Source organism: Saccoglossus kowalevskii, chromosome 12, assembly GCF_978046115.1.
Source record: "Saccoglossus kowalevskii chromosome 12, keSacKowa6.1, whole genome shotgun sequence".
Taxonomy (NCBI): Eukaryota; Metazoa; Hemichordata; class Enteropneusta; family Harrimaniidae; genus Saccoglossus; species Saccoglossus kowalevskii.
Genome location: NC_140652.1, coordinates 16471731 through 16543819, shown reverse-complemented (window position 1 = coordinate 16543819; position 72089 = coordinate 16471731). Strand labels below are relative to the sequence as shown.

At 36.4% G+C, this 72089-nt stretch overlaps 2 protein-coding genes and 1 long non-coding RNA gene across 3 annotated transcripts in view; 2 read left to right on the top strand and 1 right to left on the bottom strand.

The window, feature by feature from the left end:
- LOC144345441 (uncharacterized) overlaps positions 1-152 on the bottom strand; it is a 1990-nt gene extending 1838 nt beyond the window's left edge. The window contains exon 1 of the long non-coding RNA XR_014931232.1: positions 1-152. This exon is cut by the window's left edge and continues 903 nt beyond it. This is a non-coding gene — a long non-coding RNA (uncharacterized LOC144345441).
- A 14623-nt stretch (positions 153-14775) lies between these two features.
- Positions 14776-48476, top strand: LOC146735577 (uncharacterized). Its single transcript, XM_085506449.1, has 2 exons — positions 14776-14959; positions 43833-48476. The coding sequence occupies exon 2, from the start codon at positions 43847-43849 to the stop codon at positions 46817-46819; it is 2973 nt and encodes a 990-aa protein (XP_085362575.1). The 5' UTR covers positions 14776-14959; positions 43833-43846; the 3' UTR covers positions 46820-48476.
- Positions 48477-57849: 9373 nt separating this feature from the next.
- On the top strand, positions 57850-59755 carry LOC146735576 (histamine N-methyltransferase-like). The gene is made up of 3 exons (XM_085505926.1): positions 57850-58063; positions 58839-59159; positions 59406-59755. The coding sequence occupies exons 1-3, from the start codon at positions 57877-57879 to the stop codon at positions 59753-59755; spliced, it is 858 nt and encodes a 285-aa protein (XP_085362052.1). The 5' UTR covers positions 57850-57876.
- Positions 59756-72089: the final 12334 nt, after the last annotated feature.

The following is a 72089-nucleotide window of genomic DNA, read 5'->3' as shown; positions in this document are numbered from 1 at the left end:
GTTTCCCTCGCTCTGACCTCTTTTTTCGAAGCTAATGTTCTGTCGGGTAAACACTTGAAAAATAGTCCGGTTTCATCGGCATTGTCAATTTGATCAGGAGAGTATGCTCCTGACTCGACAATGTCACGGAATGTTCTGGAATGAACTCGGCAGCCGCCGTGTCATCCCAAGATTTATCTTCACCGGAAATTTTCAGAGCGTGACACGATATCGATTCTTCCACCGACAAAGCCAACCAGTAGAACCAGTAAAATTGAAATCATAATAATGCAATTCTTTGTATAACGTGAATGCTTTTTCCATAATCGTGGGACCGGAAACAGGGATGTTTGCTGCCCGTTGTTGCTCAAACCATAAATAAATAGGATCTTAAACAAAAGAATAATGACGTAAAACAAATATTACCATTTATTAAGTGTAAGTGACAGCTGAGTGACGTCCGGATTTGCTGAAGCCGGTATGTTTAACATGTTACCTCATTAATATGCAGGAGACATACAGTGTGTTCGTTATATCCGGAAGCTCCTTATAAAAGAGTTCGTTATAGCGAGGTTACAGTGTATATTACTATGAACAAAACTATATATCTTAAATTTGATAATTAACGGACTGTGCCATGCATGGCTTGTTGATTTCGCTATCGGTTTCACTAATGACACCGGCATTTTAAGTAATTGACATATAATCAACGAACTCACTGTTCGCTAGAATAGAATACGGCATTAAACTGAATAAAGAAACTAAAGAAATGAAGAGTCTCTTATTTAGTCTTGTGCGTCATTTCTATGCGTGTGCACACTATTTGTATGCATTTGTTATCTTGGCTATCTCTTTTAATTCTAAATGCACCAATACACAACGGTTTTAAGGGCTTAGTACGCTTAGTGTTAATTATTTTCCGATCTCGGTGGGGGAATTTAGCGGACTTGGTGTTGCAAGAGTATTCACTGATTTTAAATTCATTGGTTTATGACAAAAAATAGTGTTTTAATGTTAACTGTCATATTAACTAGGTTTTAAACTAGCGTGTTTTACTACCAGCGAAATAAGCAAAAATAAAGCCAGTCAATTAATAAAGCACGATACTGTCTGGACATTCACATCGCTGTTTTTCAACCACACAATCCCTGATAAAATTGTTATGTTCAGCCAATTGGGTGCGTGGTTTCATTTATACGTGACATGGTTACTAAATTGGCATATAAATGTCAGCTGATAGCATGGCAGGTCATACAAAACAAATAGTAGTGTTTCCATATGTAATAAACACTAGTGATTCTCGATAAGCAATGACCGATAACAACCACTGAAGTAAACAAATCTCACACAAACTAACAATATCCAACAGCATAGTGTTGAGTGGGACTTACTATTCATATCTGTCCACCATTGACGTCCAAACGCATGAGTCAAAGTATTTTTTTTATTTCTCCACTGCTTGTTGGTGTGCGTAATTTGTGGGAGCTGGTTTTTTTGGGTGTGTGCTTTTTCAAAGACTAATCACAAATTATTACATAAATGGGCAACAAATCTGTCAATATCTGAAAACATATAACACAGGTACGAGTATCACAGACTTAACAGTGTCTGATCTTCAGTGATTTGAACCAACATTTATTAACACATTCGAATTGGTGTATGATGGGGTAAATGAATCCGTGGCACTGACAGTTAATATTAATTGTGTCCCTCGTCCACTTATCCAGTGTATCACCCCTATAACACTACTGTTGATTCTGATTCAGAAAGTAGTCCTTGTATTTACTTTTTAAATTTAAATCTAACGTTTAATAACGTCTTTATAGTTGTTTTGCATGATGTATTTCATCAGGAATTTAGGGAGTTTGTTTTTAATTTTGGGGAAAGGGAAAGGGAAAGGGAAAGTGTGTGGTATACATTCGGTAGTGTATGGCAAAGTTTTGCCTATCAAAGGAGAGATTGTATTTATAATATAATGTTTCAAGAATGTGCCCTCTCCCTGGTATGATATTCCTACAGGGTTGTTAACTAAACTGTTTTCAAAAACAAGGTCTACCAAATCACGATTAGAGTAATCACTGTAATTGCAATTACAATAACTTATAAATAACATAATGACTCAGAAAAACTATTAATGTTGTGATCAACATGTTTCTAGAAACATCAACGTTAAACATAAAGCTCCCATCGTCCAGATTGGTTACTATTCTCATAACTAACAGAGACTTCATTAAATATGTAAATGGGTGACAAACAAAGCCCGGTACTGCGTAAGATCTATCAAGCGTTGTCCAGGGCCGTACAAAACCAACGGCCCATGAAACGGAAGTATAATCGACAATACATGTTTTGTGGCGTCGTATGTATTTACTGTGGGACAGAACAGATTTAGATCTGCACAGAACATACGAACTTCACCGAATTGACTGCAACCAGCTGTAAACCTTTACTGTATTCATCTGATTAGTTCAGTCTTGTGTTGTTACAGTTTGATAGATGTACATATTAGAATGCTATAAGCTTTGGAGTTTGATCACATATGACCATGTTAGTTTAACTTCCTTATAGGTCCGAACAATGTCTCATTTAGGATTCGTCATTTCGTTGTCAGCTGGCGAACAAATGATAATAAAATAGTGTAGATGGCGAGTTTAGCGGATTTGATGTTGCAGGAATATTCACTGTTTTTAAATTCACTTGTTTATGAAAAGAAGTATGTTTTAATGTTTAGTGGTCGTCGTGTCGCGCATGTGAGACTTTTAAATTTAATTTTTTTGCACATTTTGCTTTGAACCTCATAATGTAGACACGTGGACTGGTCCTCTTCAAGTTCGTGCATTTGGTGCAGATATCTTCATTTTTGTGGTAGTTATGATTTTTTTATGTATATTGCATGGACTCCAGTAGACAACTCTATCAGTTGGAAACTAGGCTTTCTCAGTACACATTGTGTGGGAAAATGAACTGGTCAGGTCAGGGTCATCTCAAGGTCATATGTTGATTGCATGTGTACTGGGGTTCAGGAGGTCCCCCACACTCCAGTCAAAATCTTTCTAGGAAAGGTCAAGATCACGTGTTACTTTGTCATATTATCTAACTTTGTCATTTTCAATTCAGTCACATGTACAGTAACCTAATAATGCAAAAATATTTCTGGTAATAGTGACAACAACTTCATATTTTTAGCATCAATTTACTGTACACCCACATCATCAATTATACAAATCCATGCATTAATTATACAAATACGTTTCCTCTTACGGGATATGCCTTTCCAGTGACCATTGCCACAATTACTAAACTGTCATAGATTCCCCTATCCACCTAGTGACTGCCCTTCACACTTGTCAATTATAGCGGAGTTCTACCGACAGCAAGTTTACTTGTTTTTTTCAAAAGTATGTCCTTTCCTCAGTATGATATTCGTATAGGATTTTTGACTAAACTGTTTTCAAAAATATGGTCGTATCAACAAAGATGGAGATTTTGACTGTTGCGCACACCAACTAGTACAAACTGAGAGGTTACCAAGCTTTAATTAAGTATTTGTTGGTGCTTGGAAGGCATCGAAGGCGTTACCGGAGGTAATTATTGTAATTGTCGCCCAGGGCAAAACTCGTACTCATGATTTCATTAGAAAAGCGCATTGGATTATGGGAAAAACAATGTTTGTCAACACCAGTGTCACACATGCGCGGCGCGACGACTAACACCCTTTAACCAAAACACGATTAGAGTTAAACATAACTCCCCATCCTCAAGATAGGTTACTATTGTGATAGCCTGACATGTAGGCATGTGTGGTGCCCTCGCCGGCCGAACGGCTTCAGATCCCACGTGTGTTGGGTTTGAGCACCGCAGAGGGCGCAACTCACGCGACCTTGTCAGGCTAGATACCTAATAGAGACTTCATTTTGTTTTGATACCTTAAATATGTAAATGGGTGACATACAAAGCCCGGCACTGCATACAACCTATCACGTGTTGCCCAGGGACGTACAAAATCAACGGCCCATGACAGGAAAGTATAATCGACACCTCGATTTGTGGCTTCGTATGTATTTACTGTGGGACAGAACAGATTTAGCTCTTTGCCGAATTGACTGCAACTTGCGGTAAGCCTTCACTGTTTTCATCTGATTAGTTCAATCTTGTGTTGTTACAGTTTGATAGATGTACATATTAGAATGCTATAAGCTTTGGAGTTTGATCACATAGGACCATGTTAGTTTAACTTCCTTTCAGGCCCGAACAATGTCTCATTTAGGATGCGTCATTTCACACTCAGATGGCGTAAAAGTTTATAAAAATAAATGCGATTAACTACCAATATTTACGGCTGTATTGAATACGGCATTAAACTGAATAAAGAAACTAAAGAAATGAAGAGTCTCTTATTTAGTCTCGTGCGTCATTTCTATGCGTGTGCACACTATTTTTATGCATTGTTTTCTTGGCTATCTCTTTTAATTCTAAATGCACCAATACACAACGGTTTTAAGGGCTTAGTACGCTTAGTGTTAATTATTTGCCGATCTCGGTGGGGGAATTCAGGGGATTTGATGTTGCAGGAGTATTCACTGATTTTAAATTCATTGGTTTACGAGGAAAATAATGTTTTAATGTTAACTTTCATATTAACTAGGTTTTAAACTAGCGTATTTAACTACCAGCGAAATAAGCAAAAATAAAGCCAGTCAATTAATAAGCACGATACTGTCGGGACATTCACATTGTGTTCTATATTTTATAATAGTTGTCGCTGTTTTTCAACCACACGATCCCTGATAAAATTGTTATGTTCAGCCAATAGGGTGCGTGGTTTCATTTATACGTGACATGGTTACTAAATTGGCATACAAATGTCAACAAGTAGCATGGCTGGTCATACAAAACAAATAGTAGTGTAGTGTTTCCATATGTAATAAACACTATTGATTCTCAATAAGCAATGACCGATAACAACCACTGAAGTAAACAAATCTCACACAAACTAACAATATCCAACAGCGTAGTGTTGAGTGGAACTTACTATTCCTATCTGTCCATTCTTGACGTCCAAACGCATGAGTCAAAGTATTTTTTTATTTCCACACTGCTTTTTTGGTGTGCGTAATTTGTGGGAGCTGGTTTTGTGTGTGTGTGCTTTTTCAAAGACTAATCACAAATTATTACATAAATGGGCAACAAATCTGTCATTATCTGAAAACATATAACACAGGTACGAGTATCACAGACTTAACAGTGTCTGACCTTCAGTGACTGTTAATATTAATTGTGTCCCTCGTCCACTTATCCAGTGTATCACCCCTATAACACTACTGTTGATTCTGATTCAGAAAGTAGTCCTTGTATTTACTTTTTCAATTTAAATCTAACGTTTAATGCTGTCCTTATAGTTGTTTGAGTTGTGCATGATGTATTTAATCAGGAATTTAGGAAGTGGTTTGTCTTTAATTTTGGGGAAAGGGAAAGGGAGAGTGTGTGGTATACACTTGGTAGTGAATGGCAAAGTTTTGCCGATCAAAGGAGAGATTGTATTTAGAATATGACTTATACATAATTTATCTTTAATGTTTCAAAAATGTGCCCTCTCCCTGGTATGATATTCCTACAGGGCTGTTAACTAAACTGTTTTCAAAAGCAAGGTCTACCAAATCACGATTAGAGTAATCATTGTAATTGCAATTACAATAACTTATAAATAACATAAAGACTCAGAAAAACTATTAATGTTGTGATCAACATGTTTCCCATCGTCCAGATTGGTTACTATTATGATAACTAACAGAGTCTTCATTAAATATGTAAATGGGTGACAAACAAAACCGGGTACTGCGTAAGACATATCAAGTGTTGTCCAGGGCCGTACAAAACCAACGGCCCATGAAACGGAAGTATAATCGACAATACATGTTTTGTGGCGTCGTGTGTATTTACTGTGGGACAGAACAGATTTAGATCTGCACAGAACATACGAACTTAACCGAATTGACTGCAACCAGCTGTAAACCTTTACTGTATTCATCTGATTAGTTCAGTCTTGTGTTGTTACAGTTTGATAGATGTACATATTAGAATGCTATAAGCTTTGGAGTTTGATCACATATGACCATGTTAGTTTAACTTCCTTATAGGTCTGAACAATGTCTCATTTAGGATTCGTCATTTCGTTGTCAGCTGGCAAACAAATGATAATAAAATAGTGTAGATGGCGAGTTTAGCGGATTTGATGTTGCAGGAATATTCACTGTTTTTAAATTCACTTGTTTATGAAAAGAAGTATGTTTTAATGTTTAGTTGTCGTCGTGTCGCGCATGTGAGACTTTTAAATTTAATTTTTTTTGCACATTTTGCTTTGAACCTCATAATGTAGACACGTGGACTGGTCCTCTTCAAGTTCGTGCATTTGGTGCAGATATCTTCATTTTTGTGGTAGTTATGATTTTTTTATGTATATTGCATGGACTCCAGTAGACAACTCTATCAGTTGGAAACTAGGCTTTCTCAGTACACATTGTGTGGGAAAATGAACTGGTCAGGTCAGGGTCATCTCAAGGTCATATGTTGATTGCATGTGTACTGGGGTTCAGGAGGTCCCCCACACTCCAGTCAAAATCTTTCTAGGAAAGGTCAAGATCACGTGTTACTTTGTCATATTATCTAACTTTGTCATTTTCAATTCAGTCACATGTACAGTAACCTAATAATGCAAAAATATTTCTGGTAATAGTGACAACAACTTCATATTTTTAGCATCAATTTACTGTACACCCACATCATCAATTATACAAATCCATGCATTAATTATACAAATACATTTCCTCTTACGGGATATGCCTTTCCAGTGACCATTGCCAAAATTACTAAACTGTCATAGATTCCCCTATCCACCTAGTGACTGCCCTTCACACTTGTCAATTATAGCGGAGTTCTACCGACAGCAAGATCACTTGTTTTTTTTCAAAAGTATGTCCTTTCCTCAGTATGATATTCGTATAGGATTTTTGACTAAACTGTTTTCAAAAATATGGTCGTATCAACAAAGATGGAGATTTTGACTGTTGCGCACACCAACTAGTACAAACTGAGAGGTTACCAAGCTTTAATTAAGTATTTGTTGGTGCTTGGAAGGCATCGAAGGCGTTACCGGAGGTAATTATTGTAATTGTCGCCCAGGGCAAAACTCGTACTCATGATTTCATTAGAAAAGCGCATTGGATTATGGGAAAAACAATGTTTGTCAACACCAGTGTCACACATGCGCGGCGCGACGACTAACACCCTTTAACCAAAACACGATTAGAGTTAAACATAACTCCCCATCCTCAAGATAGGTTACCATTATGATAGCCTGACATGTAGGCATGTGTGGTGCCCTCGCCGGCCGAACGGCTTCAGATCCCACGTGTGTTGGGTTTGAGCACCGCAGAGGGCGCAACTCACGCGACCTTGTCAGGCTAGATACCTAATAGAGACTTCATTTTGTTTTGATACCTTAAATATGTAAATGGGTGACATACAAAGCCCGGCACTGCATACAACCTATCACGTGTTGCCCAGGGACGTACAAAATCAACGGCCCATGACAGGAAAGTATAATCGACACCTCGATTTGTGGCTTCGTATGTATTTACTGTGGGACAGAACAGATTTAGCTCTTTGCCGAATTGACTGCAACTTGCGGTAAGCCTTCACTGTTTTCATCTGATTAGTTCAATCTTGTGTTGTTACAGTTTGATAGATGTACATATTAGAATGCTATAAGCTTTGGAGTTTGATCACATATGACCATGTTAGTTTAACTTCCTTTCAGGCCCGAACAATGTCTCATTTAGGATGCGTCATTTCACACTCAGATGGCGTAAAAGTTTATAAAATTAAATGCGATTAACTACCAATATTTACGGCTGTATTGAATACGGCATTAAACTGAATAAAGAAACTAAAGAAATGAAGAGTCTCTTATTTAGTCTCGTGCGTCATTTCTATGCGTGTGCCCACTATTTTTATGCATTGTTTTCTTGGCTATCTCTTTTAATTCTAAATGCACCAATACACAACGGTTTTAAGGGCTTAGTACGCTTAGTGTTAATTATTTGCCGATCTCGGTGGGGGAATTCAGGGGATTTGATGTTGCAGGAGTATTCACTGATTTTAAATTCATTGGTTTACGAGGAAAATAATGTTTTAATGTTAAATTTCATATTAACTAGGTTTTAAACTAGCGTATTTAACTACCAGCGAAATAAGCAAAAATAAAGCCAGTCAATTAATAAGCACGATACTGTCGGGACATTCACATTGTGTTCTATATTTTATAATAGTTGTCGCTGTTTTTCAACCACACGATCCCTGATAAAATTGTTATGTTCAGCCAATAGGGTGCGTGGTTTCATTTATACGTGACATGGTTACTAAATTGGCATACAAATGTCAACAAGTAGCATGGCTGGTCATACAAAACAAATAGTAGTGTTTCCATATGTAATAAACACTATTGATTCTCAATAAGCAATGACCGATAACAACCACTGAAGTAAACAAATCTCACACAAACTAACAATATCCAACAGCGTAGTGTTGAGTGGAACTTACTATTCCTATCTGTCCATTCTTGACGTCCAAACGCATGAGTCGAAGTATTTTTTTATTTCCACACTGCTTTTTTGGTGTGCGTAATTTGTGGGAGCTGGTTTTTTGTGTGTGTGCTTTTTCAAAGACAAATCACAAATTATTACATAAATGGGCAACAAATCTGTCATTATCTGAAAACATATAACACAGGTACGAGTATCACAGACTTAACAGTGTCTGACCTTCAGTGACTGTTAATATTAATTGTGTCCCTCGTCCACTTATCCAGTGTATCACCCCTATAACACTACTGTTGATTCTGATTCAGAAAGTAGTCCTTGTATTTACTTTTTCAATTCAAATCTAACGTTTAATGCTGTCCTTATAGTTGTTTGAGTTGTGCATGATGTATTTAATCAGGAATTTAGGAAGTGGTTTGTTTTTAATTTTGGGGAAAGGGAAAGGGAAAGTGTGTGGTATACACTTGGTAGTGAATGGCAAAGTTTTGCCGATCAAAGGAGAGATTGTATTTAGAATATGACTTATACATAATTTATCTTTAATGTTTCAAACATGTGCTCTCTCCCTGGTATGATATTCCTACAGGGTTGTTAACTAAACTGTTTTCAAAAGCAAGGTCTACCAAATCACGATTAGAGTAATCATTGTAATTGCAATTACAATAACTTATAAATAACATAAAGACTCAGAAAAACTATTAATGTTGTGATCAACATGTTTCCCATCGTCCAGATTGGTTACTATTATGATAACTAACAGAGTCTTCATTAAATATGTAAATGTGTGACAAACAAAGCCGGGTACTGCGTAAGACCTATCAAGTGTTGTCCAGGGCCGTACAAAACCAACGGCCCATGAAACGGAAGTATAATCGACAATACATGTTTTGCGGCGTCGTGTGTATTTACTGTGGGACAGAACAGATTTAGATCTGCACAGAACATACGAACTTAACCGAATTGACTGCAACCAGCTGTAAACCTTTACTGTATTCATCTGATTAGTTCAGTCTTGTGTTGTTACAGTTTGATAGATGTACATATTAGAATGCCATAAGCTTTGGAGTTTGATCACATAGGACCATGTTAGTTTAACTTCCTTATAGGTTCGAACAATGTCTCATTTAGGATTCGTCATTTCGTTGTCAGCTGGCGAACAAATGATAATAAAATAGTGTAGATGGCGAGTTTAGCGGATTTGATGTTGCAGGAATATTCACTGTTTTTAAATTCACTTGTTTATGAAAAGAAGTATGTTTTAATGTTTAGTGGTCGTCGTGTCGCGCATGTGAGACTTTTAAATTTATTTTTTTTTGCACATTTTGCTTTGAACCTCATAATGTAGACACGTGGACTGGTCCTCTTCAAGTTCGTGCATTTGGTGCAGATATCTTCATTTTTGTGGTAGTTATGATTTGAGTGTGGGCAAAAAGTTACTATTTGAATTTGTTATATCTTGTTTTCACAACCGAGAAATTTGACCCCAAAGTTGGAATAATTTTTCACCATAAATGGCTTTTTAACTTCTGTGATTTTTTTGGCTGGGCCGATTTGTTTCAAACTTGGCAGGCAGGTCACACCTTCACTTTAGTGGCCCACCATTTCAATGGCAAAAGAAAAAAATAGATTTGTTTTGAATACTTTTACGCCGACATTGTTACACTGTATCAACGTAATCCAAACACAACTTTGAAAGAACTGTAAATGCTGTGTTCAATCTAGCAAAAACTATCACAAAACGGTTGGAAATAATAAATATAACAGCAGAATACGAACTAGTAATAAAGTAATGTGACTTCTAAAGACTGAATGTTTTTGCGAAGTTCGTAAATGGTTTTAGCTATGAACAGACGTTAGCTTCATGTTCATGTTTGACCATGGCAACAGCCGAAAACATCTTGGTTGTTTTTTGAGCAGAACGGATCGCCAACCAACCTACCGACTTGTCGAATTATTTGTAAACATAAGATTGTTATGTTAATTTCGTTCATTAATGGAATACTGTGCGATGATGCTATCTTCAGGGCCTAACTGATTCAGACTCTCATATTGACTAAATAACTAAAAATCAGTTGCCTGTGCCGTGAATCAAAAATCACAGAACCAAAACAATATGTCAGCCGTCGCTGCCAACAGCAATGATATGACTTTACATTGCATAGAAATGAACACTAAATGCAGTTATCCCGGCCAGCAATCGAATCATCACTTGTCATGACTTATGTAACTGGTATTTCCATATATTTGCTTAGTGGTCTGAAAGTGAATATTGTCAAGTTCGAGAGTGTGTTTTACCACAGCTACATGAACATTCAAACAACGCATTGAACAGGAAATGTTTCAGTAATGAATTATTATGCATATCAAAATTCTTTATTGGGACAGAACATGTATACTAGTATTGACCAAAAACATGTTGCCATGTTTCTAGGCATGCAACAAATTTGAAACAAAAGAAATCGATCCAAACAACCTGCGTTTTTGGAAATCGAGTCTTATCGCCTTTGCCTTTCCCAGCAAAACAGGTCCAGGTAAAACAAAATTTCGCCCAATCATCCATTTTTTGGGAACCAAAATTTGGAACGTAAATTACTTGGACGACTGTAATAAACTAGAGGTGAGAGACTACTTACCACAGTGATGGCTACGGTTATTGCGACCCCAATCATATTTTAATTTTAGTAAGCGAGGGTAAAAACCGTGATTTTGCTATGTATGAGAAAGTGCAGATCTTGAACGTACTTTAGTGCAAATAGATTTTTTTGATTGACTAATTTAATATTGCAAAAAATGCGAAAAGTATTGTTATGCTTATTTGACGTCCGGTGTGTTAGTTAAAAGATATTTTGATATCTACATGAATTTGAGCAAAAAAGGTTATTAGCAAGATTCAGAATACGATAGTGACAGCCACTAAACGTAATTTAAGGCAAATAAACGCATGAAGCAAAAAGACTGTTTCGAGTCAACCATTGTTGATTTTTGAGGGGAATAGAATTCAGTCAATTTGAGGTTGTCACAATAAGCGAGGGAGCAAATCTTTTTTATGCTATGAAAAATTAAAGATCTTGAAAGTACTTTTTGGACTTTAGTACAACGTCATTTTTGTTTGATTACCTAACGTTTTTAGGGTGATGTGCTGCAAGTTACAGAGCACATACCAAAGCGGCCGTCCCTCAGCAAATAATTAAACCAAACTATTTTCGGTGTCGAAATCGCGAAACTATCCGTTTGTTACGCAATCTGCGAAGTTCGAATTACTAAACGAAGTACAGGACGACGAAGCTGAAATATCCAAGAACCAAAGCATACCAACAATTATATCTCAAATGTGAATATTCGTGGTGTATTTTAAGTCTAACTGGACCGGAAGTGTACATTTGTTTAATATCCAAACATATTTTAGTATAAGGTAGTAAACATGTGGGTATGTGACAAACAAAGCTTGGTACTGCGTGGTACTATCAAGCGTTGCTCAGAAACGTGTTAAACTAACCGTCCTTGACAAGTTACCTTTGGACCCATGGCGGGATTAGTTCTATAAGTTGTTAAGTAATCTCCAAGGCTTTCTGTAAACATCGGCTATTCATGTGCAAGCATGGCCACACCTCCAATTAACAATGGCTCGAGCGACTGAGTAGCATTTTTCAGTGGAAGTTCTGTATGAGTGAATACATGTAATTAAGTTGTGGGGCGTTTGTTTTATTATTGAACATGTGACAACTTATGTCAGCTGTTTAATGGATTATAGACACATGTCTGATGTTAAAATACTACCAATGTAATTTTGTTCTCGCTCTGTTACTCAGTTTACGCATGTTTTACAGCCTGAATAACATATAGAATATACCCACGGACAGCATTCTACAAATGTAGAATATTGTGTTATCAGCTATGATAATTTACAACTGATCCCTTCATATTTAAGGTGTTTTAAAACGCTGGTATGTCACATTTGTTTTTTAAATTACATCACGTACCCGAACAATAAATCGCGATCGAAATAGCCAGATACTAGTTTTGCTAATTGATCTTGACTGCTAATGTTACTCAGAATTGGAGCACATTGCAACTAACCACAGTTACCTTTGTGTTAAAACGCATGCGCAGCTAGTCCTGGTTCTTCGTGGTATCAACTATGATATAAATAACGCACATACAAAACAATTATTAGACTGAACCTATCACGTTCGAAATATCATATTATCCTTGTAGAGCGGGGTGACTGGTACTGGCATCGTTGATTGGGGGGATAACAAAATAAAATAAAAAAGTCACTTAAAACGGGGATATATTGGAAGCATACGACCAAGAAACATTCGCTTGTGCTTAAAGTTTGAAAAGTTTTACAATGTAACCGCTTGTCGGCATTTTCAGACTCGACTACATTTACAGAACGATATATTTACACGAAGTTATTTACAATTCTTATAAATTACACCATAAATGTTCGCTGCATAAGTATTTCGCAATCGCAATGGGAAATTTGGCCTACCATTTAACAACATCAATATACGCTAATAATAAATTATTGTATATAGGCTAAAACACACAGTTACGTCATTAAAAGTGTACAAATATGTCAAAAATGCGACTAATCGTGATCTAATTTTGGGAGACTAAAATTACGATTTTAATTTGGTGAAATTTGGATCCACGGCCTGTATGATAGCCAGTGTGAAAAGGCAAAAATGCGTTATATAGTGAGTTAAAATACTGTTTTATAGGTTGATCACAGGGTGACAATACCTATATAATAATGTGAATCTACTAACTGGATACACTTTACTCTTTTTGCCGAGGTGAAGTTTAACCAATTGCCATTAAATGTCAAAGTTATTATGGGAGACTAAAATTGCGCTTTTAATTTCGTAAAAATAGGTAAGCATGTTTATTGGATCCACTGCCTGTTTTATAGCCCGTGTAAAGGGCACTGTGCGTTGTATCGCGACTCGCTCCATCCACTGCCTCGATGATGTCTGCCCGTTCATATGTGAAAGAGGCTATACTGATACAATTAGGTGAAAAATTAGCAAATCATGTACGCTTCTATAAAGTTCGACGAAATGCCGTCACTGAAAATTCAACTGGACACCAGTTGTTTTTATAAGACTAAGACAGCATAAAGGTCACATTTGTATATTCCTTCGCGTAAGAGCAAAGTGAATAGGCCGTTCCAGATTGAGTACTCATGTTAAAACATGACGATAAAGACAACTCCACGGAGCTCTAAACTAAATAACATTTTCAGCAGTAAATATTTATTGTCATAAATATAGAGTATATAAAGAACACATTGTGAAAAACAAAAACAAAATAGTTCCACACGTAAGAAAGTATTTATGAGTACTTCGTCTCAGGCATTGCCTTCTAATCTAGCTTATCTAACTTGTTTACGACCCATATCCAAAAAAAGTAAACAAACTCCACATGACGTCGACATTTTATCGCACCCGAGTAACTGCCTCAACAACTCGGGTTTTGTGTGGCTAGGTTATTAGCGTGTTGTTCCCGTAATGAACAACTTCATGTTCCAGCTTTAATTTCCTGTACACCCACATCATAAAAAATATACATATCCATGCATTACATAAACAAATATATTTCCTCTTAAGGGATATGCCCTTCAGTGACCATTGCCACAATTACTAAACTGTCATAGATTCCACTTCTCCTATCCAACTAGTGACATCCACTGCCCTCTGCACTTGTCATATCACATCGGAGCTCTACCGACAGCAAGGTCGCTTGTTTTATTTTTAAAGTGGGTCCTTTCCACAGTATGACATTTGCACAAGGTTGTTGACCAAACTATTTTAAAAAATATGGCTTTCAACCAAATCACGATTAGAGTAATTGTTGCAATTACAAGAAAATATAAATAACATAATGACTAATCACTCACATTATAGAATAACTATAAATGTTGTGATCAACAGCTATTATGTGTATGCAACTTACTAAAAAGCTTTCTAGTATGTTATATTCGTGAAACAAAAATGATAAATATGCAAATCATGCATTGGTTTAAATTTTGCATACACTCAAACATTAAAAAAAATCGTCTTTTTACACATATTTTACACGTATCTAGAAACGTCAACGTTAAACATTATTCCCTCATCCTCAAGATTCTCATTATGATACCTAACTGAAACTTCATTTTGTTTTGGTACATTAAATATGTGAATGGATGACAAACAAAGCCCGGCACTGCGTAAGATATATCACGTGTTGCCCAGGGACGTACAAAACCAACCGCCTATGAAAGGAAAGTATAATCGGCAATACCATTTGCCGCGTCGTGTGTTTTCACTGCCGGACAGAACAGATTTAGCTCTTCGCAGAACATACAGACTTCACCGAATTGACTGTGATCAGCGGTAAGCTCTTACTTTTTTCATCTGATTAGTTCAGTCTTGTGTTGTTACAGTTTGATAGATGTACATATTAGAATGCTATAAATTTTGGAGTTGATCACGTATGACCATGTTAGTTTAACTTTCTTATAGGTCCAAACAATGTCTCATTTAGGATGCGTCATTTGAATTTTAGTTTGGTATTCGTTTAGCTTTGGAAAGTAATAGTTTTATTAGCATTCATTACGGGAACAACACGCTAATAACCTAGCCACACAAAAAACGAGTTGCTGAGGCAGTTACTCGGGTGCGATAAAATGTCGACGTCATGTGAAGTTTGTTTACTTTTTTTGGTGTGGGTCGTAAACAAGTTAGATAAGGTAGATTAGAAGGCAATGCCTGAGACGAAGTACTCATAAATACTTTCTTACGCGTGGAACTATTTTCTTGTTTATCACGATGTGTTCTTCATATTTATGACAATAAACATATACTGTTGAAAATGTTATTTAGTTTAGAGCTCCGTGGAGTTGTCTTTATCGTCATATTTTAACATGAGTATTCAATCTTGAACGGCCTCTTCACTTCGCTCTTACGCGTAGGGATATGCAAATGTGACCTCTATGCAGTTTTATATACCCTATATCATACCTCCATGCCTATATATAAAATATGTTTTTGAAATGCAGTCCCTCTTGGCTATTTCCGCCGATTTTTCGTCGCCGGAGCGATTCACGTCCCAAACTTTGGTTCTTCGGGCGTCTCTAATAAATAACCTATAACTATAGCTAAATTATGATAAATTCATAGAAGATTGGGCGAAAATAGGTCGTTTTTGGCCTCAACTTTTTTTTGCTCGAAATCGTAAGGGCGATAAGACTCGATTTTCAAGAACGCAGGTCGCTCGGGACTGTTGTGTGTCTAGAAACATGACAACTTTGTTTTTTGGTGAATATAGAACATGCTCTGTTCCAATAATGGATTTTGATGTGCAAACGAATAATTTTAATAGTTCCTTATTGTAACGTCTCCCATATAAATAGTCTACTCCCCAGGATTTGACAATGGTACTAGACCAGAATGGACTTCGTGTTCAGCGCGTCTTTGATTGTAGCAATGTTTACGCCACTGTACGAAAATACGCACACTCGCGAATTTGACAACACTCCCTTGAGCGTTGTAGGATAGTGGGAATAGAAGCAAATAGATGGAAATGCCAGTTACGTCACTCATGAAGATTGATGATTCGATACCTGGCCGGGATAGATGTATTTAGTGTTCATTTCTATGCAATATGTTTACACCTGCGATTCTCAATTTCGATGTGTAAAATCATATCGGACGGCAACGGCTGACAGATTGTTTTGGTTCTGCGGCTCTCTTGGCATGGGTAACTGATTTTTAGGTTTCTGTTGTTTTAATATTCTGACGTTTATTTGGTCGTATTTTGTATATACCACTCAGACACTGACAACAAGTGTAAGTAAACGAACCGGGACATAGTCAACGTGGGACTCTGAAGGCCCCGGAGAAAGCGTCATCTTACAACATTAATGAAAGAAATGTACTGTAACATTACAATCTCATGCTTCCGAACAATCCGATATTTATGCTGGATAACAAAGTATACAAGTACTGTCTACGATATACTGCAAGGTAGAAATAATATACCCATTTGACCATTGTTGTTTTTTGTACAAAATTCCAAGAACACAAAACAAACAACTGACAACAATCAACAAAACAAAACAAAAACTTCCGAGTACACCACACAGTCACTGTAGTTACATCAGTAAGAAAAATATACTGCGCACCTCATGGTCAATGTAAATAAGTCAGTGAATACAATATTTATAAAAATAATCTTGCAGCCTCCATGGACAAGTTGACAAGCCCTAATATTGCAAAACCGTCAGTTATGAACTGAACTTTAAATCTCCTTAGGATGTCCACATAAAGTTACACAGATCGAAACAAATGCATTATTAAGACAAGGACAAATAATGCTTTTTTGTCAAGGCTATATACTAAATTCTCTTATTTTGGGGGTATTTTTGTGAGTGTACACGTATGCATTAAAATATGCATACCCATTAAAATTATCAAAACTTTAAATATAATCATAGTAAAAATGTGAAGTAAACAAAATTATCGAGATTGGATTTGTTGAAAAAATCTAAAATCTAAATCTAAAAGTCTAATCGGTGATGGGAATTGCCAAGCCAGTTTATAAAATAGTGAACAAAAATGTTCGTAAATATTACTGACTGCGAAAGAAGCCCATCGCAAAGTGTCTTGTAGTCTTATAAAAACAACTAGTGTCCAGTTGAATTTTCAGTTACGGTGTTTTGTCGAACTTTATAGAAGCGTTACATGATTTGCTATTCTTTCCCGTAATTGTATGGCCACTTTCACATATGAACGGGGAGACATCATCGAGGCAGTGGATGGAGCGAGTCGATGGGCAGTCGTCAACGTACGACAAATCCTCACAGACGGTAACACGGAAGATGACTTTTCCAGGGTGATCGGAACGTTATGATGTGTCTCTCCCGCCTGATATGGTGCGCCAGAAAACTCCCGTATCTGAGAGAAAGTGAAATACTTGTACTTTTTTCCGTTTATATTGTTCTATTGACTTATTTTAAATGATCACGAAAAATGTGTATGATTACTGGACGATCGTGCTATAGAAACACAAACGCGCACTCCACGTGATTTTCGAAACTGGCAGGTCAATCGATGTCTAAAAGTAATTCCAGTTAGTACACATTTGTTTACACATTGTTATGTGGCATAAGGTAACAATCTTTCTAATTAATTAAGTAAGACTAATGTCCTGATCATAAACTGATAACCAAGTGAGGAAGTGAGGTTACACTTTTTTAATGGGTTGTTCCCGTAATGTGATAGCAAAATTATTGGCTTTATACCATGTCTGAACACGTGTAAGTTTAGTTTCTTTTGGTTATTTTTAAGTTCCACTGTCATCAAAGGTGACTGAACGGAGTTCAGTGGTTGACCACACCTGTCATGGTCTGTCTATTTTACATAAACTTTTTTCATTTATACGACTGCTTCGTTTATACGGTTGCCTTGCATTCATATCACACCTACCTGGGATGGTCCTCTGGCAGATTTTTTCATTTCATGACATTACAATTAAACCTCTATTTTTTACGATTATTTTTGTCATTTATGGTAAAAAATTATTTTTCCACAACCGCTTGTCAAATTGATTTGAAATTTGGCATGAATGTTTTTGACATGGATTACACCCAGGCTTATTATGCAAGTGCCTATTTTTAGTGCAGTATTTAAACATTTGTTGCACATTTGCTACATGGCTTTGAATTTTATAATTTAGACACATGAACTGGTCCTCTGTCAAGTTTGTGCATTTTGTGAAGACATCTTCATTCTTCAGTCAGAAACTAAGCTTTCTCAGTACACATTTTCATAAATTGGATGGGCCAATGTTTTCCAGAAAGTTAAGGTCAAGGTCATTTCAAGGTTTATACATTTTCTGCTTTTATATGGGTTATCCTGAACAGTGTGATTGGGAGGGACTAAAACACCTCCCCAAAATCTTCAAGGCCGAATTATGGTCATCTCAAGGTTACATGTTTATTGCATGTGTATTGGGGGGGGGGGTCCCCCTCCGTTAAGATCTTTCAAGAAACGGTCAAGGTCATCTCAAGATCACATGTAACTTTGTCATATTGTCTTACTCTGTCATTCGCAATTCAGTCACATGTACTGTAACTCAATAATGCAAAAATATATTCTGGTAATAGTGACAACAACTTCATGTTTCAGCTTCAATTTCCTGTACATCCATATCATCAAATATACATATCCATGCATTACATAACAAAACATATTTCCTCTTACAGGGTATGCCCTTCCAGTGACCATTGCCACAATTGCTAAACTTGCACTAAATGCTTGTTTTTTGAAAAGTGTGACCTTTCCTCAGTATGAAATTCGTGCAGGTTTGTTGACTAAACTGTTTTCAAAAATATGGTCTTTAATGAGCGGTAGTCCATACAAATAAAGCTGGCGATTTTGTCTGTTGGGCACAGCAACTCGTACAAACTGAGAGGTTACCAAGCTTTAATTAGGTATTGAAATTAATTAGTGCAATTGGCGCCCAAGGCAAAACTCGTACTCGTGATTTTATTAGAAAGCGCATTGGATTATGGGTAAATAAATAATTTGTCAACCCAAGTGTCGCACATTAGCGCCGCTATGATTACCGCCCTTTAACCAAATCACGATTAGAGTACTCATTGCAATTACACAAACATAGAAATAACATAATGACTAATCACTCATAATAACTATTCCCATTATGATACCTAATGTTGGCGTGGGTGGTGTCCTCGCCGGCCGAACGGCATGAGATCCCACGTGTGTAGGGTTTAGAGCACCGCGGGGGCACAACTGACGCGATCTTGACAGTCTAGATACCTAACAGACACTTCATTGTTTTTTGATACATTAAATATGTAAATGGTGACAAAGTCCGGAACTGCGTACGACCTATCACGTGTTACACAGGGACGTACAAAACCAATGGCCCATGAAAGGAAAGTATAATCGGCAATATCATTTGTCAGGTGCAGCCAGCGAGCAAAAAAATGAAATAGTAAATTCTGTGGGACAAAATTTATTTTATGGGCTTTTTGAAGTATGCTAATTAATATAAAAGAAGGAGGGGGAAATTAAAAGCTGTTCATAAGCTACCCTCCACCTGAAAAAAAAAATGTCTTCCCATCCTGCTGACCAAATTCATCTTTCCCCTGCCCTCATTAAAAAAGCACACACGTTGTTGCCTACTCCCCTACCGCTTTCTTGCCTTTCTCGCCCTTCTGCTGACCAAATTCGTCTTTCCCCACCCCTCATTAACATTAACCACTCAGTAGATCAGTGGGTGACTCGCATTTTCAGTTATTGATAGCACACGGCTGCCCAAATTTAGCAGATGTTATTTCATCTTTTTTATTATACCCTGCCCTAAAAGCTGTGTTCCCCACCCTGCGATATTTTTTATGTAAGTACCCTACCCACTAAAAAAAGTTTCCCTGTCTTTGCATTTTTTTTAGAAATCTGACGTGCCCGCTAGAGGGGGTACTGGTATTTGGTATTTCCCGCCCCCTACATAAAAATAGAAAAATCCCCTGCCCTCAATAAAAATCCCTTGGAACAGCTTTTCATATGAACAGCTCCATTGGCTTCACCTGATTTATGGCGTTGTGTGTTTTTTACTGAGGGACAGAATAGATTTAGCTCTTCTCAGAACATAAGACCTCACCGAATTACTGCGACCAGCGATAAGCCCTTACTGTATTCATCTGATTGGTTCAGTCGTGTGTTGTTACTGTCTGTTAGATGTACATATTAGAATGCTATAAGCTTTGGAGTTTAGTCACGTACGACCATGTTAGTTAGAACAATGTCTCATTTCACAGTCAGATGGCGTACTAGTTTATAAAAATAAATGCGAACAATTTACCAATATTTACTCTGTTGGGACCGCCGTATTGAATACGGCATTAAACTGAATAAAGAGACTAAAGAATGAAGAGTCTCTTATTTAGTCTCGTGCGTCATTTCTATGCGTGTGCACTATGTGTATGCATTTGTTATCCTAGCTATTTCCTTTAATTCTAAATGCACCAATACACAACGGTTTTAAGGGCTTAGCACGCTTACATTAATGTAGAGGAGGGATTTAGCAGATTTGATGTTGCAGGAATATTCATTGACTTTAAATTCACTGGTTTATAACGAAAATAATATGATTTAATGTTAAAGGGCGGTGGTCGTCTCGCCGCGCATGTGGGACATTTGTGTTGATAAACATTGATTTTCCCACAATCTAATGTATCTTCTAAAGGAAATCACAAGTATGATTTTTGACAAGGGCGTGAATGGCACTAATTACCGCCAGTAACTCATTCGATACTTTCGAATCACCTACAAAATTACCCAATTTAAGCTTCGTAACGTCTCAGTCAAAGTCGCCATCTTTGTTTATATGATACATATATCTCGTGCATGCGTGGCGCGACGACCATTCGTTCAATTTCGAGGGCTTAGTACGCTTAGTGTCAATTATTTGCCGATCACGCAATAATCACATTTAGTGTAGAAGGAGATTTTAGCGGATTTGATGTTGCAGGAGTAATCACTGATTTTAAATTCACTGGTTTATGAAGACAATAATGTTTTTAATGTTAACTTTCATATTAACCAGGATTTAAATTAGCGCATTTAACTACCAGCGAGATGAGCAAAAATAAAGCACATCAATTAATTAAGCTTACTACAGCACATACACATTGTGTTCTCTATTTCATATTTTTTGTCACTTTTTTCAACGAAGCAAAATAAAATGTGTCTTTTAATCTGTACAGATAAATTGAAATGTTGCCATGAAAAGTTTCTAACAATATAGTGACAGAATTTACATTAAGGCGATGTTAATCAGACATCTCTGAATTAAGTCTGGGTGTCTGGTTTCCCTTACACGTGACATGGTTACTAAATGGGCATACACATGTCAACTGGTAGCGTAGCAGGTCATACCTAACAAATAGTAGTGTTCCCATATAAATTACACTAGTGATTCTGAATAGGCAATGAATGACAACAAACACTGAAGTAAACAAATCTCACACAAACTAACAATATCCAATACCATAGTGTTGAACAGGGCCTACCTTTCTTATCTGTCCAATCAGCACATCATTAATGACGTGCAATCGCATGAGTCAAGGTATTTTTAGGGCTTTTCACCTACTGCTTTTTTGTGTGCGTGATTTGTGAGTGTTTGTTTTGAGTATTTATTGTTACTATGTGATGTTTCTAAATGAAATTATTTCATCTGATTGTAAAAGGTACGTTGTTGCTTCGACGATGGCCTACGACGACTGACTTCGAAACGTTCCGCCGAGATCGGACGACGCCCTCTTGTGCCAATCCGTCACCTTTGTATTCAACGAATCACGTAGTGCGCGTTACATTCCCCTTCAACACCCACGGAAAAAGATGGAAAGTAGGCCTACACTGAATTTTAGAACAAATTTCACATAAGTTACAGCAGCAGAATACCACAGAAATATTAGACGAAAACATTACATATTGTATTTCAGCCTGAACCCTCTTTTGCAATTCCAGGAATTACCCCCATATGTACAACAATTTTCCACTTTGGTATCACCCACCCCTGAAAACGAACTCTTAATACCACGCTGAAGCGTTTGGTAATAATGACTAATCACTGAGAATAACTATAAATGTTGTGATCAACAGCTATTATGTGTACACAACTTACTAAAAAGCTTTCTAGTATGTTATATTCGTGAAACAATAGTGATAAATATGCAAAACATGCTTTGCTTCCAATTTTGCATACACTCAAACATTCAAAGAAAATTCTTCTGTTTACACATATATCACACGTTTCTAGAAACGACAACGTTAAACATAACGCTTCCATCGACAAGATTCCCATTATGCTACCTAACAGAAACTTCGTTGTGTTTTGGTACATTGAATATGTAAATGGTGGCAAATAAAGCCTGTCACTACGTACGACCACCTCCATGGTACGACCTATCAAGTGTTGCTCCGTGAAAGGAAAATATAATCAACAATACATGTTTTGTGGCGTCGTATGTATTTACTGCAGGACAGAACAGATTTAGCTCTGCACAGAACATACGGACTTCACCGAATTGACTGCGACCAGCGGTAAACCCTTACTGTTTTCATCTGATTAGTTCAGTGGTGTGTTGTTATAGTTCGCTAGATGCACATTTTCGAGTTTAGTCACGTATGACCATGTTAGTTTAACTTCCTTATAGGTCCGAATAATGTCTCATTTAGGATTCGTCATTTCGCTGTCAGCTGGGGAACGAGTGATAATAAAATAGTGTAGAGGGGAGTTTTGCGGATTTGGTGTTGCACCTACAGACATAACTGTGGACATAATATGCTTATACTTATGTACTAAAACGTTAGTTAACATTTAATATCAGGCAATGCATTGGTTCATTACCCTGGCTACGTGTTAAAATGGGTCTGAAGTCACTCTGGATAAGTACGTACATAACCGACCAATCTTGGACTTTAATTCAATGTGTTGGTCAGGGTTCTGACCCTGTGTATTTTTCGGTGGGTACCGTTTAATTTCATTACCCTGGCTACGTGTTAAAATGGGTCTGAAGTCACTCTGGATAAGTACGTACATAACCGACCAATCTTGGACTTTAATTCAATGTGTTGGTCAGGGTTCTGACCCTGTGTATTTTTCGGTGGGTACCGTTTAATTTCATTACCCTGGCTACGTGTTAAAATGGGTCTGAAGTCACTCTGGATAAGTACGTACATAACCGACCAATCTTGGATTTTATTTCAATGTGTTGGTCAGGGTTCTGACCCTGTGTATTTTTCGGTGGGTACCGTTTAATTTCATTACCCTGGCTACGTGTTAAAATGGGTCTGAAGTCACTCTGGATAAGTACGTACATAACCGACCAATCTTGGACTTTAATTCAATGTGTTGGTCAGGGTTCTGACCCTGTGTATTTTTCGGTGGGTACCGTTTAATTTCATTACCCTGGCTACGTGTTAAAATGGGTCTGAAGTTACTCTGGATAAGTACGTACATAACCGACCAATCTTGGACTTTAATTCAATGTGTTGGTCAGGGTTCTGACCCTGTGTATTTTTCGGTGGGTACCGTTTAATTTCACCACCCTGGCTACGTGTTAAAATGGGTATGAATTCATTTTGGATAAGTACGTACATAACCGACCAATCTTGGACTTTATTTCAATGTGTTGGTCAGGGTTCTGACCCTGTGTATTTTTCGGTGGGTACCGTTTAATTTCACTACCCTGGCTACGTGTTAAAATGGTTATGAATTCATTTTGGATAAGTACGTACATAACCGACCAATCTTGGACTTTATTTCAATGTGTTGGTCAGGGTTCTGACCCTGTGTATTTTTCGGTGGGTACCGTTTAATTTCACCACCCTGGCTACGTGTTAAAATGGGTATGAATTCACTCTGGATAAGTACGTACATAACCGACCAATCTTGGACTTTATTTTGCATGCAGGTAAGGTACACCTACAGACATAACTGTGGACATTCAGTTCTTTTTATTTAGATCATGGCAATTTTTTGGTCAGAGCGCCCTCTAGTTTTGTGGAGAATCATGTTCATTTGGAATGCTCTGATTGGATGGAAGTTCAAGCCTAGCAAGGTGTGATAGAATTGGCCTGTTATGTTCAGATTCAAATAAGCATGAACCACTAATTTGACAGGGAAGTGATACTTATAATGCAGCAAGCTGTTCTAATTGCTGTTGTGGTAGAGTTTTTCTATTTTCCTGTCAAATGCATTTATTGGTCCACTGAAAAATGAAAATAATGTTCCCTGTAACTTAGACTCTTATTGATCAAGGCATTTTAAAAATCATGTGTGTTAACTCCCCTCAAGTTATGACCCGTTGTCCCCTACAGAATAATGATTGCATCTAATATTAAAATAAAGATGGCGGAGTATAGCGTTGATTCATCTCGTTCTACTCTGGATTACTTGGAGTCAATAAAGATCCTAGAAAGTTAGTATTTATATGCCTGTGTGTTTTTTGTTTGTTTGTTTTTTCACTGTCTTTGACTTTCCCAGTATGTTTGTTGCTGTTGACAACAATTCAGTCCTCTGCCAGGCTTCAGTCAATGTTTTTCTTCACTACCTACCCAACTCCTCGTCGGGCACTATGTAGCTGGTGTGGTATATTTATCACAGACAGTAGGGCAATTGTCACATTTAGTGCTCCAAGAAAATATTCTCTGTCCATGTGTATTTATATAAATAGGTGCAGTTTCTTTGGCTTGAATAACATTCACTGGCTTCGTACATACAGGTATACTGGTTTACCTGTTTCTAGTTGAAATATAGCCAATCTTATTAACCAAGACAGTTGGACATTTGCCACATGTCACAACACTCATTTCCAAGTGCCATAGCTTGAAACAAGTAGTCAAATCTGATATTGGCTGGAGCTTTAGTTTATATGGACATGGTAAATGGCAAACTAGATGGTCAGAAAGTAATAAAAATAATCACAGCTTTACTCCACCCACCCCACTATGAAGTAAAAGGCTGTTTATAAGGCCATGTATGATGGTTTCATTTTTCTTATGGAAAACAATTTTAATTAAAAACTTCTATGCTCCTGTACCCAACCGTGGGGGTTCATCACACTAAACAACAGGTGTCACTATTACTAAGATAAATGTACTTTTTTTTCATTAAAATTACTGAATGCTTATACTTATGTACTAAAACGTTAGTTAACATTTAATATCAGGCAATGCATTGGTTCATTACCCTGGCTACGTGTTAAAATGGGTCTGAAGTCACTCTGGATAAGTACGTACATAACCGACCAATCTTGGACTTTAATTCAATGTGTTGGTCAGGGTTCTGACCCTGTGTTTTTTTCGGTGGGTACCGTTTAATTTCATTACCCTGGCTACGTGTTAAAATGGGTCTGAAGTCACTCTGGATAAGTACGTACATAACCGACCAATCTTGGACTTTAATTCAATGTGTTGGTCAGGGTTCTGACCCTGTGTATTTTTCGGTGGGTACCGTTTAATTTCATTACCCTGGCTACGTGTTAAAATGGGTCTGAAGTCACTCTGGATAAGTACGTACATAACCGACCAATCTTGGACTTTATTTCAATGTGTTGGTCAGGGTTCTGACCCTGTGTATTTTTCGGTGGGTACCGTTTAATTTCATTACCCTGGCTACGTGTTAAAATGGGTCTGAAGTCACTCTGGATAAGTACGTACATAACCGACCAATCTTGGACTTTAATTCAATGTGTTGGTCAGGGTTCTGACCCTGTGTATTTTTCGGTGGGTACCGTTTAATTTCATTACCCTGGCTACGTGTTAAAATGGGTCTGAAGTCACTCTGGATAAGTACGTACATAACCGACCAATCTTGGACTTTATTTTGCATGCAGGTAAGGTACACCTACAGACATAACTGTGGACATTCAGTTCTTTTTATTTAGATCATGGCAATTTTTTGGTCAGAGCGCCCTCTAGTTTTGTGGAGAATCATGTTCATTTGGAATGCTCTGATTGGATGGAAGTTCAAGCCTAGCAAGGTGTGATAGAATTGGCCTGTTATGTTCAGATTCAAATAAGCATGAACCACTAATTTGACAGGGAAGTGATACTTATAATGCAGCAAGCTGTTCTAATTGCTGTTGTGGTAGAGTTTTTCTATTTTCCTGTCAAATGCATTTATTGGTCCACTGAAAAATGAAAATAATGTTCCCTGTAACTTAGACTCTTATTGATCAAGGCATTTTAAAAATCATGGGTGTTAACTCCCCTCAAGTTATGACCCGTTGTCCCCTACAGAATAATGATTGCATCTAATATTAAAATAAAGATGGCGGAGTATAGCGTTGATTCATCTCGTTCTACTCTGGATTACTTGGAGTCAATAAAGATCCTAGAAAGTTAGTATTTATATGCCTGTGTGTTTTTTGTTTGTTTGTTTTTTCACTGTCTTTGACTTTCCCAGTATGTTTGTTGCTGTTGACAACAATTCAGTCCTCTGCCAGGCTTCAGTCAATGTTTTTCTTCACTACCTACCCAACTCCTCGTCGGGCACTATGTAGCTGGTGTGGTATATTTATCACAGACAGTAGGGCAATTGTCACATTTAGTGCTCCAAGAAAATATTCTCTGTCCATGTGTATTTATATAAATAGGTGCAGTTTCTTTGGCTTGAATAACATTCACTGGCTTCGTACATACAGGTATACTGGTTTACCTGTTTCTAGTTGAAATATAGCCAATCTTATTAACCAAGACAGTTGGACATTTGCCACATGTCACAACACTCATTTCCAAGTGCCATAGCTTGAAACAAGTAGTCAAATCTGATATTGGCTGGAGCTTTAGTTTATATGGACATGGTAAATGGCAAACTAGATTGTCAGAAAGTAATAAAAATAATCACAGCTTTACTCCACCCACCCCACTATGAAGTAAAAGGCTGTTTATAAGGCCATGTATGATGGTTTCATTTTTCTTATGGAAAACAATTTTAATTAAAAACTTCTATGCTCCTGTACCCAACCGTGGGGGTTCATCACACTAAACAACAGGTGTCACTATTACTAAGATAAATGTACTTTTTTTTCATTAAAATTACTGAATGCTTATACTTATGTACTAAAACGTTAGTTAACATTTAATATCAGGCAATGCATTGGTTCATTACCCTGGCTACGTGTTAAAATGGGTCTGAAGTCACTCTGGATAAGTACGTACATAACCGACCAATCTTGGACTTTAATTCAATGTGTTGGTCAGGGTTCTGACCCTGTGTTTTTTTCGGTGGGTACCGTTTAATTTCATTACCCTGGCTACGTGTTAAAATGGGTCTGAAGTCACTCTGGATAAGTACGTACATAACCGACCAATCTTGGACTTTAATTCAATGTGTTGGTCAGGGTTCTGACCCTGTGTATTTTTCGGTGGGTACCGTTTAATTTCATTACCCTGGCTACGTGTTAAAATGGGTCTGAAGTCACTCTGGATAAGTACGTACATAACCGACCAATCTTGGACTTTATTTCAATGTGTTGGTCAGGGTTCTGACCCTGTGTATTTTTCGATGGGTACCGTTTAATTTCATTACCCTGGCTACGTGTTAAAATGGGTCTGAAGTCACTCTGGATAAGTACGTACATAACCGACCAATCTTGGACTTTAATTCAATGTGTTGGTCAGGGTTCTGACCCTGTGTATTTTTCGGTGGGTACCGTTTAATTTCATTACCCTGGCTACGTGTTAAAATGGGTCTGAAGTCACTCTGGATAAGTACGTACATAACCGACCAATCTTGGACTTTATTTTGCATGCAGGTAAGGTACACCTACAGACATAACTGTGGACATTCAGTTCTTTTTATTTAGATCATGGCAATTTTTTGGTCAGAGCGCCCTCTAGTTTTGTGGAGAATCATGTTCATTTGGAATGCTCTGATTGGATGGAAGTTCAAGCCTAGCAAGGTGTGATAGAATTGGCCTGTTATGTTCAGATTCAAATAAGCATGAACCACTAATTTGACAGGGAAGTGATACTTATAATGCAGCAAGCTGTTCTAATTGTTGTTGTGGTAGAGTTTTTCTATTTTCCTGTCAAATGCATTTATTGGTCCACTGAAAAATGAAAATAATGTTCCCTGTAACTTAGACTCTTATTGATCAAGGCATTTTAAAAATCATGGGTGTTAACTCCCCTCAAGTTATGACCCGTTGTCCCCTACAGAATAATGATTGCATCTAATATTAAAATAAAGATGGCGGAGTATAGCGTTGATTCATCTCGTTCTACTCTGGATTACTTGGAGTCAATAAAGATCCTAGAAAGTTAGTATTTATATGCCTGTGTGTTTTTTGTTTGTTTGTTTTTTCACTGTCTTTGACTTTCCCAGTATGTTTGTTGCTGTTGACAACAATTCAGTCCTCTGCCAGGCTTCAGTCAATGTTTTTCTTCACTACCTACCCAACTCCTCGTCGGGCACTATGTAGCTGGTGTGGTATATTTATCACAGACAGTAGGGCAATTGTCACATTTAGTGCTCCAAGAAAATATTCTCTGTCCATGTGTATTTATATAAATAGGTGCAGTTTCTTTGGCTTGAATAACATTCACTGGCTTCGTACATACAGGTATACTGGTTTACCTGTTTCTAGTTGAAATATAGCCAATCTTATTAACCAAGACAGTTGGACATTTGCCACATGTCACAACACTCATTTCCAAGTGCCATAGCTTGAAACAAGTAGTCAAATCTGATATTGGCTGGAGCTTTAGTTTATATGGACATGGTAAATGGCAAACTAGATGGTCAGAAAGTAATAAAAATAATCACAGCTTTACTCCACCCACCCCACTATGAAGTAAAAGGCTGTTTATAAGGCCATGTATGATGGCTTCATTTTTCTTATGGAAAACAATTTTAATTAAAAACTTCTATGCTCCTGTACCCAACCGTGGGGGTTCATCACACTAAACAACAGGTGTCACTATTACTAAGATAAATGTACTTTTTTTCATTAAAATTACTGAATGCTTATACTTATGTACTAAAACGTTAGTTAACATTTAATATCAGGCAATGCATTGGTTCATTACCCTGGCTACGTGTTAAAATGGGTCTGAAGTCACTCTGGATAAGTACGTACATAACCGACCAATCTTGGACTTTAATTCAATGTGTTGGTCAGGGTTCTGACCCTGTGTTTTTTTCGGTGGTACCGTTTAATTTCATTACCCTGGCTACGTGTTAAAATGGGTCTGAAGTCACTCTGGATAAGTACGTACATAACCGACCAATCTTGGACTTTAATTCAATGTGTTGGTCAGGGTTCTGACCCTGTGTATTTTTCGGTGGGTACCGTTTAATTTCATTACCCTGGCTACGTGTTAAAATGGGTCTGAAGTCACTCTGGATAAGTACGTACATAACCGACCAATCTTGGACTTTATTTCAATGTGTTGGTCAGGGTTCTGACCCTGTGTATTTTTCGGTGGGTACCGTTTAATTTCATTACCCTGGCTACGTGTTAAAATGGGTCTGAAGTCACTCTGGATAAGTACGTACATAACCGACCAATCTTGGACTTTAATTCAATGTGTTGGTCAGGGTTCTGACCCTGTGTATTTTTCGGTGGGTACCGTTTAATTTCATTACCCTGGCTACGTGTTAAAATGGGTCTGAAGTCACTCTGGATAAGTACGTACATAACCGACCAATCTTGGACTTTAATTCAATGTGTTGGTCAGGGTTCTGACCCTGTGTATTTTTCGGTGGGTACCGTTTAATTTCATTACCCTGGCTACGTGTTAAAATGGGTCTGAAGTCACTCTGGATATGTACGTACATAACCGACCAATCTTGGACTTTATTTTGCATGCAGGTAAGGTACACCTACAGACATAACTGTGGACATTCAGTTCTTTTTATTTAGATCATGGCAATTTTTTGGTCAGAGCGCCCTCTAGTTTTGTGGAGAATCATGTTCGTTTGGAATGCTCTGATTGGATGGAAGTTCAAGCCTAGCAAGGTGTGATAGAATTGGCCTGTTATGTTCAGATTCAAATAAACATGAACCACTAATTTGACAGGGAAGTGATACTTATAATGCAGCAAGCTGTTCTAATTGCTGTTGTGGTAGAGTTTTTCTATTTTCCTGTCAAATGCATTTATTGGTCCACTGAAAAATGAAAATAATGTTCCCTGTAACTTAGACTCTTATTGATCAAGGCATTTTAAAAATCATGGGTGTTAACTCCCCTCAAGTTATGACCCGTTGTCCCCTACAGAATAATGATTGCATCTAATATTAAAATAAAGATGGCGGAGTATAGCGTTGATTCATCTCGTTCTACTCTGGATTACTTGGAGTCAATAAAGATCCTAGAAAGTTAGTATTTATATGCCTGTGTGTTTTTTGTTTGTTTGTTTTTTCACTGTCTTTGACTTTCCCAGTATGTTTGTTGCTGTTGACAACAATTCAGTCCTCTGCCAGGCTTCAGTCAATGTTTTTCTTCACTACCTACCCAACTCCTCGTCGGGCACTATGTAGCTGGTGTGGTATATTTATCACAGACAGTAGGGCAATTGTCACATTTAGTGCTCCAAGAAAATATTCTCTGTCCATGTGTATTTATATAAATAGGTGCAGTTTCTTTGGCTTGAATAACATTCACTGGCTTCGTACATACAGGTATACTGGTTTACCTGTTTCTAGTTGAAATATAGCCAATCTTATTAACCAAGACAGTTGGACATTTGCCACATGTCACAACACTCATTTCCAAGTGCCATAGCTTGAAACAAGTAGTCAAATCTGATATTGGCTGGAGCTTTAGTTTATATGGACATGGTAAATGGCAAACTAGATGGTCAGAAAGTAATAAAAATAATCACAGCTTTACTCCACCCACCCCACTATGAAGTAAAAGGCTGTTTATAAGGCCATGTATGATGGTTTCATTTTTCTTATGGAAAACAATTTTAATTAAAAACTTCTATGCTCCTGTACCCAACCGTGGGGGTTCATCACACTAAACAACAGGTGTCACTATTACTAAGATAAATGTACTTTTTTTTCATTAAAATTACTGAATGCTTATACTTATGTACTAAAACGTTAGTTAACATTTAATATCAGGCAATGCATTGGTTCATTACCCTGGCTACGTGTTAAAATGGGTCTGAAGTCACTCTGGATAAGTACGTACATAACCGACCAATCTTGGACTTTAATTCAATGTGTTGGTCAGGGTTCTGACCCTGTGTATTTTTCGGTGGGTACCGTTTAATTTCATTACCCTGGCTACGTGTTAAAATGGGTCTGAAGTCACTCTGGATAAGTACGTACATAACCGACCAATCTTGGACTTTATTTTGCATGCAGGTAAGGTACACCTACAGACATAACTGTGGACATTCAGTTCTTTTTATTTAGATCATGGCAATTTTTTGGTCAGAGCGCCCTCTAGTTTTGTGGAGAATCATGTTCGTTTGGAATGCTCTGATTGGATGGAAGTTCAAGCCTAGCAAGGTGTGATAGAATTGGCCTGTTATGTTCAGATTCAAATAAACATGAACCACTAATTTGACAGGGAAGTGATACTTATAATGCAGCAAGCTGTTCTAATTGCTGTTGTGGTAGAGTTTTTCTATTTTCCTGTCAAATGCATTTATTGGTCCACTGAAAAATGAAAATAATGTTCCCTGTAACTTAGACTCTTATTGATCAAGGCATTTTAAAAATCATGGGTGTTAACTCCCCTCAAGTTATGACCCGTTGTCCCCTACAGAATAATGATTGCATCTAATATTAAAATAAAGATGGCGGAGTATAGCGTTGATTCATCTCGTTCTACTCTGGATTACTTGGAGTCAATAAAGATCCTAGAAAGTTAGTATTTATATGCCTGTGTGTTTTTTGTTTGTTTGTTTTTTCACTGTCTTTGACTTTCCCAGTATGTTTGTTGCTGTTGACAACAATTCAGTCCTCTGCCAGGCTTCAGTCAATGTTTTTCTTCACTACCTACCCAACTCCTCGTCGGGCACTATGTAGCTGGTGTGGTATATTTATCACAGACAGTAGGGCAATTGTCACATTTAGTGCTCCAAGAAAATATTCTCTGTCCATGTGTATTTATATAAATAGGTGCAGTTTCTTTGGCTTGAATAACATTCACTGGCTTCGTACATACAGGTATACTGGTTTACCTGTTTCTAGTTGAAATATAGCCAATCTTATTAACCAAGACAGTTGGACATTTGCCACATGTCACAACACTCATTTCCAAGTGCCATAGCTTGAAACAAGTAGTCAAATCTGATATTGGCTGGAGCTTTAGTTTATATGGACATGGTAAATGGCAAACTAGATGGTCAGAAAGTAATAAAAATAATCACAGCTTTACTCCACCCACCCCACTATGAAGTAAAAGGCTGTTTATAAGGCCATGTATGATGGTTTCATTTTTCTTATGGAAAACAATTTTAATTAAAAACTTCTATGCTCCTGTACCCAACCGTGGGGGTTCATCACACTAAACAACAGGTGTCACTATTACTAAGATAAATGTACTTTTTTTCATTAAAATTACTGAATGCTTATACTTATGTACTAAAACGTTAGTTAACATTTAATATCAGGCAATGCATTGGTTCATTACCCTGGCTACGTGTTAAAATGGGTCTGAAGTCACTCTGGATAAGTACGTACATAACCGACCAATCTTGGACTTTAATTCAATGTGTTGGTCAGGGTTCTGACCCTGTGTTTTTTTCGGTGGGTACCGTTTAATTTCATTACCCTGGCTACGTGTTAAAATGGGTCTGAAGTCACTCTGGATAAGTACGTACATAACCGACCAATCTTGGACTTTAATTCAATGTGTTGGTCAGGGTTCTGACCCTGTGTATTTTTCGGTGGGTACCGTTTAATTTCATTACCCTGGCTACGTGTTAAAATGGGTCTGAAGTCACTCTGGATAAGTACGTACATAACCGACCAATCTTGGACTTTATTTCAATGTGTTGGTCAGGGTTCTGACCCTGTGTATTTTTCGGTGGGTACCGTTTAATTTCATTACCCTGGCTACGTGTTAAAATGGGTCTGAAGTCACTCTGGATAAGTACGTACATAACCGACCAATCTTGGACTTTAATTCAATGTGTTGGTCAGGGTTCTGACCCTGTGTATTTTTCGGTGGGTACCGTTTAATTTCATTACCCTGGCTACGTGTTAAAATGGGTCTGAAGTCACTCTGGATAAGTACGTACATAACCGACCAATCTTGGACTTTATTTTGCATGCAGGTAAGGTACACCTACAGACATAACTGTGGACATTCAGTTCTTTTTATTTAGATCATGGCAATTTTTTGGTCAGAGCGCCCTCTAGTTTTGTGGAGAATCATGTTCATTTGGAATGCTCTGATTGGATGGAAGTTCAAGCCTAGCAAGGTGTGATAGAATTGGCCTGTTATGTTCAGATTCAAATAAGCATGAACCACTAATTTGACAGGGAAGTGATACTTATAATGCAGCAAGCTGTTCTAATTGCTGTTGTGGTAGAGTTTTTCTATTTTCCTGTCAAATGCATTTATTGGTCCACTGAAAAATGAAAATAATGTTCCCTGTAACTTAGACTCTTATTGATCAAGGCATTTTAAAAATCATGGGTGTTAACTCCCCTCAAGTTATGACCCGTTGTCCCCTACAGAATAATGATTGCATCTAATATTAAAATAAAGATGGCGGAGTATAGCGTTGATTCATCTCGTTCTACTCTGGATTACTTGGAGTCAATAAAGATCCTAGAAAGTTAGTATTTATATGCCTGTGTGTTTTTTGTTTGTTTGTTTTTTCACTGTCTTTGACTTTCCCAGTATGTTTGTTGCTGTTGACAACAATTCAGTCCTCTGCCAGGCTTCAGTCAATGTTTTTCTTCACTACCTACCCAACTCCTCGTCGGGCACTATGTAGCTGGTGTGGTATATTTATCACAGACAGTAGGGCAATTGTCACATTTAGTGCTCCAAGAAAATATTCTCTGTCCATTTGTATTTATATAAATAGGTGCAGTTTCTTTGGCTTGAATAACATTCACTGGCTTCGTACATACAGGTATACTGGTTTACCTGTTTCTAGTTGAAATATAGCCAATCTTATTAACCAAGACAGTTGGACATTTGCCACATGTCACAACACTCATTTCCAAGTGCCATAGCTTGAAACAAGTAGTCAAATCTGATATTGGCTGGAGCTTTAGTTTATATGGACATGGTAAATGGCAAACTAGATGGTCAGAAAGTAATAAAAATAATCACAGCTTTACTCCACCCACCCCACTATGAAGTAAAAGGCTGTTTATAAGGCCATGTATGATGGTTTCATTTTTCTTATGGAAAACAATTTTAATTAAAAACTTCTATGCTCCTGTACCCAACCGTGGGGGTTCATCACACTAAACAACAGGTGTCACTATTACTAAGATAAATGTACTTTTTTTTCATTAAAATTACTGAATGCTTATACTTATGTACTAAAACGTTAGTTAACATTTAATATCAGGCAATGCATTGGTTCGTTACCCTGGCTACGTGTTAAAATGGGTCTGAAGTCACTCTGGATAAGTACGTACATAACCGACCAATCTTGGACTTTAATTCAATGTGTTGGTCAGGGTTCTGACCCTATGTTTTTTTCGGTGGGTACCGTTTAATTTCATTACCCTGGCTACGTGTTAAAATGGGTCTGAAGTCACTCTGGATAAGTACGTACATAACCGACCAATCTTGGACTTTAATTCAATGTGTTGGTCAGGGTTCTGACCCTGTGTATTTTTCGGTGGGTACCGTTTAATTTCATTACCCTGGCTACGTGTTAAAATGGGTCTGAAGTCACTCTGGATAAGTACGTACATAACCGACCAATCTTGGACTTTATTTTGCATGCAGGTAAGGTACACCTACAGACATAACTGTGGACATTCAGTTCTTTTTATTTAGATCATGGCAATTTTTTGGTCAGAGCGCCCTCTAGTTTTGTGGAGAATCATGTTCATTTGGAATGCTCTGATTGGATGGAAGTTCAAGCCTAGCAAGGTGTGATAGAATTGGCCTGTTATGTTCAGATTCAAATAAGCATGAACCACTAATTTGACAGGGAAGTGATACTTATAATGCAGCAAGCTGTTCTAATTGCTGTTGTGGTAGAGTTTTTCTATTTTCCTGTCAAATGCATTTATTGGTCCACTGAAAAATGAAAATAATGTTCCCTGTAACTTAGACTCTTATTGATCAAGGCATTTTAAAAATCATGGGTGTTAACTCCCCTCAAGTTATGACCCGTTGTCCCCTACAGAATAATGATTGCATCTAATATTAAAATAAAGATGGCGGAGTATAGCGTTGATTCATCTCGTTCTACTCTGGATTACTTGGAGTCAATAAAGATCCTAGAAAGTTAGTATTTATATGCCTGTGTGTTTTTTGTTTGTTTGTTTTTTCACTGTCTTTGACTTTCCCAGTATGTTTGTTGCTGTTGACAACAATTCAGTCCTCTGCCAGGCTTCAGTCAATGTTTTTCTTCACTACCTACCCAACTCCTCGTCGGGCACTATGTAGCTGGTGTGGTATATTTATCACAGACAGTAGGGCAATTGTCACATTTAGTGCTCCAAGAAAATATTCTCTGTCCATGTGTATTTATATAAATAGGTGCAGTTTCTTTGGCTTGAATAACATTCACTGGCTTCGTACATACAGGTATACTGGTTTACCTGTTTCTAGTTGAAATATAGCCAATCTTATTAACCAAGACAGTTGGACATTTGCCACATGTCACAACACTCATTTCCAAGTGCCATAGCTTGAAACAAGTAGTCAAATCTGATATTGGCTGGAGCTTTAGTTTATATGGACATGGTAAATGGCAAACTAGATTGTCAGAAAGTAATAAAAATAATCACAGCTTTACTCCACCCACCCCACTATGAAGTAAAAGGCTGTTTATAAGGCCATGTATGATGGTTTCATTTTTCTTATGGAAAACAATTTTAATTAAAAACTTCTATGCTCCTGTACCCAACCGTGGGGGTTCATCACACTAAACAACAGGTGTCACTATTACTAAGATAAATGTACTTTTTTTTCATTAAAATTACTGAATGCTTATACTTATGTACTAAAACGTTAGTTAACATTTAATATCAGGCAATGCATTGGTTCATTACCCTGGCTACGTGTTAAAATGGGTCTGAAGTCACTCTGGATAAGTACGTACATAACCGACCAATCTTGGACTTTAATTCAATGTGTTGGTCAGGGTTCTGACCCTGTGTTTTTTTCGGTGGGTACCGTTTAATTTCATTACCCTGGCTACGTGTTAAAATGGGTCTGAAGTCACTCTGGATAAGTACGTACATAACCGACCAATCTTGGACTTTAATTCAATGTGTTGGTCAGGGTTCTGACCCTGTGTATTTTTCGGTGGGTACCGTTTAATTTCATTACCCTGGCTACGTGTTAAAATGGGTCTGAAGTCACTCTGGATAAGTACGTACATAACCGACCAATCTTGGACTTTATTTCAATGTGTTGGTCAGGGTTCTGACCCTGTGTATTTTTCGGTGGGTACCGTTTAATTTCATTACCCTGGCTACGTGTTAAAATGGGTCTGAAGTCACTCTGGATAAGTACGTACATAACCGACCAATCTTGGACTTTAATTCAATGTGTTGGTCAGGGTTCTGACCCTGTGTATTTTTCGGTGGGTACCGTTTAATTTCATTACCCTGGCTACGTGTTAAAATGGGTCTGAAGTCACTCTGGATAAGTACGTACATAACCGACCAATCTTGGACTTTAATTCAATGTGTTGGTCAGGGTTCTGACCCTGTGTATTTTTCGGTGGGTACCGTTTAATTTCATTACCCTGGCTACGTGTTAAAATGGGTCTGAAGTCACTCTGGATATGTACGTACATAACCGACCAATCTTGGACTTTATTTTGCATGCAGGTAAGGTACACATACAGACATAACTGTGGACATTCAGTTCTTTTTATTTAGATCATGGCAATTTTTTGGTCAGAGCGCCCTCTAGTTTTGTGGAGAATCATGTTCATTTGGAATGCTCTGATTGGATGGAAGTTCAAGCCTAGCAAGGTGTGATAGAATTGGCCTGTTATGTTCAGATTCAAATAAGCATGAACCACTAATTTGACAGGGAAGTGATACTTATAATGCAGCAAGCTGTTCTAATTGCTGTTGTGGTAGAGTTTTTCTATTTTCCTGTCAAATGCATTTATTGGTCCACTGAAATATGAAAATAATGTTCCCTGTAACTTAGACTCTTATTGATCAAGGCATTTTAAAAATCATGGGTGTTAACTCCCCTCAAGTTATGACCCGTTGTCCCCTACAGAATAATGATTGCATCTAATATTAAAATAAAGATGGCGGAGTATAGCGTTGATTCATCTCGTTCTACTCTGGATTACTTGGAGTCAATAAAGATCCTAGAAAGTTAGTATTTATATGCCTGTGTGTTTTTTGTTTGTTTGTTTTTTCACTGTCTTTGACTTTCCCAGTATGTTTGTTGCTGTTGACAACAATTCAGTCCTCTGCCAGGCTTCAGTCAATGTTTTTCTTCACTACCTACCCAACTCCTCGTCGGGCACTATGTAGCTGGTGTGGTATATTTATCACAGAGAGTAGGGCAATTGTCACATTTAGTGCTCCAAGAAAATATTCTCTGTCCATGTGTATTTATATAAATAGGTGCAGTTTCTTTGGCTTGAATAACATTCACTGGCTTCGTACATACAGGTATACTGGTTTACCTGTTTCTAGTTGAAATATAGCCAATCTTATTAACCAAGACAGTTGGACATTTGCCACATGTCACAACACTCATTTCCAAGTGCCATAGCTTGAAACAAGTAGTCAAATCTGATATTGGCTGGAGCTTTAGTTTATATGGACATGGTAAATGGCAAACTAGATGGTCAGAAAGTAATAAAAATAATCACAGCTTTACTCCACCCACCCCACTATGAAGTAAAAGGCTGTTTATAAGGCCATGTATGATGGTTTCATTTTTCTTATGGAAAACAATTTTAATTAAAAACTTCTATGCTCCTGTACCCAACCGTGGGGGTTCATCACACTAAACAACAGGTGTCACTATTACTAAGATAAATGTACTTTTTTTTCATTAAAATTACTGAATGCTTATACTTATGTACTAAAACGTTAGTTAACATTTAATATCAGGCAATGCATTGGTTCATTACCCTGGCTACGTGTTAAAATGGGTCTGAAGTCTCTCTGGATAAGTACGTACATAACCGACCAATCTTGGACTTTAATTCAATGTGTTGGTCAGGGTTCTGACCCTGTGTTTTTTTCGGTGGGTACCGTTTAATTTCATTACCCTGGCTACGTGTTAAAATGGGTCTGAAGTCACTCTGGATAAGTACGTACATAACCGACCAATCTTGGACTTTAATTCAATGTGTTGGTCAGGGTTCTGACCCTGTGTATTTTTCGGTGGGTACCGTTTAATTTCATTACCCTGGCTACGTGTTAAAATGGGTCTGAAGTCACTCTGGATAAGTACGTACATAACCGACCAATCTTGGACTTTATTTCAATGTGTTGGTCAGGGTTCTGACCCTGTGTATTTTTCGGTGGGTACCGTTTAATTTCATTACCCTGGCTACGTGTTAAAATGGGTCTGAAGTCACTCTGGATAAGTACGTACATAACCGACCAATCTTGGACTTTAATTCAATGTGTTGGTCAGGGTTCTGACCCTGTGTATTTTTCGGTGGGTACCGTTTAATTTCATTACCCTGGCTACGTGTTAAAATGGGTCTGAAGTCACTCTGGATAAGTACGTACATAACCGACCAATCTTGGACTTTAATTCAATGTGTTGGTCAGGGTTCTGACCCTGTGTATTTTTCGGTGGGTACCGTTTAATTTCATTACCCTGGCTACGTGTTAAAATGGGTCTGAAGTCACTCTGGATATGTACGTACATAACCGACCAATCTTGGACTTTATTTTGCATGCAGGTAAGGTACACATACAGACATAACTGTGGACATTCAGTTCTTTTTATTTAGATCATGGCAATTTTTTGGTCAGAGCGCCCTCTAGTTTTGTGGAGAATCATGTTCATTTGGAATGCTCTGATTGGATGGAAGTTCAAGCCTAGCAAGGTGTGATAGAATTGGCCTGTTATGTTCAGATTCAAATAAGCATGAACCACTAATTTGACAGGGAAGTGATACTTATAATGCAGCAAGCTGTTCTAATTGCTGTTGTGGTAGAGTTTTTCTATTTTCCTGTCAAATGCATTTATTGGTCCACTGAAAAATGAAAATAATGTTCCCTGTAACTTAGACTCTTATTGATCAAGGCATTTTAAAAATCATGGGTGTTAACTCCCCTCAAGTTATGACCCGTTGTCCCCTACAGAATAATGATTGCATCTAATATTAAAATAAAGATGGCGGAGTATAGCGTTGATTCATCTCGTTCTACTCTGGATTACTTGGAGTCAATAAAGATCCTAGAAAGTTAGTATTTATATGCCTGTGTGTTTTTTGTTTGTTTGTTTTTTCACTGTCTTTGACTTTCCCAGTATGTTTGTTGCTGTTGACAACAATTCAGTCCTCTGCCAGGCTTCAGTCAATGTTTTTCTTCACTACCTACCCAACTCCTCGTCGGGCACTATGTAGCTGGTGTGGTATATTTATCACAGACAGTAGGGCAATTGTCACATTTAGTGCTCCAAGAAAATATTCTCTGTCCATGTGTATTTATATAAATAGGTGCAGTTTCTTTGGCTTGAATAACATTCACTGGCTTCGTACATACAGGTATACTGGTTTACCTGTTTCTAGTTGAAATATAGCCAATCTTATTAACCAAGACAGTTGGACATTTGCCACATGTCACAACACTCATTTCCAAGTGCCATAGCTTGAAACAAGTAGTCAAATCTGATATTGGCTGGAGCTTTAGTTTATATGGACATGGTAAATGGCAAACTAGATGGTCAGAAAGTAATAAAAATAACCACAGCTTTACTCCACCCACCCCACTATGAAGTAAAAGGCTGTTTATAAGGCCATGTATGATGGTTTCATTTTTCTTATGGAAAACAATTTTAATTAAAAACTTCTATGCTCCTGTACCCAACCGTGGGGGTTCATCACACTAAACAACAGGTGTCACTATTACTAAGATAAATGTACTTTTTTTTCATTAAAATTACTGAATGCTTATACTTATGTACTAAAACGTTAGTTAACATTTAATATCAGGCAATGCATTGGTTCATTACCCTGGCTACGTGTTAAAATGGGTCTGAAGTCACTCTGGATAAGTACGTACATAACCGACCAATCTTGGACTTTAATTCAATGTGTTGGTCAGGGTTCTGACCCTGTGTATTTTTCGGTGGGTACCGTTTAATTTCATTAACCTGGCTACGTGTTAAAATGGGTCTGAAGTCACTCTGGATAAGTACGTACATAACCGACCAATCTTGGACTTTAATTCAATGTGTTGGTCAGGGTTCTGACCCTGTGTATTTTTCGGTGATTACCGTTTAATTTCATTACCCTGGCTACGTGTTAAAATGGGTCTGAAGTCACTCTGGATAAGTACGTACATAACCGACCAATCTTGGACTTTATTTCAATGTGTTGGTCATGGTTCTGACCCTGTGTATTTTTCGGTGGGTACCGTTTAATTTCATTACCCTGGCTACGTGTTAAAATGGGTCTGAAGTCACTCTGGATAAGTACGTACATAACCGACCAATCTTGGACTTTAATTCAATGTGTTGGTCAGGGTTCTGACCCTGTGTATTTTTCGGTGGGTACCGTTTAATTTCATTACCCTGGCTACGTGTTAAAATGGGTCTGAAGTCACTCTGGATATGTACGTACATAACCGACCAATCTTGGAGTTTAATTCAATGTGTTGGTCAGGGTTCTGACCCTGTGTATTTTTCGGTGGGTACCGTTTAATTTCATTACCCTGGCTACGTGTTAAAATGGGTCTGAAGTCACTCTGGATATGTACGTACATAACCGACCAATCTTGGAGTTTAATTCAATGTGTTGGTCAGGGTTCTGACCCTGTGTATTTTTCGGTGGGTACCGTTTAATTTCACCACCCTGGCTACGTGTTAAAATGGGTATGAATTCATTTTGGATAAGTACGTACATAACCGACCAATCTTGGACTTTATTTCAATGTGTTGGTCAGGGTTCTGACCCTGTGTATTTTTCGGTGGGTACCGTTTAATTTCACTACCCTGGCTACGTGTTAAAATGGTTATGAATTCATTTTGGATAAGTACGTACATAACCGACCAATCTTGGACTTTATTTCAATGTGTTGGTCAGGGTTCTGACCCTGTGTATTTTTCGGTGGGTACCGTTTAATTTCACCACCCTGGCTACGTGATAAAATGGGTATGAATTCACTCTGGATAAGTACGTACATAACCGACCAATCTTGGACTTTATTTTGCATGCAGGTAAGGTACACCTACAGACATAACTGTGGACATTCAGTTCTTTTTATTTAGATCATGGCAATTTTTTGGTCAGAGCGCCCTCTAGTTTTGTGGAGAATCATGTTCATTTGGAATGCTCTGATTGGATGGAAGTTCAAGCCTAGCAAGGTGTGATAGAATTGGCCTGTTATGTTCAGATTCAAATAAGCATGAACCACTAATTTGACAGGGAAGTGATACTTATAATGCAGCAAGCTGTTCTAATTGCTGTTGTGGTAGAGTTTTTCTATTTTCCTGTCAAATGCATTTATTGGTCCACTGAAAAATGAAAATAATGTTCCCTGTAACTTAGACTCTTATTGATCAAGGCATTTTAAAAATCATGGGTGTTAACTCCCCTCAAGTTATGACCCGTTGTCCCCTACAGAATAATGGTTGCATCTAATATTAAAATAAAGATGGCGGAGTATAGCGTTGATTCATCTCGTTCTACTCTGGATTACTTGGAGTCAATAAAGATCCTAGAAAGTTAGTATTTATATGCCTGTGTGTTTTTTTGTTTTTTGTTTTTTCACTGTCTTTGACTTTCCCAGTATGTTTGTTGCTGTTGACAACAATTCAGTCCTCTGCCAGGCTTCAGTCAATGTTTTTCTTCACTACCTACCCAACTCCTCGTCGGGCACTATGTAGCTGGTGTGGTATATTTATCACAGACAGTAGGGCAATTGTCACATTTAGTGCTCCAAGAAAATATTCTCTGTCCATGTGTATTTATATAAATAGGTGCAGTTTCTTTGGCTTGAATAACATTCACTGGCTTCGTACATACAGGTATACTGGTTTACCTGTTTCTAGTTGAAATATAGCCAATCTTATTAACCAAGACAGTTGGACATTTGCCACATGTCACAACACTCATTTCCAAGTGCCATAGCTTGAAACAAGTAGTCAAATCTGATATTGGCTGGAGCTTTAGTTTATATGGACATGGTAAATGGCAAACTAGATGGTCAGAAAGTAATAAAAATAATCACAGCTTTACTCCACCCACCCCACTATGAAGTAAAAGGCTGTTTATAAGGCCATGTATGATGGTTTCATTTTTCTTATGGAAAACAATTTTAATTAAAAACTTCTATGCTCCTGTACCCAACCTTGGGGGTTCATCACACTAAACAACAGGTGTCACTATTACTAAGATAAATGTACTTTTTTTTCATTAAAATTACTGAATGCTTATACTTATGTACTAAAACGTTAGTTAACATTTAATATCAGGCAATGCATTGGTTCATTACCCTGGCTACGTGTTAAAATGGGTCTGAAGTCACTCTGGATAAGTACGTACATAACCGACCAATCTTGGACTTTAATTCAATGTGTTGGTCAGGGTTCTGACCCTGTGTATTTTTCGGTGGGTACCGTTTAATTTCATTACCCTGGCTACGTGTTAAAATGGGTCTGAAGTCACTCTGGATAAGTACGTACATAACCGACCAATCTTGGACTTGGTAAAACGACAAAACTATCGAAATTGATAACATATCGACTTGCCCGATTCGATTTCATTGCAACAATTCCATAATTTCCATCAGATACAGCACTAAACGCTTTCTTTTGATGTCAGTAAATTACTCAACAGAGCAAAAAGCTAGCAACACGTTGATTTCTATATTCTAAGATTTAAATTTTCGCAAGTAATGTATATATCAAATATATCAGATTTAATTTGCATTGCCAGAAACATTTATTAATATATTATGTTCGATTACATTCAGTCGAGCATTGACACATGAATATGAAGACATATTGGCCGAAATATAATAACTAATGTTGCTGGGCCATTAGTTCTGCTTTGGTTATTGCTTAAATATTAACATCGCTGCACTGAAGACAAACAAAGCAGTTTTACTGTTTCAAATGATAGATATAACAACACAATAATCATCATAGATGTAGCTCTCTCTCTAATAAACGTGTTTCTTAACTAGTCTGGTGCTTTTCAATCATTCCTCTGCTTATGATGCACAACGTTTATAGTAGGTAGGAACCTATTCATTTATTTATTGTGCAAATTGTACTTCTTGTAAATCAATGAATATTAACCAGAAACACGTCGGGGCCACCAGCCTAGTTGAGACTGATTGCTGTAAATTGATGTTACTTAAAATGAAATTAATTATATCAATTTGTTTTGCAGGTTATCATATCAAGATGAGTTGGCAAATCACCATACTTATGTATATATTACCTATATTGTTGATGAACTCTGGTACTCTGAGAGGATGCCCATCTGCATGCAGGTGTTATCCATATGGTGGTGATGGATATCGTGTCTCTTGCAGGAGTCTTTTGTCTGAAATACCCTCCAATATTCCATCTTATACTACGCACATCGAAATAAGATCTGTCGGCATTACAACAATTCCTGGAAATGCTTTTTTTGGATTAACTGAACTGAATTACTTGAACATCGAAAGAAATGTGATAACTGACATTTCTCCAAATGCATTTGTTGGCTTAACAAACTTAATACAACTCAGTTTGTATCGAAATGCATTAACATCGTTACCGGAAACAGTTTTTCATTGGTTACTAAACCTTACAGAGTTGGATATATCCTTTAACACGTTGTCATCCTTATCGAGTGAAATATTCCAGCATTTATCACAATTAACAGAACTAGATCTGTCAAGAAACAATCTTCAATCACTGAATTCATCATTATTCAATGGATTAAATAAGCTACTTGAGTTACACCTCGACTCCAATGATATAACATTTTTACCAAGTGAAATATTTCACAGTTTGTCAGAATTAACGAAACTGGATCTGTCGGGAAACAATTTTCAATCACTGAATTCATCACTATTCAATGGATTAAGTAATCTGCTTGAGTTGCACCTTGACAACAATGACATAACATTCTTACCAAGTGAAATATTTCACAATTTGTCAGAATTAACGAAACTGGATCTGTCGGGAAACAATTTTCAATCACTGAATTCATCAGTATTCAATAGATTAAATAAGCTACTTGAGTTGCACCTTGACAACAATGACATAACATTCTTACCAAGTGAAATATTTCACAATTTGTCAGAATTAGCAATACTGGATCTCTCAAGAAACCATCTGAAATCACTGAATTCATCATTATTCAATGGATTAAATAAGCTACTTGAGTTGCACATGGACAACAATGACATAACAATCTTACCAAGTGAAATATTTCACAATTGTCCTAAATTAACAGTGTTGGATTTGACACATAATAAACTACAATCACTGAATTCATCACTATTCAATAGATTAAATGAACTACTTGAGTTGCACCTTGACTACAATGACATAACATTCTTACCAAGTGAAATATTTCACAATTTTCCTAAATTAACAGTGTTGGATTTGTCACATAATAAACTTCAATCACTGAATTCACCATTATTTAATGGATTAAATGAGCTACTTGAGTTACACCTCGACTCTAATAACATAACATTACTACCAAGTGAAATGTTTCACAATTTCCCTAAATTAACACTGCTGGATCTGTCACATAATAAACTTCAATCATTGAATTTATTCCTATTCAATAGATTAAATGAGCTACTTGAGTTACACCTTGACAACAATAATATAAACTCCATACCATTAACGTTATTTCATTCATTGACAAGACTAACACTTCTAAACATCGGTTACAATAAACTAACGTCATTATCTACCATTCATTTAACTGCATTGACACATCTACGCAAACTCTACCTTAATAGTAATGAATTGACAGCTTTGCCGTATGACATATTTCAGTCATTGACTGAATTACATTTTTTATATCTACATTCAAACAAACTGCATTTTCTGGCAATTCACAATCTTCCAAAGTTATCATTCTTGTACTTATCAGAAAATAGATTCACAGATATATCGGTTACACAAGACAACGCGGAAATAGGACTCAGTATTTTCGGATTGCCAAGACTCCATAAATTAGACGTGACTAACAACGACATTATGCACATTTCTCGACAAATTAAAGATTTCCCCAATTTACAGTTAATGGATATTGATTTCAACAACCTTACACATCTATCAGAGCTACCATCAGGTCTATGGTATATGTCCATCAGAAACAACAAATTCTCACATTTACCTGACAGTATTATGAGTTCATCAAATCTTCGTTTTCTGTATATTGATAACAATGAACTACACCATTTACCAAGTTTTCAAAATCTAACACAGTTAGAAATATTAGGACTTTCAGGCAACCCCTGGTCATGTGATTGTCACATGGAAGAATTCATGAAATGGTCAAAGAGTATAAACATTCACATATATGGAAACTGTCAGTATCCAATCAAGTATACAGGAACGAGCATCACAGATTTAACAGTGTCTGATCTTCAGTGTTTCAAACCAAATTTCACTAATACATTTGAATCGGTGTATGTTGGAGTAAATGATTCCGTGACACTGAGAGTTAATATCAATGTTGCTCCACCTCCTCATATTCAGTGGATCACTCCTAAAGGTATTCGTATTGACTCTGACTCGGAGAGTAACTCTCGATATCGTCTTGAACCAGATGGCAGTCTTTTTATCTCCTCTACACAGAATGAGCAAGCTGGGATGTTTGTGTGTATTGCAGAAAATTGGAAAGGTGTTGCCACGGCAGTACGATTTCTTGAAATACGTAGTCCGCCACGGACAATGATACCCTCTGCTACTACGTTTTCAATTTCCACTGAAATGACCAGTATACGCATGGAATACAATGAAAAAACTTCCACCGAAATATACATGCCTGAGTCCACGAACATTTTGAGATCAAACAACGTACTCAGCACGGGTTACATTGTATCATTTATTATTGGCTTGGTGGTTGGAATTTTAACTATTGTTTTGATACTTTGTATTCTGCGCAAATATTGTTGCAAACGTAGCAAACCACTGAAAACCCCGGAAGAAAACATCGATCTTTCTACAGTAACTAGGACGGAAGATGAATCGCATCTGCAATACACTGATTTGAACAATAGAGAATGCAACACCTATCAACAATTAACTACAACAAATAATATGACAGGTGAATATGTTAATCCTAACACGTTGGTGACACACGTGATCAACAAAAAGGATGGTGAACATATGGAGAACATTTATGATTCACTTGATGCATGATATTGTCCAGAGTAATTACATAATGTATATTGTATAGTCTACTATTCATTTAACTCATTGCTGTTTAATCTTTTAAAATTTAAATTTGAACAACAACGTATATTTTATAGACATCAACATCATTGATCAATAGAAGAGCGCAGTGTTGCAATTGTCAATGTTTTTTTTTAATTTTTATTTCAAGAAAATTGTGGTGGTGTATGTAGTGTAGATAGGCATTTGTTCGATCAGTCACTGTATTGACATTCAAATACCTGTTTTATTCCATGACTGGATTACTTACTCTTCGAATATAGCAATCTTACATATATCACGACTAAAGTTGATGTATCTTGAGTGTTTATTTTATGTCATAGATATCCAATCAATATTCATCAAAGTATACCAGAATACATATTGATTTTGTATCACTGGCTACTGTGACAAATTCTTATTTGTTGATGTTGAGTACATGACTCAGAAACAGTTGTAGTCTTTTTAATGGCAGGTTCTTGCTGTGTGAAATTGTATAAGACGCTTTTTGTCTACTTCAGAGTTTATAGTTATTTTATTTGCTGACATTCACCTCTTCCTCCATCCCAGACGTCCATGCACACTTAAAGGTGTCACACATGCAGGTGGCTGTACTGTATTTCAACCGTAACTTGTACCATGACTACAATGACATAACAATATTACCAAGTTAAATGTTTCACAATTTTCCTAAATTAACACTATTGGATTTGTCCCATAATAATATTCAATCACTGAATTGTTATTATGCCGTTAACAATAGGTATTGAACGTCAATTACAGTTGATATGATAGGATTTTGTATAGAAACAACCATCTGATGGTCAATTCTTGTAACAGTTTTTACGGACATTGCCGATGCGTTATAGCAGCATTATTATTCTACATCTTTGGACCATTCATTACTATTACCAATTTGAATTCTTAACAAAGTACGCCAACTCATAAATATAGAGCGGATGGGTATATTATTTTGTATTAAAGTTGTAATTTTACTTTGTAATTTGTAATTTGACTTTGTCATTGAGAAGAATAAATGTGAAATATTGCAATTTTTTAGTGCTTTTCAAGAAATGCATCAGTGGTTGAACAAAACATAATGATTGTCAAAGATGTGTCAACAATAAATCATCTATTGCATCGTTTATTGTTGTTTTGGTTCTAGTTAGTTAGTTAACGTGATACAATCAATCCCCAAAGTCGCCATCGTGAATAATTCTGCCTAATTATGTCGATTCATTGCATGTAACAAATTATTATTGCTGGGAAAGGATTGACCAGCTTTGTTATTAGTCCAAGAAAATTGTTCAGCTTGGAATGCGTCTGAATCCCTCATTATTATGCAAGAATGTAGGAATGTACCAAAAAATTGTTTTTTGGAGTAATTGTAGTGTATTTTACTTATGAAAGGTCAAAACGTGCTTGGAGATTTTAAGAAAATGTGTGGATGTTAACAGAATGATGTAAAGTGGTAACAGTTGCGCAATAAATGATGGACTATTTTGGGCGTAGCTATAAAATGTGTCACCGAAGTACTCACACGTGTGCATGATTTCAATAGTTTGTGCTGTGAAGAAACTCAATTAGAAAATAAGTATTGTGTAATTTGTAGTAAGAATTATTCAAATAGATTTATATTCATGAATCTTGTTTCTTTTCAAAGTGTATTTATATATAAAAATTGTTTATAAAAATGTTTTTCATACTTTTTCAATGGATTGAATTTACAATGATGAGTTATTTTGTTATACCATCACTCGACTTATGTGTTACGAATTTCTGATAGTTTAGGCTTTGCGTTCTTGCGAACGGGAAAACATTAAACTGTTGTATAGTGGACATCGATAAAATCGAACGTATTTCAAAAGTTGTGAAATCATGGTACTGTTTTGGCATTATACGACTTGAAGTTCCCTTTTGATGGATTTTATGTGACTGGCCGTGTCATCGAACTGTATTATTATGTACATCTTCCCCTGGAAAATCTGCAAGCAAAGTTTAAATTGCCATTTTCAAGAGTCGTCATCTAAGTATGCACAACGGTTCGTTTAAAAATCCATTTTGAATTTGGGGGACTTTGCGTGACTGACCGTGGTGTTTGTAAACTTTAGTCGAACTGTAGGAGTGTGTATTAAATCTGCCACAACGTGGAGTTGCCATCGTCTCTTGTTTACCAACTCATTTAAATACATTTGTGCCTCAAAGAGGACTGAAAAGTGATTCCTATTTACTTCGTATGTTATAAATCAACTGTATTAGCTTCCTTCCAACTTCCTATTGCCATCAGGATGTAGTTCATATCGATCTTCTTGTATGAAACGCACCCGAGCCCGGAAATCGACGGCAAATCGGGATGGTCACCCATGCTTATGAGAATAGTGCATCGTGGGTATAACTGTATTGATCGAGGTGAAACAAACATTTATTTAATTTAGTTTAATTCCTTCAGTTAGAAATTGAGTTTCCAAAATAAATAAATAATAATACGTACCCTCATGTATATTTCAAGTTTTCATTAAAACAAAGTCAAAGTCTTTGACTTTGCTTTTCTGCCTGTTCGCCAATCCTTTGCTCCAAAACACACCTTTAAATACTCTTATTTTCCCAGCATCGTTATGGCTCAGCCAAATCTTGTTCAATTACAATTAACAAATACGAATGACGGAAGTGATTTTCAGTGCTATTTTAATCGCAAATGCCAATTATTTGCTATTCTAATTATCGAAATATACAACGAGCATTTACAGATCAATAATGCGCTAGTTAGTGAAATCATTTCAATCAGACTAGGATGTAAATATGGCTACAGTCATAAGACCGTCTATTCAGCAGAGGGTCACATGCACGTTTCAAGCGATTGTGATCTAACCAATAATATTACAGACACATAGAATTACATATTAGTACACAGAAATGGGAACGATTATCCCCTATTCAAAACTGAAAACTATACATAATATATGATTTAAAAATAACCATAGATTGAATTTTCGTGACTTCATGTTTCGTTCATCATCTCCATGACAATGCTATTTATATCATTATTTTCGGACTCTGCACATTTAACACTACGTTTTTTTTTGTGTGTCCATATTTTTGATACTTTCGGAGCTTGATGCACATTCTGTGTACCAAACAATTTCAGATGGTCATAGCGCCACCAGGAGATGCACTACGCAATTATGTTGACATAGAGGGCGTTAACAATCGCGCTGCCCGATGTGGTCAAACTTGCCGACGAGTAGCGCAATTAAACCTCTCTTGAATGAACGAGAAATGCTTTCTCCTAAATCACACGACCACAGTGCTGACCTAACTCACATTTTCGTATGCATCTTTTAGATATGTGTCTGGTATTTACTACCTATTTTCGTACACTATTTTAATCACCGGATTATGTGGTGAACGTTATTTTTGACACGTGGTATGGATATCCCATGTAACGCGTAAGGAAACATTTAGTGATATCTACATGCAGTTATAATGAACGCTTAACTGTAAAGTATCATGGTAATAATTTGGTCATATTTATCTTTATATATTTTTTAAGTGCGATTTAATTTGTCACGTCACACATGTTTGTAGTAACTGCAGTGAATGTTGTTCAGTGGGATAGCGCCGTTTCCGGATTACAGTTGAGTGTAGGTCTAATCACGCATAATATGCACTCCCATCGTACTCGGCCTACAAACTAAGTTCGCTATGTTTATTTGCACCTCTATGGTATGAGATACCATAATTTGTTAGTGTGCTCGAAAACAGTTATTGCGGTGACCTTCAAATCCAAGATGGCGTCCAAGATGGCGTCCAAGATGGCGACCAAGCCTGTACAACCTAATATAGCTGGTTCCATTTGTGATAGAATATTTATTTGTGAAAGTGGCTAAATATATGTTTTTGTGAACGAAAAAGTTCACGAACTAACATTCCATGATGATAAAATATTGTTTCTTATCAAACTGTAAGATATTCACCAATATTTAGTGCAAACCACGTTTTATGTATTTAACTGATGATCCATTTGTTTGTACCATGGCACTTATTCAGCAGCAAATAGCAAGTAAATAGCAACCCCACATTTGGTGACTTGGCAGGAACTGTGCTAAGGTTGATAATGAGACAGGTTCCAAAGAGATGTCCAGCATATGTACATTGGGTGACTGGCACCTATCCAGAAATAGTCAATAAAGAATCCTGAACGAGAAAATCGAACTCATTCAGCACACAGTCCCTCAAAGGACTGTGATCAGCAGAAAGCAGCGTTGTCACCGTAATTAGCAATGCACACCAAAAAGTGGACAAACAATTTTAAAAAGCCCTTCGAGATTTAACGAGTCATTTGCACATTTTGGCTTACTGTAATCGAAGAAACGAAACGAAACGAAACGGGGATAACACACATAATGAAAATCAAACTGTAATCAGTGGAAATGGGTTTTATACGTACAATATTTACAAAATATTTTTCGAAAATAACAATATTTAATAGATAAATGGTTCGTTTCGCTAATTACAGATAATTAAAAATACATAATCAGCAAAACAAGAGTCTTACACGTACAATATTTACAACTGTCGGTCGAAACTTGACCTGTATATTCATTGTTCAGTAGTGTATACTAGTATGACATAAAACTTTTGTAGAAAATAACAATATTTATCAGTAAATGGTCCATTTCACTGATTACAGATAATCAAAAAACAAGGGTCTTACACGTTCAATATTTACAGCTGCCGGTAGAAATTTGACCAGTAAATTCACCTTTCAGTCGTGTCGTAACTAGATAAAACATTTGCAGAAAATAACAATATTTATCAGTAAATGGTTCATTTCGCTGATTACAGATAATCAAAAAACAAGGGTCTTACACGTTCAATATTTACAACTGTCGGTAGAAATGACGTTACCAGTAAATTCAGCTTTAAGTCGTGTCGTAACTAGATAAAACATTTGCCGAAAATATCCGGACTTTAAAAAGTAAAAGTTTCGTTTCGCTAATTACGGATAATCAGAAATCTGTAAATCAGCGAAACAAGGGTCTTCCACGTATATTATTTACAACTGTTGGACGAAACATGACCAGTACATTCACCTTTCAGTAGTGTATACAACGGCATGAAACAGTTGTCAAAAAATAAAAGGGATGATTTTTAAATTAACAGTAATATTGCGACAAGCTACGCAACGTGCAACGCTCTGAGGAGTACCAAAAGACAAATTAATTTGCTTATGACCATCAGTATGGCGGGCGCTCTGGTTCAACAAAGGTCGAGGGATGGGGCTGTCCTCCTTCGCGGACCTTCCTTTCGGTGTCATCACCTTTATTTTTGACAATTGTTCCATGCCATTGTATACACTGGTCTACTAAAGCCAACAGTTTACATAATAACACATAATGTAGGACATTTGTTTCGCTGATTAAAGATTTTCAATTATCTGTAATTAGCAAAACGAATGATTTATTGAATAAAATATTGTTATTTTCGGCAAATATTTCATGTCCTTATATACACTAGTGAAAGGTCAAGGTTCGTTCGACAGTTTGTACGTGTACGTGTAAGACCCTTGTTTCCCTTGTTTCTCAGATTTCCGATTATCATTATGCTTACCCTTCACGTGCACCTGGTCTGACTTGCTTATGGGGGTTTATGATGTTCCGATTCCATTGATTTTGTCAGTATATTTTTCTTGACTAGTTATTGTTGAAGAAATTGGTACTTCTATTATTACTAAAGTCGTCAGGTCCACGAGACGAACAATTTACTAAAATGTGAGTGTGGACTCGGTTAGCATGGATATATTGCTATCAGCTATTGATATCAACTTGGAATGCAAATATGTGGATTTTTTAGTCAAAAAAAACATGCGTACAGCCATTTAAACTAACATTCTAGCTTATGTGTTTAACCAGATATATTTACATTTACCATTCAGTAACCATATTGAATTTGAAGGTGGCCGCAATGATTTTTTTGAGCACACCAAACAAATATTGTTTTTCATAAGACATAGAAGCAAAATAATATAATGAACATAGTTTGTAGGGTGGGTACAATGTGACCTGAGATCCAGGCAAGCTATGGGAATCAGACCTTTATGAGAAAAGACGGGCATAGATGTGATTGGAACACAGGTCCTCCACACAATTAAGAAGCTAAGTGACCCATATTACCACGATGAACTTACTACTCGGTATTGCATTTGATAAGATTATATAGCGTGTATATGTACTACATATTTTAATATATCGAACTTGCCAACAATACTGTCAATTAGATGTTTTATTCTTGTGTAAATTATATGCATGCCATATATTCTTTTGGGTCTCAAGCAATTTGGTGTTTTACATTTGCGTTGACCATACCTGACGCCACCTGACCCCATCCCTAATGCCAAGACACGTTTTTTTGTAGCTCAATAATTAATACTCACTTACATGGACTGCCTGCTAGTAAGTTGGAATCGTGTCAAATGTTTAAACAAGTAGCTGGACAAATATATGAGACTTATTTTGGTGTAAGCAACTCACGTTTGAATCATTTCTATCATAATATGTTGTTAATTAATTTGAGAGAATAAATGTGTCGACAAATATTGGCCATGTATATGTGAGTAAATACCTGCTGTTAAATCTTACAAGTTGTTAAATTGAGAGAAGAAATAAGTCGACAAACTTTTTATATTTATTTTTGGTGTAACAAATCTCATTTAATTTCCATCATTACAAGTTGTTAAAATAATGAAATAAATATACTGGTATCATTGGATATTTGATTTAATTGTGAAACAAAATGTTAACTACCGAATTCGAACCATAAATCAGCAATTCCACAGAGTCGGAGTATAAATAACTCTACGCCACAGAAGATATTTATTTGTTGAATTGTTTTCGTCATATAGGGACCGCCGTCGTGACACTTAAATATCTAGCAAAACTTACCTTGACTTGGGTCTTCCATTTGTCTGTTGTCATGATCTGGTAACTGTTGAACAAACTTCGCGTTGTTCAGCTTAATTCGTAAGGTATTTTATTGCTTGTTCATTCTTGCATGGTGGAGATTCGTGAAGTTTATTATTCTTTTTGTTGATATTTATTTTTATGGTTTGACATATGTTCTCCATTATTTCAGCTCTGGGAGGAAATCGAACCCACTGCTTTTTCAAGGTAATTTTGTTTTTTCTAGATGGCACGCTTGTGTACCATGCCATGACGTTGGTCGTTGGTAGGTGTTCAATTTACTAACTACTTCAATGTCCATATTAGTTGAATGGGAGAGCCAAAAACGATTGTTTTGGTTCCGGTGAGTGTTTATCTAGTATGATTCGATTCTAGTACGTTTCTGTATTTCCCATGTTTGCTACGCCGTCATATGCGACCACCTCTCCGTTTTAGTGTGATTTTCTGGCGTCACGCCTTGATTTAGTTTCAACCACACGGCCATATTGCAACGAACTCCGTGATTCTTGGCCTGATCCGACTGACGAAAATATGATTGTTCTGTTTAACTGTTAAGCTGGTATTTATTACCGTTATTATATTATATTGTCAAGTAATTTGTTCTACCACATGTGTAATGTCGTAAGTATCTACATTGTAATTTGTATATACCGAACACACAACCCCGAAGAAGCATTACGAGTCGATATGCACATCGCCAGATGATGCTTCGAGTAAGTAAGCACTGAGGTAGAAGATCTAACGTGAATCTAACAATGTCGTAATGCCGGTAGTCAAGCACTAAGACAGTTTTGTACTCACAGTATACAGTAGTTTGGACCAGTTCTTAGGCGTCTTGACTAATGGTTCGACGGTGAAACAGGTATGCTTACAATAAGGTTACTTGGATATCTTGAATAATGGTTTGTCATGCTGACTACCAAATACTACTGTGATAGGTATGTTTGATGGTTAAACACCTTTCACTTAGGTAACCGGGATTCGGTCGTTTCCGCGCTAGGCTGACAAAAACACACACAAGCTTCATTCATGTTCCAAACGATTCTCTGCCAAGTCCCTGGTTTTCACCCGAGACAGCATTAAATCACTCTTTATTTCTTGTCACTCCTTAACCAATTACAATCAGTATAAGGGACTCCAAGGCCTTGCCTTCAATCAAACAACCAATCACATGAAAGTTTTACACATCATAATCAATTAATTACTCGTCAAGCTATCTAGAAAAAACACTACTATATATTGTCAACACTAACTAATATTTATGGGGTAATAGTCTTGCACTAACATTCCACAAAGATACCACCTTAGTTAGAATCGCAAACAAAATTGGTATAGGATTACAGCTACTGTATTGTATCTTAAAAACTGCAGAGTCATAAGATGTTTTTGGTTGATTTCGACCAGCTCGCCATCTGGCCTTGTCATTAACCTTTATCAGTATATGTCATGGCAACCACTGTCAAACTGACTGAAATATAAATCATGACACTACCATAAGCTTGTCTGTTTTACTCGGGGCATAGTGTGGAATGAAGTTCAAGTCATGTGTTTTCGTCACGTGTCTAATTTTTTCTGTGTTGTATGAATACAATGGGAATGCAAATTCCACTCTGGTTAGGGGGAATGGCCAAATGCTAGAAGTGTCCGTGCACTCTGTCAACCTAATTTTACCCATGAAAGCGTCCACTACTCTAGGAAGAGAGGGGTCAAAATCAAACCACCGCGATATGCAAATATATGCAAGAATATTCATCAGCTGAAAATTCAGTGATGCGCTTCGTTTTCGCCTGCAGACTGGAACAAATTGAAAACCCATTGTTTAACTCCAAAATAACATCAATTGCAGTAGAAAAATGTGACAACTTAAACATAAATACTTCTTACGTTTGTACATTTTGAGGTCATGAAAGTTTCTGCTGACCTATTTCTTAGCGTCGTATAAAAAGTCGATTTCACTGCTGGTCGTTAATATTTGCCGTATCACGTTGTTGCTGGTGTCACATAGTAATATTTGCATTATACCTAGCACTGATTTTAATATAAACATTTATTTCTAATAATAACAAATTATTATAGTGGATTTCACCAAAATAAAACGATTGAAATTACATTCTCACGAACGTTCAACACTTTCTATTCACAAGTCACACAGCTTAGAGCGTTTTCGGCTATCATCAGCGTGGAACTTGAACGCGTAGAAATGCTCACAGCGTAGAACGCGTCGCAGTGTTTCAGGCTGCGACGTTTAATTAGCAGCTTTGCCGTACATTTTTGTTTCATATAAAAAATATCCTAAACATCAAAACAGAGTTTCTTAGTGTTTATGTTATTTGTCTATGGGTTCTGTAACAGTGATTGCATAAACGCATGACGTTTGTACATGCGTCTTATGTTTCGTACTTATTCACGGGTGACGTACAACTCGTCCCAGGACTTGTTGACTGGATTGCTTTTAAAAGCTTGGCATTCTACCTATTCATGGTCTTGGTACATTAAGTATGTAAATAGGTGAAACATTAGGCTAGGTACTGTATGGTACGATGTATCAGACGTTGCCCCTTGAAATATAACACCGAACGACCATGGTAGGAAAGTATAATAGACCATATATATGTCACGTGGTATCGTATTTGTTCACAGTGATATGTTCAAGTCTGCACAGAACATCGATATTTTAACTGAATGCTTGTGGAAAGTGGTAAGATTTTTATTGTTTGGAGCTGACTGTATTGCGACAATTCGACTTACTGTGTACTTTTCAGGATGTTATAGGCTTTAGTGTTTGATACAGTGCCGGGTTCTTTATGAGCATATTAGTGTACCTTTCATATAGATCAGGACAATCAGACAGAAATGAAACGTCGTTGCGCAGTTCGTGATAATATCCGGAGATCCCCTAACGAGTCCTCAGTATGTTTGTTATTTGTTTATGGTTATGTAACAGTTATTACAGCAACCCATGGCGTTTTTACATGCGTAATGTATTTCGTATCTCACAGTGATTAGGGTTATGAAAAATTAAGCCGTGAACATTTTTTTAATTCAAAGATTTGAATGTGAACAATATGTGCATTCAGAAATACAACTTGATCTGGTATATCGTTTGTTTATTATATAGTATGATATGGTTCCGCAAGTTTAAGAAGTAATTGTCACCTAGAATTACCAGTTTGTTTAAACATTTTCTGGAATATAATGCGATATTACCCATTTTCCAAATATATTATTCCATAACCATCTTATATAACCGTAATCTTTCACAATTAATGCCACCCATTCTCAATAAACCAACTGGTAGTTCTGGCCTAACACAACATCGGGTGTTCTTCTGGAACATGAGCGCAGCGCCCTCATACATTCATAATGTCTTGATTTTTGACGTTTAAGAACCTATAATTACTTCCTTAAGCGGTGTGATCTATTCTAAATGTTGTATTATGATACACATACCACTTATTCTGTGGGCAGAGTTGAAAGTAATCCCTGATAAGAAAATGTTTTCTTGTTTTTGTTAGCCTCGAGCGTTGAAAAGATCCCTAAGTTTTTGGATACCTCCTAGCATCATTGAAGTCAGCAATATAAACACCTATGAAAATGAAATCCATGTAACATACACTCCAGTCTTTTATATTTATTTTTGAATTGTGCCGAAATACAATGTTTTCTACTGACTGTGTTCTGTTGGAACATATGAAATTTTGACCAAGGGCACAGATTCTCTTATAACATTGCGATAAAAACTTTTCGTTTTCGACGTGAAATTCATTCGTTTTCGTAAAATTATATTTACTGAAATTATTGTTTAAACATGATTTGTTTGACACACCACATAGTTTGTAGTTTCATAATTGAAGACAAATAAAAGGCAAAAATATAGAGATTATATAATTCCGTGTACAAAAATAGAAAACGCAATGTACCGATTGTTTTGTATCCCTCTTTCTCCAATACACATATTGCAGCCTCGGAAATCGTAACCTTAACCTTAAATATCGTTATATTTTACAGAATTTGTATCAGACAATTTATAAAACTATCTGACTATCCTTTGCAGAATTGATATAATCCATTATCTTACGACGTACAATGGCCAAACCAGCAGATGATTTACACAATTATATGGATGAATATCAGGAAAGTTTTCAAATAATGATGGCCCACGGTTTGAAATCAAGGGAGAGTCGTTACAAGGAAAATGGGATAAAAATAGTTGACAAGTTTCGACTGAAATCATTTCATGAAGTACGTGTTCTTGCTATAGGATCCGGGAATGGTATGTTGTCACTAGTGTTCATTTTACATAAACACTTATTTCTGGCTCGTCTTTGTTTTCTTTATTATTTTACCAGGAAAACATTCTTACTCTTTCCGAACAGAGTCGTTTAATGATTTCTCTGTTTTCGACAATACCCATTTACTAGAAATATACTCTTTTACTTCTAAACATTTTAGTGGTTCATCTGCTCTCTACAATACGCTCACCTGAATATTTGAGCAGTAACAGCACTAGATACAACGATTTCCAGTTTGACGAGTTGCATCATACATGACAACTGTACTGAATGAGCTAAGTTGAAGATTTGTGGTTAAAAGAAACATGTAGTTTTCTATATGTACACAAATCAGAACCATGCATTGGTCATTATCCTTTTCTACAAAAGTAGTTACGTAACTTACACTGTGGCAATATATAGCCCGTAACAGAGCTGCATGACAAATAAACACCTAAACTCGTCAAAAGGGCAGTATTACGTTATTAAATTACGGCTCAAACGCTAGCGGTACTTAACGATCTGCTTGTAGTCTCGTTACAGATTCGGTTCTACGGGACTCGGACATTCATTGAAAACGCGACTCCGAGTGGGCAGTTAACTAACGTTAGATTTCGCGTAGTTCTTTACCTATCAGTAAAAAAATAATTCAAACAAAACAATAGCAGACAATTCAAAAAAATTGTATCACAAAAATTAGAATTGAATAAAATATAATATCAAAATAATTACCTCAAAAATAAGTTAATCATTTTTGTAATTGTTTCATATTATCAGGTGATGTTGATCTTCACTTCATTAACGCATTGGTGAAAAAATATACCGCAATACAGTACGCTGTGATAGAACCAGCTAATGGTCCAATAGATGAATTTAAGAGGTTAATTGAATCCAATCAAGATAAGTGGATTGGGGTTAAATTTACTTTCCATATACAAGGAATCGAAGAATACCTTGAAGAGGGTGGTAAATCTGATGAATATGACTTCATACATGCCTGTAATTCAATTTATTGTTTCCGTGATGCTGAAAATACACTGCGTTATTTATACCATATGCTTTCTAAGGATAGGATATTGTTGATAAGAGCTGAGACAGGTTTGTATTCACACTAATTCGAGTAAGAAATGCACAATAACATATGAGATTATGCTAAACATGTCGATATCTTATATACATCTCAGTTTACCAATCCCTCATAACCTCATTTCGAGGTTCATCATTTCGTTAATGATCCATGAAAGACAATTTCAACCTCAGTTGCATTTTATTTTACTCGGTCTATTGGAAAACCTGATATATGGTTCAGAACTCACCTCAGAACCCTTTTAATATATTATACAGATGGAGGATGGTGGAAGTATCTTAATTACAGAAACAAATTTCGATTGTCCAGCAAACACATCTCAGGAGTCGATGCTAAAAATCTGATAAAACGTCATTTCCCTGATGCTCCCATTGACATAATACGTAACACTATTGAAGTTACTGTCACAAAGTGTATGGACGAAAATTCAAGGGATGGTAATAGAATGCTGGATTTTATTTCTGAAATTGTGAACTTCCGGAATTCACGACCACCTGATGAAGTTGATGAAAGCTTGAAATATTTTAGGGATGAATGTTGTTATGCAGTAGAAGACGAGTTATTGATTGACACAGTTGAAGAAGATATCATAATTTTGAAGAAATGATACAGTTAATTTGATACACCTGAACAGAGATCTTATTAGATCATACCAGATTATATCAGGTCAAACTTTCTATCGGATAGTTTCAGAATATCTGATTTTGATTATATACAATCCAATATATCACTCTTCGGATAATTTTAAATAGTATTCCAAGTAGTATAACAGTAATGAGATGTAGACGAAACATAACAATCATGATTGATAACATTATCCGACTGTAATGGCATCATGGGATGTGAACATATTTTTCAAATTGTTCTTTAAAACAACTGAAAAGATTGTTAAATGTCATGTATATCATGTTCTGCCATTTCCAACTCCAATGTATCTATCATTACACAGGCACTGTGTGGCGTTATTTGAGTCATTGTTATAGTTATTTGAATTTGTACTTTACTTTGCCAAGTTGGTATTGATAACTTTTTTTATTATCCTGTTCCATTGTAACTGCCTAGTCATCGTTTTATAAAAAAATTATAAAACATTCTGTTGTAATTATCTACAAATATAGCTTTGAATGTTACCTATGTAGCACATGTTGCAACCGATAATGTAATAATTAACCGATAATACCAATTGATATTGTAACCACATTTTTTCTATAATGGAATAATGTAATATATGGATATTGTAGTATTTTTCAGCCGATAATTAATAACGGTTTTACTAATTGTAGTGACATGACATGAGGATTATGTTTTAAGTTTTAAACGAACCGTACTTTTTCACTTTAATTTATCCAGTATATGCGGGTCGTACACATGACAATATATTTGAAAACTAATAAAATGGGTTTATTCGAGGTAACATCATTTGTCCGCTATTTTGAAATAAACAAATATATAGTTTAGACATTTTCTATATGCATAGCAGTGGCCCAGTTGTAATATACATTTCTCTCACGTATATAATCGAAAAGACACCAGTCTTGCATTACGCTGGTTGCAGGTTTACTTTGTTCGGAATAATCACAATGTCACAATGACAAAATATTGCAAGGAATCCAAAATCTCAAAATTTAATTAGTGTCATCAACACTTGGTGAACTGAGAATGTCAAGACACGGATACACAAGAACACACGCAGTAATTCCCAGCCAATCAATTCATATCTGATCGAGTATCCGGGAATATACATTCATGGTTTACCTTCGTCGTATCTTTAATGTTTTGAAGCAGAAAAGCACACGACTGATACAACCAATGATATAAGTTCAAGTCAAGTGATCAGTACACGTGATCGTACCGACTGTCATTTCACAATGTTGACGCAAATGTCCGATACATCTGCGGCAGCAAATTACCATCCCGACGGAGAAACAATGCTAGTTTGATAGCATTAGCTTCTGACGAGGATTTATCTACAACAGTATCTATTGCAGCGTTTATTGTTGTTTTTGTTCTAGTTCGGAACTTATTCGGAACTGTAGAAATAACGCATAAAATCTTCACTGAGATGCTGTCAGAGAGATATTTCACCCAGGGACCTCGTTAAAGTTGTCATATTGTATCATAATCCCTGAGGTTCGTTTCATAAAACTGGATTTCAATAGAAAATGCGAACACAACATATGTTTAGAATTTACACAGTTAACGTGATACAATTGATCCCTAAAGTCGCAACCGTGAAAAATCCTGCCTAACTATGTCGATTCTTTTCAAGTGGCAATAAAAATTTATTTAAGACAGTTACGAACGACGGAAGTGATATTTTATGCTTTTTAAATTATCGAAATATACAACGAGCATCTACACATCAATAATGCGCTAGTCAGTGAAATGTAAATGTGACCACATTCATAAAAGCGTCTATTTAGCAAAGAGTCCCAAGCTCGTGTCAAGCGATTGTATTTCTAACCAATAATATCACAGACACATAGAATTACATATTAGTACACAGAAATTGGAACGATTATCCCGTATTCAAAACTGAGAACTATACGTAATATATGATTTAAAAATAACCATTAATGTAATTCTCGTGTCTTCATATTCCCTACTTTCGGGCCCTGAACATGTAACCCTACATCATATTTTCTTGTTATGCCCATATACTTTATACTTGCGGAGCTTGATTCACATACCGTGTACCGAACAATATGCACTTCAGATGGTCATAGCGCCACCAAGAGTTGCACCACGCAATTGTGTTGACATAGAGGGCGTTAAACGATCGAGAAACGCTGCCCGAGGTGGTCAAACTTGCCTGCGAGTGGCGCAATTAAACCTCCGTTGCAAAGGGTCGTCTTTGAATGAACGAGTAATTCTTTCTCCTGAATCATACGACCACAGTGTTGACCTAACCCATATTGTGTCTGCATCCTTTAGATATATGATATTTCAAGCAATGTACCCATTTTTTGTTTTAATCACCGGATTATGTGGTGAACTTATGTCTGCCACGTGGTATGGATATCCCATGTAACGTGTGAGGGAAATTACATAAGTTTAGTGCAGTTTTAGTGAACACTTAAATGTAATATCATGATAACCTTCTTAACACATGACATATGCTTCTCACTTTGTCAGTTGTCCCTCTGTTCTCTTTTTGGATAACGATTGGGTATGGTGTTATTTAAATTTAGTATAAAAACATTGTAAAGCACTTGTCTGGTTAAAAAACTAAAATTCACTGCTTTGAACGTGATGGTGTAGCTGGAAATACTGGCAGTCTTGTAAATGATGAATGCAATTCTAGATCTGTTTATGATGACTCATTATAGTGTAAGATAAAATAATTCAGTGAATTCTGAAAGAATGCATGGTGATTGCATCTTCTTATAAAATAACATTCTAAAAACGATGCACTGTTTATTTTTTTAAGTGTTGTCGTGCGTTTGAAAATACATTTGGCCTTATGCGTTTAGAAAAATCAGACAAAACAATTTTACTAACTAACTACCTTGTTTTCTTACTGATTAATCGATCGTTGAAGCCATGACAACATTTACACAGAATATAAACAACAACAAAATACACCTTTGTAAACGTATATAGCGATAACAAATAAATACTTCGGGTTTTCATAGAAAGGGATAAAAAAAATATCATATTGCTGATAATAATATTGCTTATAATCCCTCGAGCTAATTGGTTGTCAATGATTTAAAATACACATGATTTACACATGTTCTATAGAAAATGGTATTCAAGTCAACAAAAGTCGTCAATGCGACAATATTTTGCTTTTTGATAGAGTCCTACGTATAAATAATTGTTCAATAACGCAGATAATAGATCATAGCTTGATCTACAATACTAAGGTTGACACTTTCGTGTTTTTAGAACAGAAAATATAAATTGTTGTTATGTCGAGGTTCGCATACTTTTGACTTCTAAAATTCATCTAATTTATAAACAAAATCGTGTAATAATCATTTTCATAACACCAGTAATAAAATATTCAGATAGCAGATACTGGTATTTTACCAATATTGCTTTCGAACGCGTGTCAAAATCATTGTTACCCCCCCCCCATGTCACATGGTAGCTATTTTATTCAAAGTTAATTCCATTATAAACTACAGACTAATAGAGATTAAATCATAGGGTATAAACAGTTGTCCGTAGTTAGTTTTATTCGCCAATTGAGAATATACAAATTGAATCCTAATAACATTCCCGGGAAAACGCTATTGTGTGTTGCTTCATTGTCGCTATCATGTTAAGGTATATATAGTGTAAATTCGGTTAACTGTTCCTAATAGCACATACCCATATACTAATAGCTATCACAAGAGCTTAAATTTTAGATAGATATGGAAGGCTGTAAACTGTACAGTTACATATGCACTAGCCACATCCTCCAGAATACTGAAAGAATTGCGGAATTATTATCAGTCATGGAATTGAACATTTTGCCGTCTATACCACGGTTACTAAAATTCTCTATACTGTGAGGGAAAATATTTATTTACTTTAAAGCCCCATGTATACTAAAAATACGATTCTAAACAATAGGGATTTTTTTCTTGCAAGCCTCACTGTAGTAAAGCAGGCTCCGGTAAACCCATAATTTCTTCAACTTGCAAGTCGATTGTGTCGTACCAAAGGGGATGTACGTGACTATGAATATGACGGCTGAAACAGTGTGAGTCATCTAATCCCCACACATATTTCTTCATGCGTTTCTCATTATCACATATCGGATTCAACGAACACCGTTTAAATCGTTTCGCAAATTTAAAATGACGCCACAGATGATATGAGGCAGAAATACACTTAGTTGTTTTTAATGAAATTAATGTGTTTAGTATAGTTTACTTTTATATCTCGAGTTGTGTGTACACACGGATCAAACCCCAAATCGTCGTTTTCTTCGAATAGTGATTCGTTCTGATTCCTATCTATAACCAACTCTCAATGTCCACAGATTTTATTTAATCACAGTGTATGCTCATAGTCCCATGTGGTCCGTCACAGAAGCTTAAAGTATATCTAGTTAGTAGACACCCAACAACTATCTCATGGAAAACGTTTAATCTCTGCAGAAAGTAATTGATGGAAAAATAAAGCAACTCATCAACTGGACTTGGGCTCTCACCAATGTGATTATCCAATCGAAGACTTAGCAGGCGATGAACTCAATTTCACCTTTCGTTGTGTCGTTTTCTAACCATGCTTTACAACAGAAAGAAACTTTCAGGAAACAATGCCTGTCTCAATGTCTCAAATTAATTATCTTTAGTACTGCTACGAATCAGTAGTAGAAGAGGAAGTGTGAACGCCGTGAAATGAATTACATCGAATGTTTCAGCACCCTAAGCGTGCATACATGAACTACGGCTCATCGCCGTGGCATCGTAGTTCAGCGATAGGAGGATGGCAAATGGATATGATATGTTTTAGCCCCGCTATTAGTTTTGTCGTCTTACGGAATGCCTATGTAGCTCGTATCATGCAGGTATTAACATATGTTCATCCATGCTCGTATCAATGTTCTACGGTAGCAAGCCTGGATGGGTCGATAAACACTTGTAAGTTGTTAAGTAAATTACTAGGCTTTCTATAACCATCGGCTATTCAAGTGCAAGCATGGCCACACCTCCAATTAACAAACGCCCAGACTACTGAATAGGGCTTTAAGTGTGAGTTTTGTATGAGTGGCTACATATGCATGTAATTAAGTTTAATGGCGGGCGTTTGGTTTTGTTTAATGGCGGGGCGTTTGTTTTATTATTGAACATGTAACTATTTTACGTCAGCTGTTTAAAGGATTATAGTCACATGTATTGCCGTTAAAATAAGAAAAATGAAATTTTGTTCTCGCTCTTTTACTCAGTTTACATGTGTTTTACAATCGGAATTGGAGCACATTGCAACTGATTATATTTACCTTTGTATTAAAACGCATGCGTAGCTAGTCCTGGTTCTTTGTGGTATCAACTATCAAGTAAAAAATGTGTTATCCCTCTTTCTTGTTCACCATGGGACACGGCTTTACAGTCAGTTACCGACATGTATGTGAAAACAGAGGATACATGCTTGCCACATGCCAGAACGAACCAGAGACATTCCCTTGTGTTCTTAAAGTTTGAAAAGTATTACAATGTAACCGTGTCGGCATTGTATGACTCTACTACGTTCACAGAACGATATATTTATTTACACGTAGTTATTTACAAATCTTTTAAATTACACCATAAATGTTCGCTGCATAAGTATTTCGCAATCGCAATGGGAAATTTGGCCTACCATTTAACAACATCAATATACGCTAATAACAAATTATTGTATATAGGCTAAAACACACAGTTACGTCATTAAAAGTGTACAAATATGTCAAAAATGCGACTAATCGTGATCTAATTTTGGGAGACTAAAATTACGATTTTAATTTGGTGAAATTTGGATCCACGGCCTGTATGATAGCCAGTGTGAAAAGGAAAAAATGCCTTATATAGTGAGTTAAAATACTGTTTTATAGGTTGATCACAGGGTGGCAATACCTATAAAATAATGTGAATCTACTAACTGGATACACTTTACTCTTCTTGCCGAGGTGAAGTTTATCCAATTGCCATTAAATGCCAAAGTTCAACCTGCATTTTGGTTGCGCCTTATCCGGTCACAAGACAGACCTGTACACATGATATTCATGTCGAATGCTAACTTCAGAAATTATTTATTGTGTGCGTAGTCAAAAGGCAATAAATAACAATTGTATCGAAAGTATAGGTTGCCAGAATTTTCAGTGTAACATCTTAAAAATAATACTATTGTCTAAATGGTTACTAAAATGCCATTGTTCACAAATGTCCACTGCAGGTAATCTAGCCCACTAAATAATAGTCATCATGTGATATACCCATTCTCAGTTGTTGATTATACTATCAGTAATGAAAACTGACATCACACATTTACCAATCGACGAGTTCGTTTTTCGTTTGTTTACCATCTTATATTTGGGTAAATCATTCATGGAAAATTGGTCAAGGCCAGTACTTTTTCTAGCCTCACAAGATACCACCATGGCCACGTGACAAAACATTATATGGTATCCTGACAGCATGGTAAAAAAATGGATTTCGTTCATATTCCAAATTTAAAACTGCCAGACATATTCATCACTGCAATAAAGATTTTTTTTTCGTTTTAATGCAGAAAAATATTATTTTATTTGTATTTTCAAATGACTACAGTTTGTAATTTCATTCAGATTCTTTCAGTTATAATTCAAGACAAATAAAAGGCAAACATATACAGAATATAGCATCTTTTATCTGTACTATAATCGTGTATTCGGTAAATATAAAAATTATTTATACAGCATACGGAATCCATTTTGTTATGGATTATTCTTAATAAAATTTTCTGAATTTGCTTGCAAGAATCTGAGTTAAAATAATGTCGAAATCGGAAACCCTTTATCGTAGTGTTATTCGCAATCACCTCAACAAATGTGTGGTAAACTGCTATAAGTTACATGATTGGATTCGGCACTGCTGTTGTAACTAATCATTCAATACCTGTCAATAAAAGTCATAATTATGAACTATAGGGATGGGGAAAAGTTGCTTTCCCCAAATAAACAATATATATGTAATATATCATAAACAATATATATATATATAAATATAGTAATGTACAGATAACGAGGTAGGTGCAGTTTAAGCATGTACTTTAGTATATTAATAAAAATGTAATTAATTCCTTCTCGATATCCCCTAAACTAAGACTTATCCATGAGAAAATTGTACCAGTATTTATGTTGTCGTTGATTTATTACACATGGCATAGTAATTGTCGTGGAGATTAATCGTTTAGTTTTCAAAAACAAAAAAATAAATATCTAATGCACTTGGAATGTACAACAAAACAACGCTTCTGTTATCTAGATTGTATCCCATTATGATACCTATCAAAGATGCCATATTTTTTGGTTCATTACCAGTAGCTTCGCGATAAGTGGCTTTCGCGGTAAGTGGGTTTCGTATTGAGTGGCTTTCACAGGGAGTAAGGCTTTGTCTCAGTAACTGGTTCTTTCATCGTTGTTGAGAATTAAAATTTTATGTTTCTTTAACAACTGACACTAGTCTGGGAATACCACCCTTAGAAGCTATTAATTTTGACTTATGATTTGTGCAGTTGCTCTAGTAGGAGTTCCAAAATAAGACCCATGCTCTGATAATGCCGCTAGTTTCTAACACCAATAAACATTTGACTATTTATAATGGGCTTTGCATCATGTATTTGTTATACTGCTTAGTGACGTACTGTAATTAATGATCCTATTGGTGTTGCAATAAATAGTTGGATATTGTTTATTGAAACAATAATATTATAGTACGAAACAAATATATAACTCACTGAGTCTCAACAATGAAATAAAGAAATGTATATATATATTTAAATTATTACTAATACATTACAATACAACTAATTGAAATTGAAAGAAATTGCAATATAAAATGTTCCCGCCCCAATTTGATATAATGTGTACATATTATAAAGATAATAAAGATACACCAACATATTTTATTATACAACAGGGACAAAAGATATCAATGTTTTTTCTTGCTAGAATGATTTTCTCTATTTGTGTAACTTCATGTCCTAATAAAGTTTACAACTGGCGATTTAGCAATATTAGGGATTTTCAACTAGGATCACTTTAAAAATCACTTTGTGTGTGTGTGATTTTCAGTGTTTTCTATGTTTTTTTCCTGGCTTGGCCGATTTCGCTCAAACTTGGCGGGCATGCAGGTCACACCTTCACCTTAGTTATTGGGTAAAATCTGAAAAAAATAGACTACCGTTGTCATATCAACAGCAAATAAAAACTGATTTTTGGATTGCTTCCCGCAAAATGTATCTCCTCCTACAAATTATACACCTTAGACATAGCTCATTCTACTCACCTTGAGTGTGGGCAAAAAGTTACTATTTGAATTTTTTATATCTTGTTTTCACAACCGAGAAATTTGACCCCAAAGTTGGAATAATTTTTCACCATAAATGGCTTTTAAACTTCTTTGATTTTTTTTGGCTGGGCCGATTTGGTTCAATCTTGGCATGCAAGTCACACATTCACTTTAGTGGCCCACCATTTCAATGGCAAAACAAAAAATAGATTTGTTTTGAATACTTTTACGCCGACATTGTTACACTGTATCAACGTAATCCAAACACAACTTTGAAAGAACTGTAAATGCTGTGTTCAATCTAGCAAAAACTATCACAAAACGGTTGGAAATAATAAATATAACAGCAGAATACGAACTAGTAATAAAGTAATGTGACTTCTAAAGACTGAATGTTTTTGCGAACTTCGTATATGGTTTTAGCTATGAACAGACGTTAGCTTCATGTTCATGTTTGACCATGGCAACAGCCGAACACATCTTGGTTGTTTTTTGAGCAGAACGGATCGCCAACCAGCCTACCGACTTGTCGAATTATTTGTAAACATAAGATTGTTATGTTAATTTCGTTCATTAATGGAATACTGTGCGATGATGCTATCTTCAGGGCCTAACTGATTCAGACTTACATATTGACTAAATCACTAAAAATCAGTTGCCTGTGCCGTGAACCAAAAATCACAGAACCAAAACAATATGTTAGCCGTCGCTGCCAACAGCAATGATATGACTTTACATTGCATAGAAATGAACACTAAATGCAGTTATCCCGGCCAGCAATCGAATCATCACTTGTCATGTCTTATGTAACTGGTATTTCCATATATTTGCTTAGTGGTCTGAAAGTAAATATTGTCAAGTTCGAGAGTGTGTTTTACCACAGCTACGTGAACATTCAAACAACGCATTGAACAGGAAATGTTTCAGTAATAATTGGTTATGCATATCAAAATTCTTTATTGGGACAGAACATGTATACTAGTATACATGTATAGACCCCAATCATATTTTAATTTTAGTAAGCGCGGGTAAAAACCGTGTTTTTGCTATGTATGAGAAAGTGCAGACCTTGAACGTACTTTAGTGCAAATAGATTTTTTGATTGACTAGCATGTCGAACGAAATTTAATGCGAGTGAATGTCCCTACTAATGTTTAAGGTGTTTCTGTTGTTGTCTATGGTGTCGGGAAAATTTAATATTGCAAAAAATGCGAAAAGTATTGTTATGCTTATTTGACTTCCGGTGTGTTAGTTAAAAGATATTTTGATATCTACGTGAATTTGAGCAAAAAGGTTATTAGCAAGATTCAGAATACGACAGTGACAGCCACTAAACGTAATTTAAGGCAAATAAACGCATGAAGCAAAAAAGACTGTTTCGAGTCAACCATTGTTGACTTTTTAGGGGAATAGAAATCAGTCAATTTGAGGTTGTCGCAATAAGCGAGGGAGCAAATCCTTTTTATGCTATGAAAAATTAAAGATCTTGAAAGTACTTTTTGGACTTTAGTACAACGTCATTTTTGTTTGATTACCTAACGTTTTTAGGGTAATGTGCTGCAAGTTACAGAGCACATACCAAAGCGGTCCTGTGTTGTTACAGTTTGATAGATGTACATATTAGAATGCTATAAGCTTTGGAGTTTCGTCACATATGACCATGTTAGTTTAACTTCCTTATAGGTCCGAACAATGTCTCATTTAGGATGAGTCATTTCAGTCAGATGGGGTACAAGTTTATAAAAATAAATGCGATTAATTTACCAATATATACTCTATGCGGACCGCCGTCTTAAATACGGCATTAAACTAAATAAAAAGACTAAAGAAATGAAGAGTCTCGTGCGTCATTTCTATACGTGTGCACATGTGTATGCATTCATTTTGTTATCCTGGCTATTTCTTTTAATCCTGAAAGCATCAATACATAACGGTTTTAAGGGTTTAGTATTGTATTTATTGTAGAGGGGAATTTAGCGTATTTGATGTTGCAAAAATATTCATTGACTTTAAATTCACTGGCTTATAAAGAAAAAAATACGTTTCAATGTTAAAGGGCGGTGGTCGTCTCACATCACACGTGGGGCATTTATGTTGATAAACATTGATTTTAATGAAAATCACAAGTATGAGTTTTCACAAGGGCGTGACTTGCACTAATACCGGCTGGTGACTCCTTTGATACCTTAGGATCACCTAAAAGAATTAAGCTTGGTAACGTCTCGGTTTGTACTCGTTGATCTGCGCACAATTTATATTAACTTGGTTTTAAACTAGCGCATTTAACTACCTTTTATCGAACTTTTCAATCTAACATCTGCAAAAGCACATAACGGGAGTCCCCGACTGTTTCACTGATATAAACCATATGTTGCTTTTTTACTTGATGTATCTGTTGCTCTGGGCTAATGCGCAGATTTGATTTTAGTAAATTTTCTGTTTTTCTGTTGATATTTCAAGTACTAATCATTACATTTCAATGAACGTGCTACATAGATATTCTATAACTATCCACAGATCTGATTAGTTTGGGTTAAATCCATGCATATTATCAACCGAATTTGCATATGATTATCACATTTTAAGAATTGTTACTTCTTTCTGGACTACCATTCAACAGATTTTGATCGAACGTAGTATATAGATGCCCTGGGATAACGCGCATACCCTAATTAGTTTTGGGTTGAAATCAATGTGATATCAGTACTGTTACTGATAGGGGCTTGCAACTGATGCTATAATTTTGTCTGACAAGATGTATGACCAAAATATCAAGTCATCATGCATGGTTTATTATTTTATTCAATATTTATAATTCATAAACCATAGTTACTTGAAAACCACTCTGACCATTGCTTGTATATTTTCAAATGCTGTATTTGCTCTAATAGAAGCACGTGCTAACTTGATGCCCACATGGAAGGTACTAACGGAAGGAGCCACGACGCCTCTCATGTGACCACTTAAGCCTCTTAACTGGCTTAATTTCCTTTTGTTTCAACCCAAGTTAATCCTGATAAGGACATTGTCTAGCTCATCTTTGATGTCGATGATAGTTTGCGATTGTTTACACAAGTAACGAGTTAGCGGAATATGATATAACCTCGCCGATTTTTAACGTGACCATAAAATATAAGCGCATTATGAAACTACGGTCATCACGCATGCGCACTCTGTTTAGGTGTGAAAGGTCGAAATACGCATTTCACAACTGGAAATTCAACAGATGGACGTTTGATTTCACAGATTTCACATGTTTTCATTATTAGAAATTGCAACAAGAACAAGATTTCGAGCGTCTACAACAAAAATTCCTATGAACTCCTAAAACATATTATTGCAGAGAAAGTGTCTAGGCATGCTCTTCTTTCGATACTATCTTTTCTGGCGGTGTTCGCCGATGCCCGGTGGTCGAAAATGTCGAACAGTTTTGGGCGTCAAACCCAGGCACTGACGATGGTACCATTGGATAATGCAATCGTTATTGCCAAAGGCAATCATTGATTACGTCTCATCACCATTACAAATACAAAAAGATTCACGATAGTTCATCAGTTCTTCTTCAATCAATGTTATATCTGCCATTTTTTCATTAAAATCGCCAAGATCTCTGGAAACAACAACATTCCAACTAGACGTCATTTTCAATCTTGTGCATGCGCAGTTTGTCTATCCTGCTACCGAACATGCTCCGCATATTACCGAATGCTCGAGATTAGCGTAACCCATTGTAAGAATATGCCAAGAGCTAACAAGAACCAATGTTTGTGAACAAACATTGACAAACGTTTATAGGGTAAAGCTAAAACAATAGCTGGCTGGCTGGCTCCTTCCGTTAGTACCCTCCATGATGCCCTCAATACATTCAGCAAACGGGAGTTTTTCCTAAGCTTTCTTTGATTTTATAGTTTTTTTGTATTTTGCTTGATGTACTTCATCAGGAATTTAGGGAGTGGCTTGTTTGTTTTGTTT

What these genes read in the sequence shown, in the direction of transcription:
- LOC146735577 (XM_085506449.1), top strand. Translation starts at nt 43,847, where the DNA reads ATGAGTTGGCAAATCACCATACTTATGTATATATTACCTATATTGTTG.
- LOC146735576 (XM_085505926.1), top strand. Translation starts at nt 57,877, where the DNA reads ATGGCCAAACCAGCAGATGATTTACACAATTATATGGATGAATATCAG. An exon ending in TGCTATAGGATCCGGGAATG is followed by an intron (nt 58,064 to 58,838) that starts GTATGTTGTCAC and finishes TCATATTATCAG; the next exon opens with GTGATGTTGATCTTCACTTC. An exon ending in GTTGATAAGAGCTGAGACAG is followed by an intron (nt 59,160 to 59,405) that starts GTTTGTATTCAC and finishes TATATTATACAG; the next exon opens with ATGGAGGATGGTGGAAGTAT.